Genomic DNA, 51764 nt, shown 5'->3' on the forward strand with positions numbered 1-51764 from the left:
CCTAGTTTTCAAAGGTACATGACCCTGTTTTGAACTTGACCTAGATATCATCACAGTAAAAATTCTCACTAATTTTCTTGAAGATCTATTGAAAAATAGGCCTCTAGAGATGTCACAAGGTTTTTCTATTTTTATACCTACTGGCCTAGTTCTTGACCGCACGTGACCCAGTTTAGAAACTGACCTAGATATAATCAAGGTGAACATTCAGACCAATTTTCATGAAGATAAATTGAAAAATATGGCCTCTAGAGAGGTCAAAAGATTTTTCTAATTTTAGACCTACTGACCTAGTTTTTGACTGCAGTTGACCCAGTTTCAAACTTGACCTAGATATCATCAAGATGAACATTCAGAACAACTTTCATACAGATCCCATGAAAACTATGGCCTCTATAGAGGTCAAAAGGTTTTTAGCTCACCTGTCACAAAGTGACAAGGTGAGCTTTTGTGATCGCGCAGCATCCGTCGTCCGTCCGTGCGTAAACTTTTGCTTGTGACCACTCTAGAGGTCACATTTTTCATGGGATCTTTATGAAAATTGGTCAGAATTTTCAGCTTGATGATATCTAGGCCAAGTTCGAAACTGGGTCACATGCAGTCAAAAACTAGGTCAGTAGGTCTAAAAATAGAAAAACCTTGTGACCTCTCTAGAGGCCATATATTTCACAAGATTCATGAAAATTGGTCAGAATGTTCACCTTGATGATATCTAGGTCAAGTTCAAAACTGGGTCACGTGCCGTCAAAAACTAGGTCAGTAGGTCAAATAATAGAAAAACCTTGTGACTTCTCTAAAGGCCATATTTTTCATGGGATCTGTATGAAAGTTAGTCAGAATGTTCACCTTGATGATATCTAGGTCAAGATTGAAACTGGGTCATATGCCTTCAAAAACTAGGTCAGGAGGTCAAATAATAGAAAAACCTTGTGACCTCTCTAAAGGCCACATTTTTCATGGGATCTGTATGAAAGTTGGTCTGAATGTTCATCTTGATGATATCTAGGTCTAGTCCAAAACTGGGTCCTGTGCGGTCAAAAACTAGGTCAGTAGGTCTAAAAATAGAAAAACCTTGTGACCTCTCTAGAGGCCATACTTGTGAATGGATCTTCATAAAACTTTGTCAGAATGTTCATTTTGATGATGTCTAGGTCAAATTAGAAAGTGGGCCACGTGCTTTCAAAAATTAGGTCAGTAGGTCAAATAATGAAAAAACCTTGTAACCTCTCTAGAGGCCATATTTTTCATGGGATCTGTATGAAAGTTGGTCTGAATGTTTATCTTGATGATATATAGGTCAGGTTTGAAACTGGGTCAACTGCAATCAAAAACTAGGTCAGTAGTTCTTAAAATAGAAAAACCTTGTGACCTCTCTAGAGGCCATACCCTTGAATGGATCTTCATGAAAATTGGTCAGAATGTTCACCTTGATGATATCTAGGTCAGTTTTGAAACTGGGCCACGTGCCGTCAAAAACTAGGACAATAGGTCAAATAATAAAACAAGAGGACCATGATGGTCCTGAATCGCTCACCTGTCTCCACATGACCCAATTTTCATGAAGATCCATTGAAAAATATGGCTTCTAGAGAGGTCACCAGGTTTTCTATTATCTGACCTAATGACCTAGTTTTTGAAGGCACATGACCCAGTTCTGATCTTGACCTAGATATTATCAAGGTGAACATTCTCACCAGTTTTCATGAAGATCTCATGAAGAGTATGGCCTCTAGAGAAGTCATAAGGTTTTTCTATTTTTATACCTACTGACCTAATTTAGGCAACATGTGACCCAGTTTCAAATATTATCTAGATATCATCAAGGTGAACATTCAGACAAATTTTCATGAAGATCCATTGAAAAATATGGCCTCTAGAGTGGTCAAAAGGTTTTTCTATATTTAGACCTACTGACCTAGTTTTTGACCACAGTTGACCCAGTTTCGAACTTGACCTAGATATCATCAAGGTGAATATTCAGACCAACTTCCATACAGATCCCATGAAAAATATGGCCTCTAGAGAGGTCACAAGGTGTTTTTAATTATTTGATATACTGACCTATTTTTTTATGGCATGTGACCCAGTTTCGAACTTGACCTAGATATCATCAAGGTGAACATTCTGACCAATTTTCATGAAGATCCATTGAAAAGTATGGTCTCTAGAGAGGTCACAAGATTTTTCTATTTTTAGACCTACTGACCTAGTTTTTGACCACAGTTGACCCAGTTTCAAACCTGACCTAGATATCATCAAGATGAACATTCAGACCAATTTTCATACAGATCCCATGAAAAATATGGCCTCTAGAGAGGTCACAAGGTTTTTTCATTATTTGACCTACTGACCTACTTTTTGAAAACACGTGACCCACTTTCGAACTTGACCTAGATATAATCAAGGTGAACATTCTGACCAACTTTCATAAAGATCCCATGTAAAATGTGACCTCTAGAGTGGTCACAAGCAAAAGTTTACGCACGGACGGACGGACGGACGACGGACGCTGCGCGATCACAAAAGCTCACCTTGTCACTTTGTGACAGGTGAGCTAATAAAACAGTCTAGGAAATATGATCTGATAATTTTTTTAAGTATTTTTCCTATATAACTCGTATAACAAGTGACCACCAGGGCGGGGCCTCTAATAACCCCAGGGGCATAATTTGAACAATCCTGTTAGAGGTCCACTAGGCAATGATACATACCAAATATCAAAGGCCTAGGCCTTGAACTTTCAGACAAAAATATTTTTTTTCCCCCTATATAAGTCTATGTTAAACTTGGGACCCCCGGGACAGGGCATCTTTTCACCCCAGGGTAATAATTTGAACAATTCTGGTAGAGGACCACAAGGCAATGCAACACACCAAATATCAAAAGCCTAGGCCTTGCAGTTTAAGACAAGAAGATTTTTAAAGTTTTTCCCTATATAAGTTTATGTAAAACTTTGGCCCCCCTATGCGGGGCCTCTTTTCACCCCTGGGGCACAATTTGAACAATCTTCAAAGAGGATCACAAGGCAATGCTAGAAACAAAATATCAAAGGTTTAGGTCTTGTAGTTTCAGACAAGAAGATTTTTTAAAGTTTTTTCCTATACAAGTCTATGTAAAACTTGAGGCCCCCGGGGCGGGGCCTCTTTTCACCCCAGGGTAATAATTTGAATATTTTTGGTAGAGGACCACAAGGCAATGCTACATACCAAATATCAAAGGTCTAGGTCTTGTGGTTTTAGACGAGAAGATTTTTAAAGTTTTTTCCTATATGTCTTGGTAAAACTTGTGACCCTCGGGGGGCAGGGCCTCTTTTCACCCCAGGGGCACAATTTGAACAATCTTCATAGAGGATAATAGTTACGATGATGTCACATGCCAAATATCAAGGCTCTATAGATTTTTAGTTTTTCCTTTCGGTTGCCATGGCAATTGTAGTTCTGCATGGAATTAATTTCTTTGAACAATTTTGAAAGAGGACCCACCAAGGATCATTCCTATGAAGTTTGGTTTAATTCTACCTATTGGTTTTCAAGAAGATTTTTTTAGTAAATGTTGACGGACGACAGACATTGAGCGATCATAAAAGCTCACCATGAGCCTTTGGCTCAGGTGAGCTAAAAACACGGAGCTGCATTCAATAAACGCTTGATGCCCCCAGTGGCATCCTTGTCGATACAAAGCAACCTAAGTCCAAAACGAGGTCGAGGTCAAGGTCAAACTGAGGTCAGGTGATGTTTGAAGATGAGGAATGGTCACAGGTTACATCTGTATTAGTATCAATTCATTCTTGTAAGCGGTATTGATGCTAGACGAAACGGTCCCATTTGGTTTACCAAGAGATGGCCCATAAAAAGCAACCCAAGTCTAAAATGAGGTCAAGGTCAAACCGAGGTCAGGTGATGTTTGAAGATGAGGAATGGTCACACGTTACATCTGCATTAGTATCAAGTCATTCTAGTAAGGGGTATTAATGCTAGACGAAACGGTCCCATTTGGTTCACCTCGGACGAACGAACGGACAGGACAATCACTATATGCCTCCCGCGTCAATAGATGCCGGGGGCATAAAAAGATCATTCAGATATTGTCCCAGCTATATTTTTGACTGGCACAGCATTTTTTGGAAGAAAAGTTTGCTATGAAATACTGCCTAGCAAACCAGATCCATTCTGTTATCCCCAAAGTCAAGGTCGCACTTTGTGGTCAAAGATCATTTGGACCTTGTCCAGACAAACTTCAACTTGAGTAATACTAGAGCTGCTTTTGAGAAAAGCGCATGTCTCCCACAACTGCCTAATCATCTAGACTGGCATTTCTTTTCCATTATGTATCTGAGTCCATGCACCATCACCTGTATCACTGGCATCAGTATTTCTGGTAATTCAAGGGCCATAATTGCTAAGTGCCTGGACCAATTTGGCTAGTTATCAAACTTGGCCGAGGACTTATTGTCAAACACATTTTGTTCAAGTTTAGGCATTTCTACTCCATTATGTATCCGAGTCAACCTGCACCAAGACCTGTATCACTGGCATCAGTAATTTCGGTAATTCAAGGGCCATAATTCCGAAGTGCCTGGGCCGATTTGGCTAGTTACCGAATTTGGCCAAGGACTTATTGTCAAACACATTTTGTTCAAGTTTGGTGAACTGTTAGACTTAGAGTGTGGACAAGATTTGGGGCAGACACACACATATACACAGAGGAGTAAATCAATATGTCTCCCACACCACTGTGTGGTGAGAGACATAATTAATACATGCATGAATGAGATGGATTGTCACAGGTTGGAATCCTGCCCTTATCTCAAAGATCAATGTCACACTGGAGTCAAAGGTCACTCATATTTTACCTGGTATGTTACTTAAATCGGGTTGTTAATCAACAGAAATACCTCTGTGAGACAGTGTGTTACATGTCAAGGCCTAAGCATCTACCCAAAAGATCAAGGTCAAACAATGTCTAACATCAACCCGAAACTGTTACTTTCATTATCGCTCTTAGTGCATCAAAACTCGGGTATACATTATAGAAAGGGTTCAGTTCACCATCTACCTCCTTATGCAGTTGTATATGTTGTCATAACAATAAACACTGAATATATTTCTACACATAGACAGCCTTTTCCATAATGGTACATCCATTAAGGATAGCTGAGAGAAACTTCCATACTGTAGTTAGTGATCATACTTGTTTGTAGGTAGTGATCATACTTGAGAAAGAAACCAGCTATTATGAACCCTCCCCTATATATAGAATTCTGAATATCCCCCATTTAAGTAAAGTAATACTGGTTACAAAACTAAAATTGGTCCATCTTATATACTTTAATAAATTCTCTGATTTTTACACAACATATCAATCTGTATCAGACTTGGTTTGTTGAAAATCTCTTCCCAAACAAGGATTTGAACAGGTCATCCCTGAAAAAAAGAAAAGTAACTTTTAGTATGAATGAATCATTCTGTAGCAGAAATGATACAGAAACTTACATACACATTTGAAAAGCAGAAGGACAGCTCCCACCCCACTCCCCAAATAAAAAGAATATCTTACAAGAGGGCCATGATGGCCCTATATCACTCACCTGAGTACTTAAACCATGTGCCACCCTGGGCAGGGCCATTTTTAACCCCAGGGGATAATTTGAACAATCTTGGTAAAGGACTACTATATGATGCTACATACCAAATATCAAAGCCCTAGGCCATGTGGTTTTCTACAAGAAGATTTTTTAAGTTTTGCTATACAAGTATATATATAAACCATGTGACCCCCAGAGCAGGGCCATATTTGACTCTAGTGATATAATTTGAATAATCTCTGTAGAAGCTCTCTAGATGATGGTACATACCAAATATCAAAGCCCTAGGCCCTGTGGTTTTGGAGAAAAAGATTTTCAAAGTTTTCCCCTATATGTCTATATAAACCATGACCCCCAGGGCAGGGCCATATCTGACCCTAGGGGGATAATTTGAACAATCTTGGTAGAAGACCACTAGATGATGCTACATACCATATATCAACGCCCTAGGCCCTGTGGTTTTGGACAAAAAGATTTTCAAAGTTTTCCCTATGTAAGTCTATATAAACCATGTGACCCCCAGGGCAGGGCCATATTTGACCCTGGGGGGAAATTTTGAACAATCCTGGTAGAGGACCATTTGATAATGCTACATACCAAATATCAAAGCCCTAGGACCTGTGGTTTTGGATAAGATTTTCAAAGTTTTCGCTATATAAGTCTATATAAACCATGTGACCCCAAGGGCGGGCCATTTTTGACCCTAGGGGGATAATTTGAACAACCTTGGTAGAGGACCACTAGATGATGCAACATACTAAATATCAAAGCCCCAGGTCTTGTGGTTTCGGACAAGAAGATTTTTAAGATTTTCCTTTCAGTTGCCATGGCAACCAGATTTCTCTATGGAATTCCATTCTTTGAACAATTTTTTAAAGAAGACTACCCAAGATACATCCCTGTGAAGTTTTATCAAAATTAGTCTGGTGGTTTAGGACGAGATGTTAAAGCGTGGACGGTCGGTGAGAGATCACAATAGCTCACCCAAGCACTTTGTGCTCTGGTGAGCTAATAAAAGGGATTTGTGCTCTAGTGGTTAATTAAGGTGTCGGTCACTGAACTGAGGTAATGACAACACCACATTTGTCACTATGACATAAGTTTTTCCAGGAAGCAGGCCTGAGAGTTGTTCAAATAAGCTTGAAGCTTTCATAACAATGAAGCTAAAACAGGTTAGTATAAATTAAGAGGAAAGGCACCAAAGTTACAATAACCCTGCTAAGCGATAAAGTGATGCTGTTTTGACGATGCCCGCCCACAGTCAGGAAAAATGTTTCTTAGATGACTTGGCAGTTGCTTCTGTCTGGTGAACAAGATGGCCAGGAAGCAGATTGTAATGTTAAATACAGCAAAATATATACAATTTATAAATGCCTATTTAACAAATGGAAAGGAAATATAACGCAAATATAAGAATTTTTCTTTTTCTGTGTTTAGGTGAAATTAACAACAGAATACGATCGGAAATATTAACCATGAACCACTTGCAACTCATGGACTTGCAGGTAATATTCTGTGATTCATTTTACATGAATAAATTCATAACATTGTTAATATGAAAACATTCAATCTAGAATTATAATCTCTCCTGGTTAAATACTTCAACATTGTGCATACAATTAAAGAGATAATTTAAAAAAAAATAAGCATACCTGGCTTCTTGAGACCATTTACAGTTATCCTCTGGAGCCATAAAATTAACCAGCTTCTTGTGTACATCATACCTACAACCACACAGTTATATTTCAATTGTGATTTTCAATGCTTTAATCAACAATCACAGGCTCTATTATCCATTCATAATTCCAAACACACTGCAGGTATTCTAGGAGAATGGGGTAAAAAGAATATTTGGAACATGTTCACCCTGATGCAGACAAAAAAGATCAACAAGAGCTGTCCGTAAGACAGCGTGCTCCACTATTCAGCGATTTGACAGTAAAATGAATTTTTGTCTCAATAAGAGACCTATACTTTAAAAGGAAGATACACCGAGATATAAAAAGACCCTACTATTCAGAGGGGTTAAAGGTCAAGTATGGAAGGGGTACTGATGACGATGGTAAAGATATATTTAAATGTTTCAACTCAATCTTATATAGTACCAAAGTTATGCCCAGAAAAAAAGTTTGTCAAAAAATTTAAGTATGAAAGGGGCATAATTCTGAGAAAAAATACAATTAGTGTTATGGGGATTGTTATCACACATGCAGATGATGATGATAAAGATACATTCTAAGTTTCAAGTCATTATCTTATATAGTACCAAAGTTATGTCCAGAAAACGAAGTTTGTCAAAAAATCCAAGTATGAAAGGGGCATAATTCTGAGAAAAAATACAATTAATGTTATGGGGATTGTAACCACACATGCAGATGATGATTATAAAAAAATACTTTTAATTTCAAGTCATTATCTTTTAAAAGTACCAAAGATATGTCTATAAGCGAAGCTTTCGAAAAAATTTAACATGAAAATAATTCCAAGTATAACAACTTGGTGACCTTGACCTTGGGTATAATGGGCCCAGCCCCTGCACATACTTTGTTTGTATGCTGGACAATGTTTATGTGAACTTACAGTAAGATATAAGCAATAGTAACAAAGATTTGACAGAAAATCAAAGGCTGCCGAAAAACTTTAACCTTAAAAATAACGTAAGTATAACACCTTATTGACCTTGACCTTGGGTATAATGGGCCCAGCCCCTGCACATACTTTGTTTTGTATGCTGGACAATGTTTATGTGAAGTTACAGTAAGATATAAGCAATAGTAACAAAGATATGACAAAAAAAACAAAGGTTGCCAAAAAACTTTTAACCTTAAAAATAACGTTAAGTATAACACCTTATTGACGCCGGAGCGAGTAGAATAGCACCGCAATTCTCCGAATAGTGGAGCTAAAAATTCTTTAGACTACCAGTCCTATGATAAATCAGTTTCATCATAAGTATCAATGGATTCCAACTCATCTTTGAAACAAGAGTGCCAGACTGTCACAAAATACACCCGTCTAAATATTCAGTTATGTATCATAAAGGTAATAATGTTGATGTTGTATACCTTGTTAACCCCAAAAAAGAGTAAGAAGGAATCAAGGTACTTGTGAGGTTCCATGTGGGATGAAACTGGCAATCAGATCAAAACTGTTTGAATGGACAAGGCTAAATTTGCAGTTTTTCGAGTAATTCAAGGGCCATAATCCAGGAGTGCCTGGGGTGGTTATCGAACTTGGCCAAGATATTATGCCCACAAACATTGTCAGCAAGCTTGGTGAAGATTGGATGAAAACTGTTTGACTTAGAGAGCGGACAAGGCTAAAGTCGCAGTTTTTTCGAGTTATTCAAGGGCCATAATCCAAGAGTGCCTGGGGCGATTTGGGTGATTTATCGAACTTGGTCGAGATATTATGCCCACAAACATTGTCAGCAAGTTTGGTGAAGATCAGATGAAAACTGTTCGACTTAGAGAGCAGACATGCTTTTGGACGCCGACCGCCTGCCAAAGGTGTTCACATAATACACCCCGCTCTTTCAGCGACGGGCATATAAAAAATGTCTGTATTAGGCAAAATAACTTCTGTCAAACGTGGTTTCATAATTAATGTCACATGTGAGACACAGGTTGGAAACAAAACTTCTGAATTTTGAAGAAATCAAATAAGTTTTAACAAACTAAAGGTATTCATTTATGCTTAACCAAGACAACTTGTGTCATAAAATTAAAGGTCAAAATATATTTCCAACCTTAAAGGAGACATGGCAGACACGTTTTTGACAAGATATGATTAACAAGAGCTGTCAGTGGACAGCGCGCTCGACTATTCTCTGTGCTTGATAGTATAATATAAGCTATGAGTAAACCTTTAACATTACAATAAGCATATTCTAAATCGAAAAGGGGCCATAATTCAGTCAAAATGCTTGATAGAGTTGCCTCCTCCTTTTTACAGACTGGGGTCATGATAATTAACAAGTATGCAAAATATGACAGCAATATCTCAATGGACTTTGAAAATATTTGGGGTGGTACGCAAACTTTACATTTGTGTGACGCTCACGCTAACGTTCACGCCTATGCCGGGGCGAGTAGGATAGCTCCCCTATTCTTTGAATAGTCAAGCTAAAAATAATACATTAGGTCAAGTTAGACAACTCTTACCTGACTTTTCTTCCTTTACTGGCTCGGTTGTCTACCTTCTTCTTATTCTTTGACCTTAGCTTTTGTATCTCTAACCACTGCCTAGAGAAAAATTATCATTTCAATCTAACCATATCATAAATGTTGAAGTTTTTTAAGCTTGTCCTATAATTATCTCCACCTCTTCTGCAACAATGTATTTCGATAAACCTAATATATTTATAGATTATTAGCATTGTAGCAAAAAATATGCATGAAATCTGCAGCAGAAATATTGCGCGAATTTAGGAGCGCAATATTCTGCGAAAGAACGAGTGCATATTTCTCGATAAAAAGCTAATACTCTTTTTATTACATCTGTATCTACATTATACAGCATTATACAATTATTATAAATTTGTTCAATAGCCAGAATAAAATTGATGATACGTATGTAAAAAAATAATGCAACAATACTTGTGATATGAAATACAGGCATTAATATGGAAAAATACTGACGTTTCCAGTTCCACTGTATCTTAATTTTAAACAAATTTTTGACCAATTTTGTAGTTCTGATCCAGTGAAGATGTATATAATTATCAAAATTATTTCAATAATGCACAGAAAAACAAGCAATAACAGGTTTTTTCCGAACCAAAGTCGTCCTTTACCTGCTGAGAGCTACAGGATCACTGACATCAGAAGTTTTTTTCTCTATAAGCTCACGTAACAACTGATGGTAGAAATCATCGTCGTCAAATATCTCCACATCATTGTCTTTGCTACTGTCTCTGTCTGACACGCGCTCTTCTCCCTGTTTCATGAAAAACTGTTGGAATTATTGTATGGAATGGTTTGTGACAATCCTGTTATTGTGTGGAATGGTTTGTGACAATCCTGTTAGGGGTTTCAGTCACACTGACATTATTTAGGTCAAATTGTGACTTTCCAGTTTAAAATGGTGTATGAAAACACCCATATGTACATCAATTCATGCACGGAAGGGCAATGTCTGACATTACCCAGAATGAACCCATACATAATGTAACTGTTTGCTTTAATAATTGTAAAATAAATATGTAGAGCCATGGACCTTCAGCAAGTCAGCTAGATGGTTTTGTCACAGGGCTCAAACCCACAGCGGTTTGGGGTTAATGATTACAAATCAACATTTTGACCACTCGGCCACAGAGGCCCCTGCATAAATGAAGTGGTCTTAAAAAAAATTCAGAGAAAAAATCAAACTGTGTCCACATGTAAATGTCATTTAGAAATTTAAAAGGAAGATAAAAAGATGTTGAAAGCTAGAAAAGGCAAAGTAAGACAAGAGGACCATGATGGTCCTAAATCCGTCACCTGACGTTGTTTTTTCTATTTTTGAACATAGTGACCTAGTTTTTGAGCTCATGTGACCCAGTTTTGAACCTGACCTAGATATCATCAAGATAAAATTCTGACAAATTTTCATGAAGATCCATTGAAAAATATGGCCTCCTGAGAGGTCACAAGGTTTTCCTATTTTTAGACCTACTGACCTAGTTTTTGACTGCATGTGACCCAGTCTCGAACTTGACCTAGATATCATCAAGGTGAACATTCTCACCAATTTTCATGACGATCCATTGAAAAATGTGGCCTCTGGGGAGGTCAAAAGATTTTTGTATGTTTAGACCTAGTGACCTAGTTTTTGACCGCAGTTGACCCAGTTTCAAACTTGACCTAGATATCATCAAGATAAACATTCTGACCAACTTTCATACAGATCCCAGGAAAAATATGGCCTCTAGAGTGGTCACAAGGTTTTTCTATTATTTGACCTACTGGCCTAGTTTTTGACTGTACGTGACCCAGTTTCGAACTTGACCTAGATATCATCAAGATGAGCATTCTGACTAATTTTCAAGCAGATCCCATGAAAAATATGACCTCTAGAGAGGTCACAAAGTTTTTTTTATTATTTGACCTACTGACCTAGTTATTAAAGGCACGTGACCCAGTTTCGAACTTGACCTAGATATCATCAAAGTAAACATTCTGACCAATTTTCATGAAGATCGGTTCAAAAGTATGGCCTCTAGAGAGGTCACAAGGTTTTTCTATTTTTAGACCTACTGACCTAGTTTTTGACGGCACGTGACCCACTTTCGAACTTGACCTAGATATCATCAAGATGAACATTCGGACCAACTTTCATACAGATCCCATGAAAAATATGGCCTCTAGAGAGGTCACAAGGTTTTTCTATTATTTAACCTACTGACCTAGTTATTGATGGCACGTGACACACTTTCAAACCTGACCTAGATATCATGAAGGTTAACATTCTGACCAATTTTTATGAAGATCCATTCAAAAGTATGGCCTCTAGAGAGGTCACAAGGTTTTTTCTATTTTTAGACCTACTGACCTGGTTTTTGACCGCATGTGATCCAGTTTCAAACTTGACCTAGATATCGTCAAGATGAACATTCAGACCAACTTTCATACAGATCCCATGAAAAATATGGCCTCTAGAGAGGTCACAAGGATTTTCTATTATTTGACCTACTGACCTAGTTTTTCATCGCAGTTGATCCAGTTTCGAACTTGATCTAGATATCATCAAGGTGAACATTCTGACCAACTTTCATGAAGATCCATTGAAAAGTATGGGCTCTAGAAAGGTCACAAGGTTTTTCTATTTTTAGACCTACTGACCTAGTTTTTATCAGCACGTAACCCAGTTTCGAACTTAACCTAGATATCATCAAGGTGAATATTCTGACCAATTTTCATAAAGATCCCATAAAAAATGTGACCTCTAGAGTGGTCACAAGCAAAAGTTTACGGACTGACGCACGCAGGGACGGACGGACGACGGACGCTGTGCGATCACAAAAGCTCACCTTGTGACAGGTGAGCTAAAAAATTAGCAATTAAATTTTTTTTTCTCCATTATAACTTCTTTTTTTAACAAAAAATCTAAGATGATAAAAAGCTATCTGCCCTATGATGAAGATACATGCATGGTTTTTGGAGAGGGAAGTAATATAAGGTTTCTAACCTGCAGTGAAGGCAGTATCTCTGGTTGGTCAGGTATTGGTTTTGTACCTAGAACTCTGTACACTGTTCTCTTCAGCTGAGTTCTCTTTATAAGTCTTTCTTTATCAGCCAAAATCTAAAAGTAGAAGAACTTGCTAGTAGCTAGACATGCTAAAAGATTATAAGGATCTTATACCTCTGTCCATGTCTTAACAGACTTCATACAGACTTCAAAACTGGAAATTTAATTTTATACTCTTATTTCAATTCTGAAAATGAAATATTTACCAGTATATTTGACAAGAATATTTACCTGGTTGATTTGGACAACAGCAGACTGATCAAATGCACTGAAAGATTTTCCTTTCACTTTCCCAGCTGCTAACCTCGTCTTGTCATACCATTTCTGTATGGTAGCATTTCTGTAAAGTATACATTCAACATCAAATGATGCACCGAGGAATTTATATTAAAAGGAATGGAAATCTTTCATGGCTGAGGAAGAATTTTCAAAATTAGGTTAAAAATAAGAAATCTATGAATGTTTCAATATTTGATCAAAATGGCAGCTATTCCATTTCCATGGCAATGTATAACAAGTGGACCATGATGGTCCTGAATTGCTCACCTCTTCCCACATGATCCAGTTTTGAGTATGATGTCGTTTTTTCTATTATTTGACATAGTGACCTAGTTTTTGAGCTCATGTGACCCAGTTCTGAACCTGACCTAGATATTTTCATGATAAAAATTCTCACCAATTTTCATGATGATCCATTGAAAAATATGGTCTCTAGAGAGGTCACAAGGTTTTTCTATTATTTGACCTATTGACCTAGTTTTTTAAGGCACGTGACCAAGTTTCAAACTTGACCTAGATATCATCAAGGTGAACATTCTGACCAATTTTCATGAAGATCCATTCAAGGGTATGGCCTATAGAGAGGTCACAAGGTTTTTCTATTTCAAGACCTACTGACCTAGTTCTTGATTGCAGTTGACCCAGTTTCAAACTTGACCTAGATATCATCAAGATAAACATTCAGACCAACTTTCATACAGATCCCATGAAAAATTTAGCCTCTAGAGAGGTCACAACGTTTTTTCATTATTTGACCTACTGACCTACTTTTTGAAGGCACGTGACCTACTTTCGAACTTGATCTAGATATCATCAAGATGAACATTCTGACCAATTTTTATGGAGATCCATTCACAAGTATGGCCTCTAGAGAGGTCACAAGGTTTTTCTATTTTTAGACCTACTGACCTAGTTTTTGACGGCACATGACCCTGTTTCAACTTGATCTAGATATCATCAAGATAAACATTCAGAACAACTTTCATAAAGATCCATCGAAAAATATGGCCTTTAGAGAGGTCACAAGGTTTTTCTATTATTTGACCTACTGACCTAGTTTTTGACGGCACGTGACTTACTTTCGAACTTGACCTAGATATCATTAAGATGAACATTCAGACCAACTTTCATACAGATCCCATGGAAACTATGGCCTCTAGAGAGGTCACAAGGTTTTTCTATTATTTGACCTACTGACCTAGTTTTTGATGGCACGTGACCCACTTTCAGACTTGATTTAGATATCATCAAGGTGAACATTCTGACCAATTTTCATGAAGATTTCATGAAATATATGGCCTCTAGAGAGGTCACAAGGTTTTTTCTATTTTTAGACCTACTGACCTAGTTTTTGACCGCATGTGACCCAGTTTCGAACCTGACCTAGATATCATCAAGATGAACATTCTGACCAACTTTCATACAGATCCCATGAAAAATATGGCCTTTAGAGAGGTCACAAGGTTTTTCTATTATTTGACCTACTGACCTAGTTTTTGACGGCACGCGACCCAGTTTCGAACTTGACCTAGATATCATCAAGGTGAATGTTCTGACCAATTTTCATGAAGATCTTGTGAAATATATGGCCTCTAGGAAGGTCACAAGGTTTTTCTACTTTTAGACCTACTGACCTAGTTTTTGACCGCACATGACCCAGTTTTGAACTTGACCTAGATATCATCATGGTGAACATTCTGACCAATATTTATGAAGATTTTGTGAAATAAATGGCCTCTAGAGAGGTCACAAGGTTTTTCTATTTTTAGACTTACTGACCTAGTTTTTGACCGCACGTGACCCAGTTTCGAACATGATCTAGATATCATCAAGTGAACATTCTGACCAATTTTCATGAAGATCCATTGAAAATTATGGCCTCTAGAGAGGTCACAAGGTTTTTCTATTTTTAGACCTACTGACCTAGTTTTTGATGGCATGTGACCCAGTTTCGAACTTGACCTACAATTTACCAAGATGAACATTCTGACCCATTTTCATAAAGATCCCATGAAAAATGTGACCTCTAGAGATGTCGCAAGGAAAAGTTTACGCACGCACGGATGCACGGACGGACGGACGACGGACACCGCGCGATCACAAAAACTCACCTTGTCACTTTGTGACAGGTGAGCTAACAAAATGATTGTAAGCCATCCTTTAAGCACTATGATATCCATGAAGATGTCTCTCAGATAAAATCAAGACATGGCTAGACATTTCTTACCCTTTAGTAATTACCTAATGATTTGGCAAATGATAAAAGCAAGAGACCTAATATTACTTATTCTCTATTCATTGCTGTATCTTATGGTGTCTGTTACCAAATAATATGGAATTTTCTAAAATTACTAGGGGAAAAAAATTCCGGTTTGTAGATTTTCAGATAGCTAGAGCTTTAAAAATTTAGGCTTTTCTAGTTGATTTAAATTTTCTCAAGAAACACTACAAAGATACTATATACCTGCTAACTGCGTATTTTTCCTGGCATCAGAAATGTTTCTGATATATAGCAATATTTCTGTCATTAGTTCCTCTGTTCAAAGCCTCTAATCAGAAATTTAATGAAGCACTGCACTGACTGTACTAGAACTCATTCATTGTATATTTATGAATGTATCAGATTCTAACTTCAAATTTTGTATATAAAGTATAATACAACAACTTAACTGTCTTGTTTGTATAGCACCTACATTTTCTTGACATAAAACATTCTAAAACATAAAAAAGTGAACTCGTTCTATTTTTACACATTTTCAAACTGCTGTTTAATTTAGTCTTTTCTTAATCCTTTGAATAAATCCCCTACTTTCAATTGTCAATATTACCTGTACTCCTGAAAATTGCAGTGTCTTTTCTTCAAGACGTCAGGGTATTCGTCAAACTTTAGTTTCCGTTTTCTAACCATTGTTGTAGACATAGGTTTATCATATTGTTTGTCCATCTCTTCATCTGTGTCACTTGGAATCTCTTCGTCATCATCGTCTTCTGGCACTGTGTGCCTGAAAATAAGAGTTTGTTAATATTGTGAACAAAATTTACAAGAGCTATCAGTAAGACAGCACGCTCAACATTTCTCAGTGCTTGACTCTGAATTAGCGCTTTGCCAGTAAAAAAATGAAAAAACTTTAACCAAAATATTCTAAGTTAAAATGGGGCATAACTCTGTCAAAACTCAAATCAGAGCTATTGGGATGTTTCACCTGAGGTAAACTTTGATAGTAAATAACAATTTTAAGTTTCAGGTCAAAAGCTTTGATAGTAACAGAGATACTTGACTTTATCAGAAACTTTAACCAAAAAATTCTAAGTTAAAAAGGGGCATAACTCTGTCAAAATTCAAACCAGAGTTATGGGGATTGTTTCTCCTGGTGTAGACTTTGATAGTAAATAACTATTTTAAATTTTAAGTCAAAAGCTTTGATGATAACAGAGATATTTGACTTTATCAAAAACTTTAACCAACGGCTACGCTGACATCTGGGCGAGTACAATAGCTCTACTATTTCTTTGCAATGCTGAGCTAAAAATACCTTGGTGACCTTAATCTAGTCTGTAAAAATGCTACCAATTTTCTTCAGAATACTGTATACTGGTTTATCTAGCAATTTCATGACTGTCAGCCTTATTCACCATGTTACAAATTAGTGTTACAGGACAGTTTGTGTTTTAGGACATGATACAGAATAATATTCATGAATATTTTGAATAATCTTACTTTTTCGTGTTAGCCTGTTTTCCCTCAAGAATATTTCTAGTTTCTGCATTCTGATGCAGCAAGAGGTCCTGTAAATGTACAAGGCTACCTAGCAAGTGCCCCAAAGCTTGTTGAGCTGTAAAAAAATCAGTATAAGGCTATCATTTATCAATTTTCAACTATAATTGTAAACAATGTCCATTTTTAACATTGTAACATGCTAAAGGTAAATGGTGGAAATTCCACCAATAGTGATGGTCTTGTCATTATCAGACAAGAAATCGTAAACATCCATGTATAACATGCACCCGTCCAGTGTTCCCAGAAACCCCCAAATGAGGGTTTTTCACCCCAAGAATGGTACTTTGAACCCCCAGTTTTGGAGACAGCTGTTATATATCTCTTAGTGAGGGGGCGCAAAAGTGCAAGAAAAACTCAGTTTTCACCCCCAACTTTAATTGCCAGTGGGAACACTGATGTCCCGTGTTTGAGAACCACTCAATTAACCTTAAAATTTTGGGGAAAAAGACTTTTCTTAGCTGAACTGATGAAAGGAAATAAATTCAAAAATGCGTAGAAATGTAAACATTGGCTGATCAGATTTACCTCAGCAAGTAAGTCTTTAAATAGAATCGTTAACCATCAGAGTTTACAAAGCGTTCTGCGATGCTAGCAATCAGCAAGAAGATAATTGTCACGGATTTCGAATGACTTTCAATTCAATTTTTTTGTATACATGTTTCTGAATTCAAGCTGACAAAAGTTTCCATTTACTGTACTGGGAATTGCAAGACAAGAGGGCCATGAAGGCCCTGTATTGCTCACCTGACCTATTGACCTAAAGATCATCAAGATTAACATTCTGACCAAGTTTCATTAAGAGATGGTCATAAATGTGGCCTCTAAAGTGTTAACTAGCTATTCCTTTGATTTGACCCTGTGACCTAGTTTTTGACCCGACATGACCCAGATTCGAATTTGACCTAAAGATCATCAAGTTTAACACTCTAAGTTTCATGAAGATAGTTAGATACAGTCATAACTGTGGCCTCTAGAGTGTTAACAAGCTTTTCCTTTGATATAACCTAGTGACCTAGTTTTTGACCCCACCTGACCTAGATTTAAACTTGACCTGAAGATCATCAAGAATAACATTCTGACCAAGTTTCATTAAGATATGGTCATAAATGTGGCCTCTAAAGTGTTAACTAGCTTTTCCTTTCATTTGATCTGGTGACCTAATTTTTGACCCGACATTACCCAGATTCAATCTTGTCCTAAAGATCATCAAGATTAACATTCTGACTAAGTTTCATGAAGATATAGTCATAAATATGGCCTCTAGAGTGTTAACAAGCTTTTCATATGATTTGACCTGGTGACCTAGTTTTTGACCCCACCTAACCCAGATTTGAACTTGTGCTATAGATCATACAGATTAACATTTTGACCAAGTTTCATTGAGATATGGACATAAATGTGGCTTCTACAATGCAAACTAGCTTTTCCTTTGATTTGACCTGGTGACCTAGTTTTTGATCCTACATGACCCAGATACAAACTGGACCTTAAGATCATCAATATTAACATTCTGACCAAGTTTCATGAAGATACAGTCATAAATGCGGCATCTACAGTGTTAACAAGCTTTTCCTTTGATTTGACCTGGTGACCTAGTTCTTGATCCCAGATGACCCAATATCGAACTCGTCCAAGATTTTATTGAGGATAACATTCTGATAAAGTTTCATTAAGATTGGGCCAAAATTGTGACCTCTAGAGTGTTAACAAGCTTTTCCTTTGATTTGATCTGGTGACCTAGTTTTTGACCCAAAATGACCCAATATCAAACTCGTCCAAGATTTTATTAAGGGTAACATTCTGACCAAGTTTCATTAAGATTGGGCCAAAATTGTGACCTCAAGAGTGTTAACAAGGTTTTCCTTTGATTTGACCTGGTGACTAGTTTTTGACCCAAGATGACCCAATACCGAACTCGTCCAAGATTTTATTGAGGGTAACATTCTGACCAAGTTTCATTAAGATTGGGCCAAAAATGTGACCTCTATAGAGTGTTAACAGACAAATTGTTGACGACTGACGGACGGACGACGACGGACACAGGGCGATCACTAAAGCTCACCTTTGAGCACTTTGTGCTCAGGTGAGCTAAAAAACAGGCTTTGAAGCTGTAAAACACACCTACCATTCATGGGGAGGTCCTTGGGGGTCAAAAAATAATTGCATTATACATGGGTATCTATTGTAAAAATATTAATTATGAAAGGTTTCAAGCCCCATCATATTCCACACTTTGCACTTTACACTTAAATAGAAGATTTTCTTTGTTTTGAAAAGTATGAATTTGTAGTTCTAAGGCCAGAAAACAGTACAATTGATCTGGGCCATCATTCATCAACTTCTAAATAATTTTATTCTAAATCTAACACTCAGTAAAAACAACAAATATTCAAGCGCTGTAACTCTGTTGAGAACAAATTTACCAGTACTTCAAAAGAAATTTTACTGTCAGAGCAAACTGTAGCTCCAGAACACAATATTATTCAAACTAAGTTTGAAACTTTCATTTAAAACATATGCAAATTTAACATCAAAAGAGCAAAAAGAATATTTGGCCTGTCAAAGTCTAAGTTTCATACTAAAAACGTTGACAGACTTGGGCCCTGGTTTGAAATTAAGACATACAAAGACAATAGTACTGACCTTTTCCAGCCTCCTCTTCAAATGTTTCCGATGTCTCACTGAAATCTCTCCAGGCTTCTTTCTGTGGTAGCTGGTTCACTATGGAAACCGCTTTCTGCAGCTTAATCCTTCCTTCCAGTAATGTATCCCACAGACCTATTCACAAAATAAAATGTGTCTACACTTCGGCTAATTTACTTCATTTAATTTCATGGGCATGACATTTCATGGTTTGAGCCAATATAGCTATAGCCATCAACATCTTTACAGCCTGCAAGCGGGAGGTGGCTGTGGGGGTTTATCTTTACAGCAACTAGACAGGAGACAGCCAGAATGCATTCATTATTTTTCAACATATCTTCGTCACAACTCTGGACAAAAGAGGGCCTGTATTAATCTATTATTTTTCAAAATTATTTATTGCAACTTTAGATGGGACATATCATGAATGAGTAAATTACTTCTCAAAATTAAAAGTCTGTTGTAAACACTGGACATACCGAGCTGTTGTTTGGCAGCTTGACCCTTGGCTACTTCATCTGTTGCTGCTGACGAGAACTTCTGTATTCCCTCGTCTGAAAATACAAAACAAATTTTACATCCATCGATGTAGATTTTGGAGTTTGTTATTTGCGTATTACTGGTATTTCCAAGTTGTGATTTATGTTCAGTGTGATCGCCCTGATCAACAACTTTTATGTAAAATTCAAGTTGCACTATTGAGCTTTCCAGGAAAAATGGAAAACTGCTGTTGATATGTGGTCCATTTTAAGGTATGGAAGTATGTACAATAACTGGCATCTCTAGACGTATGATAATTATACAGAACTCAATGATACCTGAGCCTGATCATGATGACTTAATGTTGCAATTCTGAAGAACCAGAAAATGTTTAAATTCTAATGAACACTGAACCTTTGTAAAATTCAAATTAAATTTTAATAATACAAACCTTCGCTATCAATTTCCTCATCTCCCATATCATCGTCATCACCATCATCACTTAAATCTTCATCACCTTTCCCACTGTCTTCATCTTCACTGATATCATCATCATCATCTTGCTGATCATCACTGTCATCACCACTATCTTCATCAACATCATCTGCATACTTTGCATAATCGCCATCATCTTTGAACCTGTAATATTATATTCAAGTGACTGTGGTGCTTCTGAGCCCTAGCAACCTAACACAAATTTGTAAGAGTTTAGAGGATAAGACTTTAGACCTACATCCTAATGGCACTGTATATGTTTTTGTGTTTTACACCTCACATGTAAATAAAGAGCTCTTTAGAACTGTCATACTTTCTGTATCATGCAACATAATCCTCAAGAGTTGCAAGTATCAATTGTCTAGGGAAGCTTTAAATCTACTGAAGACATGTACATTTATGACTCCATAATGACTGATAGAAGCTACTTTAAGAAGCTTATGAATGTTATCAAAATATTGCTGTTACAAAAATAATTACACTTCTGAAAACGATATGTAAGTGTTCGAGCTTGCAAGAAGAGTAAAAAAATTTAAAAGTGTATTAAAATCAGTGTAAAACAGAGCTGCAGAATAATTGGAATATCTGACCAATCAAAAGTACAAGCTGATTTATTATGCGCAAGCTCTTATGCTCCTCAACCGTACTGCATTATGACCATATCAGCTAGACACTTGACAGTCCATGAGAAGATTTCGGTATAAACCAGTCCCGACTTTGCACTGTCATAAAATTGTTTCCCCATTTTTTCTTTTGTGAATTGCAGGACGAGTATAAATTGCAGCCAGACAACTGAATATTCTAAGAAGCTCATACTGCAGAGCAACTTGCTTTCAAAGAATTTGTTGAGCCTGTGTGTTATGAGCAACACACTCACAATGGCAGGGACTTACTCAAACTCTTTTGTTCCAAATTTGCTGAACTTTTTGTTGAACTCTTCATCCACACCTCCTACATCCATCACATTTTCATCATCTTCCTCATCAATATCATCACTGTCATCATCATCATCATCAAGTGAGTTCTTGTCATTTCCATCAGAACCATCATCATCATCATCATCATCATCATCATCATCACTGTTCCCCAATTCTTCTCCACTGTCTAAAACGTAATTAAGAAAGAGTACACTACAAACTTTCTGATGCTACTATCAATATCTGCTAAGTGAAACAATCCTTGTCTGATATGTTTGAAGTTGAATCTTAACTTTAACCTTCAGTCTATATATCTAATCAAGAAATTAAATCTATGTTAGTTTCAGTACTGTCAATTTCAATTGTATGAATTAGTGCAATTTTCAAACAAAAGTGATAAAAATAATTTCTAACCATCAGTGACATCTGAACTCAAGTTCTTCCTTGATGTCTTTTTCCCCGCATACCTCCTATCTGAATCAGCCAATATTATTGCTGTTTTCTGTCGCAGTTTACTGGGCTGAGTTATTTCCTCATACTCGTCTATACCTTGGTCAACAACCTTGGCACTTGTCTCTGAAATGTTAACATTTTTTTACAAATACACTGACATGAAACAAAGTTGTTCCAGGCTCTTGCCTGTCCACCTGCTTAGGCCAGAAAAAAATATCTGTGTATTCTGTTACCCGCCTGACTCTAAAATTTCGCCCCAACCCTAACGTTATTTTTCCACTTGAAAAAAATATTTAAAAGTCAAATTGGAAGGAAAATATCAGAAGTTAGAAATTGCATGAGCATTGATTAAAAGAACTAGAGCTATCACTAAAGGTGATGAATGTACCCCCCGCATGCACTGACACAGTACATTGCAATTTGATGCACACAAGATTGCATAATTACATTGTATGTGGACTTTATGTATATAGACTGTATGTATACAGTATAGTAACAAAAAACAAAGTCCCATAACTATGCAGAATATTTATCTAAAAGAACGTAACATGCACCATGCACAACTAGGGTTGGTACTGATCACTTGTGTGAAGTTTCATTAAGTTGTGTGCAAGGGTTTGGAAGATTAGGCGCACACAAAATTGCATATGCAGACTGTATGTACATAGTATGTTTACAAGAAACATTTACAAAGTCCCAAAACTCTGCAATTTTTGTTGTTGAAAGAACCTAACATGCCCCATGCACAAGTACTGTTGTTACTGATCACTTGTGTGAAGTTTCATTAAACTGTGTCAAGGGGATGAGGAGAGATGGTGCGCACAAAATTGTGTCTATGTATATAGTATAGTAACAAAAAAAAAAAGTCACGTAACCCTGCAAAAAAAAATTCTGAAAGAACCAAACATGGCCATGCACAACTACTGTTGTTACTGATCACTTGTGTGAAGTTTCATTAAATTGTGTCAAGGGGATCAGGAGAGATGGTGCGCACAAGATTGTGTCTATGTATATAGTATAGTAACAAAAAACAAAGTGCCGTAACTCTGCAATTTTTTTCCTGAAAGAACCTAACATGCCCCATGCACAACTACTATTGTTACTGATCACTTGTGGGAAGTTTCAATAAACTGTGTCAAGGGGATGAGGAGAGATGGTGCGCACAAGATTGTGTCTATGTATATAGTATAGTAAAAAACAAGAGCTGTCGGAGGACAGCAACGCTCGACTATTCAACAGCCTTGTCAATTGAATGAATACAAAAGTTGAAAAAGGGGCATAATTTTGTAAAATGCAAAGTAGAGGTATTGAACCTCTGTACTGCATGTCATATCATGACAGTGAACAAGTGTGTGAAGTTTCAATCCTTTCCAATTTGTGGATACTGAGATACCAGCTTACATACAAAAACTTAAACAAAAACTGCTAAGTCAAAGGGGCATAATTTTGTAAAAATGCCAAGTAGAGTTATGGGACCTTCACAGTGCATGTTAGATCACGACAGTGAACAAGTGTGTGAAGTTTCAATCCATTCCAATTAGTGGATACTGAGATATCAGATTACATACAAAAATTTAACCAAAAACTGCTAAATCGAAAAAGGGGCATAATTTTGAAAAAAAAGAGTAGAGTTATGGGCCTTGCTTAGTGCATGTCAGATCATGACAGTGAACAAGTATGTGAAGTTTCAATCCATTCCCATTAGTAAGTACTGAGATACCAGCTTACATACAAAACCTTAACCAAAAATTTCTAAGTCAAAAAAGGGGCATAATTTTGTAAAAAAGCAAAATAGAGTTATGGAACCTGTGCAATGTAGGTCAGTTCATCACAGTGAATAAGTGTGTGAAGTTTCAATCCATTCCCACAAGTGGTTACTGAGTTACCAGCTTACATACAAAACCTTAACCAAAAATTTCTAAGTCGAAAAAGGGGCATAATTTTGTAAAAAAGCAAAATAGAGTTATGGAACCTGTGCAATGTAAGTCAGTTTATCACAGTGAATAAGTGTGTGAAGTTTCAATCCATTCCCACAAGTGGTTACTGAGATACCAGCTTACATACAAAACCATAACCAAATCGGGACGCGGACGCCGACGCATGGGCGAGTCCAATAGCTCTACTATTCTATGAATAGTCGAGCTAAAAATGCGAGTGACTTTTACCCAAACTCGCAAAATTTTGCGAGTGCAAAATCTCACGAAGAAATTATGACAGTTTTTATTTATTAACTTTCAGTTTCGATCTGCTGTAAATACACATTTAGTGATAATTTTCACACAGTACACACCGATTGATGTTTTTAAATAGTGTGTGGACTGTTTGCAGATTTTGATTAAACAACATGGTAACTACCGTTATACGTGCCCACGATATTTGATTGAAAAACCATGTTTTGTACAACATACGCTTATGGACAGTGTTATGGAGGACAAAGCCTTTTTAATAAAAAAAAATCGTACAGAGAAAATATGCAGTTTCCAGAAGCTCAGCTGACAATCGTTATATAGTGTGTTTACCAAACATGCGAAAATTGAGGTGAGACGTGTATTTAGAGTTTTACATGTTTTTAAAGTTTGTCCATCCCTAACAAATGTCACTTTATTCTTCCCCTACGGTGAGAGTAAAAGCACACTATAAGAAAGATCATGTATATTTTTTTTTTTGTAATTCTAATTCTCATCACACCTTTATTATTATTATTTAGAGTTTTACATGTTTTTAAAGTTTGTCCATCCCTAACAAATGTCACTTTATTCTTCCCCTACGGTGAGAGTAAAAGCACACTATAAGAAAGATCATGTATATTTTTTTTTTTGTAATTCTAATTCTCATCACACCTTTATTATTATTATTATAATATCAGATTTAAATAGCACCTTTTTCATGATAAACACGTTCAAAGGCCATTACAAATGCAGCCATACAGGGTGCCAAATTCATCCTCTACTAGTACAGACACAGAGCGATCTGACCAGAGGGACAGAGTGAGATAAAGCCCCCAGAACAGATAAGAGAGAAATCCGTTTTAGATACAGGCCTAGCCTAGCTCTTTGCGAATTGACAGTCTGGTTCTTTAACCTGCCTGGTGTATAGCACCGATACACGCGAAGCCATCTTCTCTGGGAAGAACCAGTACAGGCCTCTTAGGTGGGAGACACTCAAGAGCATCTCAGAAATTTCCAGTGCCTGGACCGGGATTCGAACCCCGGACCTCTGGATTGACAGTCAAGCCTGTTAACCACTACCTTTACACATTTATATATGATAACAAGGAGCTGCGTTCAATAAACGCCTGATGCCCCAGTGGCATCCTTGTCGATAGATTTTGCACCTAAATCTAAAACGAGGTCAAGGTTAAACTGAGGTCAGGTAATGTTTGAAGATGAGGAATAGTCACAGGTTACATCTGCATTAGTATCAAGTCATTCTAGTAAGAGGTATTGATGCTAGACGAAACGGTCCCATTTGGTTAACCTCGTACAGATGGACGAATGAACGGACGGACAGGACAATCACTATATGCCTCCCGCATCAGTAGATGCTGGGGGCATAAAAACAAATAAGAAATAAAAGAAAGTTATGGCAATGTTGTTGTAGAAAGTCTGTAAAGGGGGATCTATATGATAATGTTTTTGGACCTGGCAACATAATAAATAATAACTAGAGCTGCTTTTGAGAAAAGCGCATGTCTCCCACAACTGCATAATCATCTAAATAGTAAGTCAGTCTTTATATACTGTTTACTCACTACAAATATACTTTTGAAGAGTAAAAAGGCTGATTTTGGGTAATTCACGGGCCATAGTTTCAAGTGCCTGGGCCGATTTGGCTGCTTATCGAACTTGACTGAAGACTTAAGGTCAAACACATTTCGTTCAAGTTTGGTGAAGATCGGATGAGAAATGTTCCACTTAGAGCGCAGATAAGAGTAAAAAGGCCATTTTTGGTAATTCAAGGGCCATAATTCTGATGTGCCTTGGCCAATTTGGCTAGTTATAGAACTTGGCCGCGGACTTATGGTCAAACACATTTTGTTTAAGTTTGGTGAAGATTGGATGAGAAATGTTCGATGAGAAATGTGCAGACAAGAGTAAAAAGGCCGATTTTCGGTAATTCAAGGGCCATAACTCCAAAATGAGAAATGTTCAACTTCGAGTGCGGACAAGATTTGTGACTGATACATGGACACACAGACTGGAGTAAATCAATGTCTCCCACACCACTGTGTGGTGGGAGACATAATAATAACTTTACTTTGAGAAGGTTACATAGTATACTGTACATACAACTTATATTCCAATATGGCTTTCAATGGAAATGTAAATACACTGTATTTGCCAGTCAATCACATGTGATAATTATATTTTTGTTTCTGCCCAAAAAGGTTAAACAAAATTGCAATTAAAGTTGATAAAATGCGAGCTGAATTTTTTTTGTACTATTGTTAAATTCTAACCCTGTATTACTTATTCAGAATTGCCCTGCTTTTTATTCGTTTTTATAAATTTGTTTTACTCTGTGTTTGCACAGCCATAGATGTTTCTTTATTCAACAATCCCCGCAGAAATGTTGCCATAAATAACTATCAATTGTAACTGGTAATGTGGTATTTTTAGAATTACTGTAAAACTGGCAGGAAAATGCTAGTAAACAGGGTTGTCAGTAAGTTTTTATTGAACATGAATGGTAATCACTGAGTAGTATCTCTTGGATGGTAAAAATTTAATGCAGGGGTTCAAGTTGAAATATTTGAAAAACCTGAAAATATTGCTGGGGGCCAGGGGGCCGCTAGGGCCCCCGGTGGGTCCAGGGCAAAGCCCTGGCCAGGGGCCCAGGGGGCCGGAGGCCCCCGGAAGCTGTGAAATTCTAGTAATTTAAGAGACATACAAATCAGTTTTAGAGGGTGTTGGAGGAGGATGCCTATACAGAGTATTTCATCTTGAAAATTCTAATACTAATGCATCTAGCAAGATATTGGATTATATTACTTATAACAATAACAAAATATTTCAAGAACATCTATACACAGGTTTTTATTTACATTTTTACAAGTTTGTTACTCAAGTAACACATTTCTTTAATTTGTAATGAATGACTGTGAAAAACACATGGTAGATTTGATGTATTGAAAATTTTAACAGGGGTGTAACAAAAATCTAAATAGGCTTTAAGTTATAAAGTACAGTTAACTTCTAAATATTACCATGTCAAAACAGATTTAATAACAAATACAACATCTAATGGATCATTACAATTAACCTTAACATAAAGCAACAGTTGCCCCTTACTTCATACAGGACTGGGTTCATATACATATATACATGCCTGTTATCATATGATATGCAAGTAATATACTTTGCATGTAATATAACAAGTAGTAAAGATTCAGCACTTGAGTTGAAAAACTGAAACAAATAGTACATATTTTCTAGGCTTTGAAGTGTTTAGTCAACTAATTTTATTCCCTTCCACTGCCTTGGAGAAGTACTTGTAGCAGAATCATTTACTAGGCTTTTATGTGTTCAGTCAACTAACTTTATTCGCTTCCACTGCCTTGAAGTACTTGTAGCAGAGTCATTTGTTTTCAGTGGTCTTTTTTTTGCAACTGACTTCCTTTGAAGAGTACGTTGTCTTAACTTGAGGAGTTTTGCAAAACGCTTAGCCTTTTCTTGTTTCAGTTTTGATATAGACTCATTCAGTTGCTCCTGTTTTCTCTCTTCCTGCATTTGCTTCTTTAGTTTTATGTGTTGTTTGTAAGAACTGTATGCATGTATACAGCATCTTTTCATTGAGGGAGTTACTTTCAAGGCTGAAGCCTTAACTGCTTTACGCTTCAAGGCTGTTTTAACTATTGCAACAGCTTCATAGTTTTCTATGTTCATTCTTGTCCTATCCTCCTCTATAATATCTCCCATCACATTAAATGTTCCTTCTACTAATGGTCCACTAAATATTGTAAGCATGGCAAACACCAATTTTGAAAGAACTGGATACCTTTGATTGTCAAAGGTTTTCAGATGTGCAACTTTGGACCAGAAGCCCAAGTCCACTCTTTTACCATCATCAAAATCTTCACAGATAGCCTTAACCTGCCTGTCAACATTATAGTTATTCAACTCCATAGCTAGGCTGCCCTCTTCATCACCACTGACAACATTTGGTAGTAAATTGGCGAGGTACCTGAAGGCAGCAGATACCTGACTGTGTCCATGCAACTCTGGATCCAGTGCTGACAAACAGCGAATTGTCTTATTCTTCATTGGCAGCTGTAAAATTTTAGTTGCAGCAGAGACATACCCGGTACGCAAGTTCATGAATAAAAGCTCTAACCAATGTCGTTGGGCCTTGTCCATTCGCGCTTTGGTAATCAAAGATTGGGCATAAATGCCGACAGCTAGATCCCTGTCTGTCTTTTGGATAGATCGATCTGAAACGTCCAGTTTCACCAAGGCTGATACATTGTCAGGTATATGTTCCGGTTTAATGAACATAGCCAAGAAGGTCTTTGTGATGTCCACCATCTGTTCATGCAGTATGTGGATCTGTGGGACTTCAGCTTGGAACTTCTTCACATAGCCCTGAAATAAATGCAACACACTTGATGAATATAGAAATAAGTAGTCTAATGTCAACAAAATTACATGGCAGTTTTATAAAACTAGCAATCATCATGAATGTTATGTTATTTTATCATGACTAAAATATAGAGTACCTGGAAGACAGACAGCAGGCCCCTGAACAAATTCAATAAAGTGATTGTTTCTATCCTTTTTGTGAACAGGGCATCAAGGATACGGTCCTTGCGGTCATGACTGGTCACAGACTTCTGCTGCTTATCTTGTGCCATCTGCAATAGGGTGATGGCAGCTTGGGCTTCCTCTGACACTTCATGTTTCCTGTAGATCTGCTCAAAAAGCCAACTGAAAATAAAATATTTATGTCAGGAAATTGCATCTGATTAGTAAGTCCTGGAAAATTTTCATACTATGAACTCTTTTAAATGAATCTATGTTTATCTTTTGTATTCAGAAAGATAAAAGTTGTTTTTAATTATATGATGTTTAGTAAAGTATCTTCCCAACAATATAAGAATTCATTATCTTTAAAGTAATAAATCTATAACTAGTACAAATGATTTGTACTGAACTGGCTATCTACAGAGATCTACAAAACAAAAGAAGTACATGTAAGCTAGTTTCCAGCACCACAGATAAGACTAAAGATTATGTTTAGTAAATTACCAACTAGAATATAGTCCACAGCAGCTAGATTATAATTTTTTTAGAAAAGGCACTGTCACCAAACATTACAGATTAATACAGATACACAAAAATATACAATTTACAGGAGCAGTCTATGAAATAAGGGTACTTATTAATGATTTACTCAATAACCAGAAGAAGAGATTGTTCAAAAGAATATGTAATATAATTAAGCAACAGTTTTGTACTACTTGTATATAAAGACAAATCTACACGAAATTTAAATTTATATAATCCCAATTTCATAGACAGAAGCAAAAAGACTACATGTGCTGATACATTGTATACTTACTCATATACACACTCTGCCTGAAAAAGTATGCTATTCTAGAAAAAAAAAATCCTTTTATTTCTTCACAATTTTCACACTGAACATTGTAATCAGTTCTTAGTGCCATTAACTTTAAAAAGCTAATGCAACAAAGAACCTAATCAGTACTTATACATAGTTACATTTTAACATATTTATAAAGGCTAAAGTACAGAATATGTTTAGAGTATGTTTGTAACTTAATTTAAGAAAATATTTAAAAGTTGAATTTTTGCTGAGCCGTCATAAACATTGTTCAAGATTTAAGAGCAGAGCAATTCAGTCAGGCTTTATGTCTGTAGCTTTAATGTCATTTTTGTATCATTCATTTACTTTCGGAAATTTAGGTATAATTATAAAACTGTTCAGTTAAAAATGACTAAGCCGCAATACCTGTAATTTAATCTTTCTTCGTCAGTGAGAAATGCAGCGTAATAAACTGTTAGGTAGTCAAACACTTCAACTAGCCTCGAGGTGACATCATACATCTGGAGAAATCTGCTGCTGATTGGTCTAATAAGGTGCTTGGATTTTTCAGCATTCATCAATGTCATCATTTTATTTACGATTTCCTTCACTTTTGGAGACTCCTCTACATCATAGTATAGGTCAGAGCAAATACTCTGAAGACCGCCGTCTACATTTTTCATTAATGTTTTGGCAACATTGCTTATCATGTGGACCGTGTCCCCACTGACATCAAGAAGACAACCATTTTTCTCCCTAATAAGAGTCTCAACTCCTCCTTTCACTCCCCTCATGGTGCTACAGTTGTCCATCAAAACACTTACAACCTGTGTCCACTTTATTTCATAATCTAACAGAACACTTTCTATGGACTTCACGATTTCAGCAGCTGTGGCAACATTCTGAACTCTCGAACCTAAGTGGTCAAGCACAACTTTGTTAGACTCTTCATCATAATACTGTACTATAATATTAAGTACTTTGTCCATATTTCTATTAGTTGCCTCATCAATGTTCAGTGACACAAAACTGTCCTTTACCTTTGCCTTAAGCTCTTCTTTGAATGACTTTGCAAGACCATGAGTATTAACATATGCTGTACTGGTCCTGGATAATGTCGTTTTACCTAGTGCTACCTTGTCTTCAGCAAGTCGTTTAGCTAGATCTAGGATGTGACCTGCCAGAGAGAACGGCAGACAATGCTCACTTACAAATGCTGTAGTAAGGATCCTCTGTCGGGCAATTCGATCCTGCATTGACTCTATACGAGAATCTACAGCCTTTGAGGAGCCAGGAAGCACCTGAAAAAGGAATATGAAGTCATGAAGTTCAACTCATTAAAAAATCAAGCTGTTTTAAAAATAGCCATATTCTTAAGTCCCAACATGTATAACATATTTTTAGATGTTGATGTCTATCGGTTATATTACAATGTTAACTGAAATAAAATGTAAAAATAAATGTTGGAAGGTAGAATGAGCTTGCACATACATGTATATCCAATATTTTTGGACCAGGATGGAAAAAAAATTAAAAATAAAAAAAAAAAAAAAATAAGTCCAGCTCTTTGAAAAATTTGGGCAGGGGTTCCCCATGGGCCATGCCAGCACATCTCACCCCCAACCCTTTCACCCAAGCCATAAAAGTTTGGACAAAGAAAGAAAAACAAGTGGGTGGGGTGTACCCAAAACCTAACTAACCACTTGCTTCAACTACAATACAATAAGACTGAAAAATAATGCAATAAAATGCACATACTTGATTTGTTTTTACAGTTTCCAGGTTTCTTTGGTGGGTTTTGTCCTTTGCGTGATTCTTCACTGCCTTTTTCCCCGACGACTGATACTTGATCGTTTTCCCACATACGGAACAAAAACAAACACCTGGAATGTTCGGTTTTTTCAACCAACTGTCAAACTTGTTGCCAGACGAGTCGTTCTCATTCATCCAATCCCACCTCCATTTATTTTTACATTGCTTCTCCAACTTTTCCGTTTCCGTACCGGGCCGTAGAAATTGCATTTTAGATATTTTCGAACAAATATGTTGAGTATGGATTTTTTGAAGAGCGCGCGATAAGGGTTTACGGGAAGTCGTAAAATGGTTGTTTCCCTTGCAACGAACGACAACTGCTCCTGAAAAATTGCGTGCACCTGCACTTCCGCGAACATCGGGTCGGGGTCTTACGTATCCTCCACACTCCACCCCTCCCCCCCCCCCCCCCCCCCCATTTTCTCAACGGATTTACACGATTTGGAAAAATGATCTTTCGGGCCCTCGAAAAACCGGAAATCCGGTTTAAACCGGAAAACTTGCACCCCTGTTAATGAAGAAAAATGTAGGTCATTGGTAATGACAATATTATCCCAAATGGAGGTAGGTCTGTCTTTAAATGACGAAAATTATCTGGAAATTGCGGTCGCCAAAATATGTGACAAACAAAAATAAGGCAATCAAGGCTAGCATTATTTATAAAATGACAATTTTTAACTTATTTTCTTCGGCTAAAGTTAATTTTTACCAATGATTTCTGCTTGTTTTTGGCAGCTTTTCATTTGGAATTTGCCAAAATCAATCTACGGCCATGATTTCGCAGATGTCACATCAATCTTTCATTTCGATGCTTTTGCTATACAAAATGTGGTCTCTATCGTGTTCACTAGGCAAAAATAGAAAATTTTGGCCCTTTAAGGGGCCATAACTCTGGAACCCATGATTGGACCTGGCCAGTTTTCGAAAGGAACCGAGATATTATGCCAATACAAGTTGTGTGCAAATTTGATTAAAATTGATTGCAAGATGTGGTCTCTTTCATGTTCACAAGCCAAAAATAGCAAATTTTGGCCCTTTAAGGGGCCATAACTCTGGAATTCATGATGGGATCTGACCACTTTTCAAAAGGAACAGATATTATGCCACAAGTTGTGTGCAAGTTTGATTAAAATCAATTGCAAAATGTGGTCTCTATCAAGTTCACAAGAAATTGTGGACAGATGACGGACAAATTTTTTAGTGTGAAAACAAAAGCTCACCTTGTCACTACATGACAGGTGAGCTAAAAAGACCCCATATATACAGTTAAAATATCAACAAATATGGATTTAAAAATTCATTGGATTAGTTTTCAGAAAGGAACAGTTTGTATGTCTTTATAAGTTTAGAGTGAATTTGATATTGGTTCTACCCAATTAACCAACACATGAGTACTTTTTAAAATATATTACTTGTAAGCTTAAAAGATACACATACTTTCATTTAAAAACGATCCAAACTATAGGTAGAATATCACCATATAATAATGGAAAGTAGTAACAACAAAAAAATTTGGCACGGAAGGGAACACCACTCCCCACGGCCGATGATGTAAAGGTGGCTCAAACTTTTTTCAGCCCAGTGTGGGCCCTGCTGCTACCCAAAAAATGGTGCATATTTGCTCTTATCTGCACAGTAAACCCCTATTTTCGGTTTTGAACTGCAAAACTTGCCACGTGGAGTGTATAAACATGAATGTATTCTAGCAGTGAAAGTGTGATAATGCACTCATCCTACAGGCTACATGAATAAAATTTTGCGCAAACAGTAGGAAAATTAGGATCCATTTACTGTGGACTTTTTTCGACTACACCACGGAAGCACATTTTCGACCGAATTACTGACCCTATTTCCAATTACCGATACCTACTTCCATGAAACAACGCGAAAATACATTACAATTCACCGCTGTCTTATAATCTTAACTATATTTGTAAAATATTTCACGTAGAATATAAGTTTATGCAAATTCTAAAAGTTAAATATTACCATCGTCTGAATTGTCTTCGGGATCTATAAATACTGGCACTGGATTTGTTAATTTCAATATTTCGTCGCGCAAGTTCGCCATGCTGAATTTAGTGAATCAAAGAATCGCAAACAACGCAAAGAAAGTTGCATTGTAGCGAAAAGAAATTATATATCATTTTAGTAGAAACAAAGCACTTTTAAAAATTTTGCATTGTTTTGTAAAGAAATAATTACAATCTGCAAATAGTTTTGATAATGTTCTATTATTTATTTTCTTCTTTAGAAATTTGTTAATGATGCATAAATTTGTGTTTCATTGGTCAAGATTTGACTGTTTAGAGGCTAATCATTCTCCCAGGGATTTTAGACTTTTGCTAATTGCCTTGGTACGGAATCCTTGAATATTGGAGAAAATATTATGAGTACATTGTAATTTTTACTCACTGACTTGTTACTTTGTATAATTTTCTATGTTCCGGTTGTTACATGTTCAAGTTTTATATAAATTGGTACTTTTTGCCACATGTTCTTTTTAACCTTGACAGTATTAAACAAATTTTGAAATAAATCTTGAAATCTAGACAAGAAAATCAGTTGTAGATAGTCTCTACAATTAGGATATATACCAATAAAAGAAATTTTTCCTTTTTTTCATCTATATAATTGTTCAGTCGGAAATTCTCCGGAATATCTTTCAGAACTTCTCAAAAAACAAACTCAGACAAGGAACTTGCGTTCTTCAAATTCCGTTACTGGGTGCTTCGTTGTTCCCTTCAACAAGCGCAAAACGTTCAGTGACAAAAGTTTTAGTACTGTTGGACCTAAACTCTGGAACGAATTGCCTCTCGAAATAAGGAACTCAGACACATTAATGTTTTCAAAAAGAAGTTGAAAACTCATTATTTTATAAATTACTTTGCACTCTTTTAGAGCCTGTGACTTTGATTTTGAAGATATTGTGATACATGAATCACGGATGATTTTCACTGTGCAAATACATTCGAATATGAACAATTTTATCACTGTTTAATACAAAAGTACAGTTGTTTGTAATAACTTATGGACATATCACAATAACTCACTTTTACTTACTTACTAACAAAACATCTATCTTACTGTATTCTAATATTCTAATATTTTATTAATCTTATCTGATGCCTGATCGTTTGTTTAATACTTACTAAATAGTTTATTCACAATGATATTTATGCTCATTTATTTCTTACATCTTTAAAATGTCTTAATTTTTAGACGCATTTTTTTATGTTTGTAAAACGCCATTGAATATGTTTTACGTAAAAATAGGCGTTCAATTAAATAAAACAGTTTCAAGTTTTCAAGTTTCTTGTAAATAAATATTACTTGACTTGGCTTAACTTTGAGGTACCCCCATATTGCGGTTCTTTCATTGTTTCTAACAAAAACATTTTATGTCAGATCTGAACTATTATTTGTACAATACAAATTCAACTACTGTAATGTAAAACAAAACAAATAACTTCTAAATAATGTGTACTGTTAAGTATGGATGTGGCCTACCCTATAAATTGTAGTGAAAAAATGTCATTTTCTACACACACAAAATTATGTAAGGGAAAGTTTTCATTGAATGAAACTGAAACTGTTTTATTTGATTAAACGCGTATTTTTACGTCATACATATTCAATGGCGTTTTACAAACCAAAAAATACGTTTAAAAATTAAGAAATTTTAAAGATGTATGAAATAAATGAGCATAAATATCATTGTGAATAAACTATTTAGTAAGTATTAAACCAAAGATCAGGCATCAGATAAAATTAATAAAATATTATAATATTAAGATACAGTAAGATAGCTGTTTTGATAGTAAGTAAGTAGAAGTGAGTTATTGTGAAATGTCCATAAGTTATAACAAACAACTGTATTTTTGTATTTGTGATAAAATTGTTCATATTCGATTGAATTTACACAATAAAAATCATCCAGTTCATGTTACCACAATATCTTAAAAAAATCACAGTCACAGTCTCTAAAAGAGTGCAAAGTAATTTATAAAATAATGAGTTTTCAACTTCTTTTTGAAAACATCTTATGTGTATGAATGCCATACATTAGTCTCAATTTATCCGATAGTAAAACATTATACATGGTCATTGGTTGTCTTTCAGTGAATGGTATTAACCTTTCCAGTTTTCTCTTACATCTCAGTATTAAAATAATACGGATATTTCCTTGACGGGAACGAACTTTCTTTACACCTTATAGATATATATTATCAGAACAGAACATGCATTTCATTTCGATTATATGTATTACATTTCATTCTGATAAAAATGTTGTCAATTTACAGCAATGTCACGAAGAACTAACAATATTATAAGATTCTTTCACTGGTTGTAGATCTATGCAGATGAGAATACACGGCTCGAGACAACGAGTCAACATTTACCAGAGAGCCGGATATTTCCTTCCGCGCCTTCAACCGGGGACAGAAACTTTTTTTGCATACCATATTCAAGAAAAAAGGTAAAAGTAAAATCAAACAAATGACTTAATTTTTAACCATATTTTTTATCGCAGCGTTCCGTAAACAATCAGAGACAAAATTGACGGTTGATTCTGTCATTTCAAAATTAGAGGGAATGTTCATGGTCAAAACACAGGCTACGGCCGAAGAACCTACGTTATCACGCTGGTTAGACAAAACGACAGTCCTCGCGTTGTTACGTCAGACCGAGCGTATTTGATCGCCAAGGCTCGAGAAAAAATGGCGAATTTTGACACCAATTGATGGTCAGGTAAGGCTTATTTTCTTCCTTCTATTTTCACTTGTATGCACATTCTAGTTAAATGACTAGTCTTACGGAATATCCACACCATCTGTCCATACGCCGAAATATTCTATATCGCTAGAAAACGAATAGTTTCGTAGTAAAACGCAACAAAGTTTGTTGTGTGATGTTCAAATGACAAACAGACATGTAAAATTGGACACAATTTATCATCGCATTATCAATATCAATGTAATCCAGCCATCTTCGGGTACCTAAACAGTCTATATAAGAGTAATGTTGCTAACGAAATAATTTTTGACGGAGGTATTTCTTATAGAAATAATACTTTTGTTAATCAGTAAAGAAAACTGACTTTTGACAGAATTCTATCACAAATCCAAAAGCTTGACTTTTTCTTTAGCGTGCCTGGGCAAAAAACAAACAAACAAACAAACAAACAAAAAAACCACCAAAAAACAACATTTATACATGTCATTCATATCCGAATGTTAGTAATTTTAGTTTGAGACCCAAGTTTCGAACTCATTTTCCCTAGTTTCTTGTTACCTCTTGACCATTGCATCCGCTCTCGCTGTTGTGATATTTTAAGTCGAGGAAGGTACTACTGTCAAGGTAAAGCTAGTGGAACAACAGTAGTTCTCACAAGAAGGTAAAATTCCATGATGGGCATATTAATTGTTCATGCAAGAAAAAGCTGGAAGCTAGAACGTGACTTAAGGCGTAAAACATTAAAACTTAAGTCATTAAAGTGAAATGACAGTCACAAACGCTTTGCTTTATATTTTCAGATTTGTGCCATTGCTTAGCAAATCCATGCAGGGGTACGAAATCGCCTGTTCTGTATGTGTCACGAATCACATCACCGTAAAACAAACGATAAAACACACGTATGTGTTACAGCCTAGTGACAGTGTTAAACATTTGATGATACATGTTGACGAAATAATCGGAACACATGTTCACAAGAAAATACCTTTCTTGGTCTATGTTGACAAATAATCGGAACACATGTTCACAAGAAAATACATTTCTTGATCCATGTTGACAAAACAATCGGAAAACATGTTCACAAGAAAAGACAAACTTGAACGGCAGAAACGACTACATCAATTCAAGACAACGTGTTGCAGGTGTTCTATGCAGGTATTACCTAAGCGTACCCAGTTTGTGGCCGCAATTTCATGGAAAATAGGTGTCGGGATCATTGCAGATGTGTGCATTCATATGCAGAACGACTTGGATACAAGAATGGTATGCGATAAGCAGTTCTTGCATAAAGGACCTCTTACTCTGTAAGAAAATAAACCGCTGACGGAGAAAAGTGAACTTTAAGAAAAAGTGGATTACTATATAATATTATAGTTTACACGTTTTTCTGTAGACTGCATAAAGGCGATAGGAAATCCCTTGATTATACAGTTTGTTATCCATTCATTACTTTTATTTCCTCACATTTGAGTAGAATTGTTAGTCTAGCTCACTTCTCTTATGAAATAATTGCACCTACCAAGAAAACATATTTTGTGGTTTTGTGCCATATAAATAATTATAATTTTACAATATAAATCTTTAGAAAAATGTAATATCTTTGTAATTTGATATAATTTGGACAATGAATTTATGTGCATCAGCCCAGATCTTACGTCATTTTTTATTTAATAAGCCTAAAGATGATTCCACGTTTAGCCTCACCCAAGGTCAGGGTCAGTATGATATTTTCAGTATTATTTCATACACGAATCTTTAAATGGCCGACTAATATTCCATGCAAGTATCCATCCTTGTATATCATTCAGTACGCCGAAAACTTTCACTTTCTATGCTCAAGATTAATTATAAGTAGTCAAATTTGTGGAAGTCTTTTTCTTGTTAAGCATTTAATTTTTGGATTCAATATTATGATGTTTTTCTCAAGTATATGATAAAAGAATATCAAATTCATGTACACGGCAGTTGTTCAACTGTTTTGATAATAAACAGTTTGATATAAGGTTACTGGAATTAACCAGGCCGTACTAGTACGTAGGACAACTGAATTCAAAGTCTCGCCCGCCTAGCTCAATAGGGAGAGCAAAGATGTACGGATCGCGAGATCATGAGTTCGATCCCCAGTGAATGTATGTTCATGACAATTGATTGTTAAAGGATAAGTACATATTTGGCGTTTGTTTTAGGTAAAAATCATTTACGAAAGTGGTTCTCGAACATCAACGGTGTAATGCGATCGGTATCCCCTAACGTTGCATTTTAAAAAGTGCGTTTAAACGGCATAAAGAATACATTCGTCAAAATAAGTTCTGTAGCAACCCATTACAGATGTATACAGTGTCTTCAGGTACCAGAAGATGGCTGGATTACGTTGATATTGATAAACAGAGGACAAAGTGTGAACAATTTTACATGTTTCATCGTCACTAGAACGTCACTCCCTAAACTTTGTTGCGTTTTACTCCGAAACTATTCTGTTTCTAGTAATATAAAATATTTCGGCGAATGGAGATATGGTTTGGATATTCCGTAAGACTGGTCATTTAAGTAAATTGTGCATACGATGGAAAATACAAGGGAAGAAATATGCCTCACCTGAATATCCTTATCTGAATTCGCCATTTTTTCTCGATCCTTGGCGGTCAAATACGCTCGGTCTGACGTAACAACGCGAGGACTGTCGTTTTGCCTAACCAGTGTGAAAATATAACAACATTGACTTTAGGATTCAAGAATTATATGCATTTGAAAGAGAAAGTAATTGTTAAATAGACATCTTATTCTCCAATTATTTTTGCATCATACCACGTTAGCGCATAATGTTTAAATGTCTGTAATAATTATACAATGTAATTGGTACTACATTATGCACTGTATATAAGTGTGCGAATTAAGTCGGTACGAACGCAAACCATTTCGTCTGCATACAGGTTTTCGCTGGGTATTTACTGTACTACATCTCTCAGGCGTCAAACTATAAACAATGTTTTAAATACAACCTTTGCATCGCTATTGACAACTGGTTTGATGGATTGTAAAACTCGTATTTCATTAGCGTAGGTAAATTTTATACACGATTGACCTATTTATACCTTTGCTATCTCGGACTTCATCCAGGATTCTGTCATCGTCTCTGCTTTTAATGTCATTATGTGTGATATGACTCTTTGTCTGAACACTTACATTGATTTAGCAACTAGCTATAACTCTAAATCAACTTCGCGTCGTTTGAGTTTTCCTTCTATTTCTACATGACCGCAAATATTTTGGACGTGTAAAAAATAGTCCCATATTTATTTTTTATAATCTTGATATTGTGCGAGTATATGGGCAACTGATAATCACTGTTTTAAACAACAAAAACAAGCAGCAACGAATTCTAGAATAATTATGAACTTTATATTCACATTCGAAATATTCGGAATCACTCCGCTCTAGGGTTAGGGTTAGAGTTTAGTGTTTAGGGTTGAAACCTAGTATTACATAAAGTTGATTAGGGAAAACCTTTAAAAATCTTCTTGTCTTTAACAACACTGCACAGAACTTAGATATTTGGCATGTAGCATTGTCTAGTGGACTTCTACCAACAGTGTTCAAATCATGACCGGTCTATGCACAATGAAATGTTGATTCTTCAGGTGTATCGGTTGAAGTATCACTCAATAAGCACTGGCTATCGGTCCTTTCAGGGCTTTGATTATCATTATGGTATTCTGTACTTTTGCATTCGAGTTGAAAAAAAAAATAGTCACGATGCAGAATGTCGCACTCTATTTTGGAAATAGCAAAGCATTTTGCATTTTCATCCTGTTTCAACATTTTGCATTCTCAGGTAAAAAGCAAACCAAATATTGATTGTGTTTTTTTTAATGTTACAATATATCACGTCGGAGAGAATACGTTTAGGCAAAATACATATTGATTATAGAATACTACCTCTGAACCTTTAAGATTGGAAAACTGGTAACCATATCTTAAAACGCATATATGATTGTTTGAAGAAGTTGGTCATAAATCTGGGTCATAAAAAGCGAAATATGACCATAAGTAACAAAAGGTTGCATGATATATGTACTAATGGCCCTTGTCAATAAGTTTGTGAAGATGACGAACAACTTTTTTAAGTTTTACAATTCCATTTAGGAATTTCAAAGACTGACAGGAAGTGCATCAAAACAAGGAAAAGAGATTCAGTAAGAAGAACACAATAACCAAAATCCAAAAACCTTACAGCAGTGTAAACACGGGTGTGCATATAATAAAAAATTACGTTAATCTGGTTTTCTAAGCATTCTAGCATAAAATTGCTGTTCTTGTCATTTTATGGGGGTGTTTAAACAGAAGAGAAAACGTGTGTTAACAGAGAGAATCTCTCGATCACACCTTTTTATATATGCGCGTTCCGAGGCAAAGCGTAAACGTATTACGGACCCAAAACGGATAATTCAAATAGAAATAACGTCAACGTTCAGGGACAATGTATTCATTTATGAGTTTTTACGCTTTATGATAGAATAGCGTTAGCGCATGTTCATTTCGTGTTTTTACATCTTCCGAATGAATCCCTCGGGATACGTTTGTATCAACCAATCCTTTGGATTTCTGCAGATGTTATAAGACAAAAAAAAAGAATAAAAAAAAACAGGCGTTATTCCTAAAAAGAAAACATCATTCATAAAATATTAATTCCAGAGTTGTGAACCTCGACAAATGCGATATGATTATTAGCAAACTAGACCTGATTTTTCTGAAAGGAATTGGAGTATGCAACACCACTCACAACCGAATCCTAACCCTTAATTAACATAAAAAATATTAATTAAAATCATTAAAACTTGGTGGGGGCATACTTTATCAAAAATAGTGCTTAAGTGATTGACATTGTTATTTACAATGTGAATTGTTATGAGAAACAACCAGTTTAATTTGAAGTAATTTCAATGTTAAAGCGGTTGCGCAACGAAACTTTAATCTGCGATTGGTTGTAAAAAAGGGTGCTGAAACAACGCTGTAAGAGTCGTTGTATATGATGTTAATTTTAACAACTCAGCGAAACAGCTGTGAATTTGTCAGTCAAGAATAATTTGAAGGAGAAAATAATAATTAAATATCTATTATACGAAATGCATTCTTTTTATTTTTACAGAGCAACATAGAAGCTCATTCCTATTTCCTTCCGACGACGACAGAAGAAGAGTAGTTCTCTTGAAGCAGGAAGCCGGAAAAGGTACTGTAATGTGCTCCCGCCATCGAAACGTCAACGTCTATATTGTGAACAGAAATATCGTCTCCTTTATGTAACTGAAGAACAATAGTCTGGCTTGTTGTGTCATAGCCCGCCTCGGCTCCGCTTACATACAAAGTACTAACAGGCTGCCCGTTTTTGAAGAACTTAGCATGCGCATTCACATGGTACAGTGACATCAGAGTAACGGAAAAGACGTAGGTTCCGTCAACGGGGGCAACAAAGTTACCATTGTGGTTGTTATATGCATTACCAAGGTTTGTTATGGCGTGGTCGAATACGTACGTTTGATTGACTCCGGCGTGTGTCACGTGATTTGTTATAGCAGCAAAGAAGGCGACCGGGTTCTCGTTTTCTGCGCGACGAAATCTGTTGCGCTCGTCTGCTTTACCTAAGAGCAAAATAAATGTTGATGTAAATTAATAGTAATAAACATAAAATAAACGTAAAATGCGTATAGCTAGTTTACACATAATATTAATTTAGATTTATAATATCTGTAATGTAATTGTTACAATAAAGCATGTAAAATACACGATTGCAAACTGTCTAGAGCACCACGTCCCCCTTAAGGTGTTCCAAAATGAATATTTTCTGTATAGAGATCTCTCAGGGTTAGAAAATATGAAGTCTTTTTGAGTTTCGCAAATGTATTAGTAACCGGATAAAATATGATTGACGGTCTGTTTACCAAGTTGTTTGCGAAGGTTCTGATTCTCTTGTTGTTGATCCTTTTCTCGTTTCTCGAGATATTCCACACGTCCGAGAAGGTGTTGTACTAGCTTTTCTGTGAACTCCAGGCGTTGTAGTAGGTTGGCATCGTTGCCAGGTAGAGGAGACAGACCCGAGGTTTCTTGTGGGACATCATTTCCAAAGTTCACTGCCACAGAAACTACGAATATACTGCACAGAACAAGAGTTATGTTAAAATCCATCGTTTAAACAGCTATGCTTTTGGATTATTTGAGCTCTTTCTGGCGAGATAAGAGTACAAGGTTATCTTTTGTATCAACTATCTCTCCAAGTGCGTGCTTTAACTATCCTGCTCAATTATGTCAATGAGATAAGGACTATCTTATACTCTCCCGCCGTCTAAAAATTTCACGACTGAAAAGTCATATTCCTACAACTATTCCAACATCCTGCACACACTAAGTGAAAGGAGTGAAAAAGAGTAGTGTTCCGGAATGTTAAGGACGTGTGCGGACTGTTCTAAATAAAACGTAGTGCAGACAACAGTCATAAATATTATGACAATGAAATGCAGGCCTTGGTTCCTATGGATAGTCTCAATAGTGCTGGGTACAAAAGCAGAACAGTGTATTATTGGCTGTTAAGTGTCTGCAAGTGCGTTAAAGCGCGTGTCCGTTCGTCCGTGCCAAGCAAAGCGTTTTTTAATATTTGGAAAAGTGTTTTCCTCTTTGAGATGTAGTGTCACGTGCAAACCCTGGTTCCTATCTCAAAGTACGGGGGTGGGGTGATCAAAGGACATGCCAGATCCTTTCCGAGCAGTAACCGTTGTGACACGCAAAGGGAATTCTGTGTTTATAAGTAAAAATAGTTGACTTAATAAGAGGCTAGTGTCTTGCAAGACCGATGCGTCTGTCTCAATGGCTGAAGGTTTTACTTTGTAACCTCTGTTCCGTACTGGCGTGTTTGCTGACGAATTTAGAGATGAGGGGAACATAAGTCCCGTCTGGTGTGGATGTGACACGGATGTACTATCAAATGACATTCCAGAACCGCAGGTAGATGACGTTTGGCTTGGAGCCACAACGACGTTTTGAAAAGGAAACTTTCGGCGAGCAGCCATAACGACGTTTGTCCAGACAGACTTTTTGCAGGTTGACGTTTGTCGATTCGACGTTCGGCGGAGCGATGTTCAGTGGGATGCAAAATAATTCTTTATGCATAGGTCTCGTATTCTATACTCCGACTAGGCTAATGTTTTCCTAGACGAACGTATAATAAATCATTAGTCCTCCACTACTGTTTCGCTAATCATGCGGGGAAGTTGCCAGTAAATTGCATCTAGGAGAACAATTTATTATTCGTATAGCACTATATTAATTGGCCACAGTTACAAAACTGAAAATTGTGTTGAAAATGGCGTTTAAACTAAAATAAAAGAAACAAGAACTGTCACTATATATATATTAGTGACAAATGCCCCCGAAGCGTGCTCACGAATGCTACAGTTGTTTGCGCAAAATAAATAAAAAAATAAATAATGACCTTGACTTCGACCCGAGAGATCCGGATCATGCATAGAGCATATTCTCAGGCTAAAATAGTTATTTGCACAAAATGACTTCTAAATCCATATATAAACAGCAAAGTTAAAATAATGACTCCATGCAGAAAACCGATATGACTTTCACCTTGACCCAAGAGATCCTGGGATTAGATGAACATTTGTTCAAACTTACTTCAAAATCCCTCCATGTTCCAAAAAGATATGGACCGGACCCGAAAAAAATTACATATCATTTTGTAACCTTGACCAGAAAGACCAGAGTCATAAGCGCGACATACCTTCTCAATATGGTTACCAATACGAAATGCTATATATTTTCGCCTTGAAAAAAACAAAGAATATATTATCTGGTGAATAGTTTGATTTTTTAACCTTTAATCTTTAAAAAAATCATTTTTGTTTAATTTCTTTACGATGGATTTAAACCACTTTCTATTCAGTTAAACCTGCAAATACACAGCGTCACATTGTTATTTTGAGGAAGAGAAATAGTTATATATGACAATGATAGAGATTTATTGACATTATACAGGGTGTAAAAAACAGGAAAGTTAGTTAGAAACGTAAACCACTACAGCAACAGTATGGAAAGTTAGGCATGTATAGATTTTATAGGTGGTACGGTGGTCTGTTGATAACACGCTTGACTGTTAGTCAAGAGGTTCAAATGTCCAGGGTTCGAGTCCCAGTCCAGGTACAAAAAGTTGCAAAGGAAAAATTATCAAAAATTGTAGAAGAAAAGGACATAATATGTTTGTGAGAAATGTGTTACAAAGATGGGAAAAACTGATAAAAAGGAAACTTTTTTTTTATATGTATGTATGTTTGCCTTGTTTTGTGTTATCTGTATGTTTTACATTCATGTATGTTAAAAGGCATTTTCTTTTGTTTGTGTTGAATTTGTAAATATTTGTATCTTTGCAGTGTGTTCTGTAAAGCACTTTTGAACTTGTACATGTGCAAATAAAAATTGTATAATAATAATAATAATAATAATAATAATTTTAATAATAGAACCGATAAGATTACTAGTATGCGATTTTTCCTTTGATTTAAAGATATTTTAAATTAACATCGGGAACTGTAATATCATCGGTGGCTAAATGAAATATAATGAATGCTAGTCACGAATGCAAGTCTTTTTGGTAGTTCTGTCAAAAATAAAGGTCGATAGTTACAGTTTTAATATGATTTTGTTAGGACCTCATATTTTTTTGTAGTAAAATTAAAAAAAACTGGAAACTGCACACAGGTCGCTCAAGTTACTATAAGAATGCAGTTATAAAGATTGAATGTTACTTCTTGTGCGTCTGTACGGGTACAGTGGGCCTTCTAGCTAATCATCCAAGAACCGCAAACGCAATTCACGTGTTTGTCAAAGTCCCGGTGTGGTTATATACGTTAAAACGCACAAGAAATAACAATTGATCCCTTATATTTATTGATATTAACCAAATGAATTTGTACACTATTTTTTCTCTATGTTATTTTATTACCTAGGCTTAAACTGTCGTCCCATGTTTATTGATAGATATCGGTTTTGAGAATTTGGAAAACTTTGGTTTGAATTATTTAAACAACTTTAATACTGATTCGCAAACTGCGACCTTTGACCCTTTTAAGGTATTTTGCTTCCTTGTTCTTTTTTGCGTTTTTTTTCTTTTACAAGACGATGATTAGTATCAACGAGAGGGATGTCGAAATATGCGATTGGTATTTACAATTTTTATCCCTGCTTCAATCATCTAACTGTCACAAAGAGTTACATTGTTTCGTGAAATACGCAGTCGTTTCAATTATTATCAGATCTCACCATGTAAAGTCTTTGTTAACTAATCTATTCACCAAAGTAATAATGTATTGCGTCCAAAAGCAAACGTCACAACGTAAGAGTCTTATACCATAGGCTACACGAGTTAAACCAGTACTTGTTGACATCTGGACCACGGGCGTTGCTGGTAAAAGACATAGAAGACGATGGCTGGGAGATGATTTTCCGCGCCACATCCGGTAACAGACAAAATGTCTATGAAGCATGGACAGCAGGTGCTTACTTCATTTACATACATTACTACTAAAAGAGTCCATGTTTTACTGAAACCAACGTTTGATAAGTAATTCCGTTTGCTTGTGTTCAAATCATTTTCCCAGACATCTGGATCATTTGGTAAAGTGTGATACATTACTTGGTACAACAAGACAAAGAGCGGATTATTTGTCATTTCATAACTATACGTGATGCAATTTAGCAGAACATTACAAATACCTCATAATATTTTCGTACATAATAAATTCTGCAACAGTAATTGCATGAGTTTAGCTCAGCTCAGCTCAGCTCAAGCACCAGGGTTGACACTAGTACCTACTAATTATACCTTCCTCATAGAAGAGCTGAATTCCAATAACTCTGCTTTAAGGCAGGGATGACTTGTTCATGATCTGTAATTGTAGTACACGTATTGCCATTGTCGAGGATGTGATTGGTCAGTTGCTTTATAGGTTGGAGTCATTATATAAGCGTTACAGCCTACCCTACTGTAGAGATTTTAAGTATTTGAATTTGATGTATGACACATAACCATAAGTGTTTACATTACTTTTTCAAACAGTCTTATGCATGCAAGGCATTGTCATTTTTTTCTAATACTTATTAGAGTGAAGCAGTGAAGGCTGGTCTATTTATAGCCTTGGATAGAGATCTTCGTCTTTAAGAAACCAAATTTAAGGCCGGTCGCTTTGCTCCTTGATGACGAAGATATCAATTCATAGACCCGGTTCTATATATAGTGAATATAACGGATGACTTTAAAACGCAGAAACACCGATTCGCTTATTCAGTTACCTTGATCAAGGTACAAAAAAGCTATTCTTTTCATTTACTAGGTGTAGGTACTTGTGTTGACAAAAATATATCATTGGCAAGGTCATATGCGAGCCACTACAGAAACAGTATAATCTCAAACTGGGCCAATATCGGTATAAAATATGTCAAATATGCCTACTACGATAGCACGCAGGAAGTTGTCTAGGTCTTATTCAACACAAGCGGAAGTGGCATGAACTTCTGGTTTGACAAGACTCGTGTTATTTCATCTAGCTACTCGGATCTTACTGCGTCCAATGACTTCAACTTCTTCTCGATCCCAGGAGAATTCATTTCAGGACATCGTGCACGATGTTTCTTTATTAACAGAAATTACGGTTAGTGTGATTTAGACCGTGGGCACCTTGTAGTTTCGGAAAATGAACCAATTAACACATGCAATTGGGACAAACATCCAACATACCCAGTTCCTTTATTCCAAGATCAATTCAGTGGACTACTGGAACAGAAGAATGTTCGGACGAGCTGATTACATGGCAATATTCATAAAAACTAATTAGACACTTAAAGTCATCTACAACAGGAAATATATGTGCAGACTTCAACTATTTTCTTTGATTTTACTTTTTTTGTTACAGTAAACTCGTGTATATTCATGGGGGCTACTTTTCGTGGTTGAGTAAATCCAAGAAGTTAAATCCCAACGTGCTAGTAAAATCCCACTCATTTTATATTCAAAATTTAAAAGCCGCGAATTCATATTCTCACGAAATAACCGTTTAGGCCAAAACCGTATGAGCATTCACGATATAAAATGATTTAACAGTACTCCATAATCGTAAACCATCTTCGCAAACGTGACATCTTTTTTTTCTAACTATTCAGGTCATTTCGCATATGCACTGAACCGCAACTGAACCAAAATGTCAGACTACATGCTTCTACACATTTTCACAATATTCGGTGTAAATGTGAAACCTCTACTTGTTTCCGAAACGAAAAGAAACAGTATCAGTTCGGACTCGGTTTCGGTCCGGTGAATATTTGAAATGACCCTTAAGTTAAAATAAATCATATTCAAAGTAAAAGATTTATTTTCATTAAGTCACCAAAGTATAAAAACATAGATACACGTAACTCCTTATATCTTAATGACTAATCTTCTAACAAACGTTTCTTCAATACTTGTATTTTTCCATTTCATCTATCTTGAGGAGGCATGACCTAAATAAATTTAATACTTACATTGCTTTCAACTCATTTAGATTTGCAGATTGAATACTGCTTAAGCCGGTGCTAGGGGGTGTGGGCAGTGTTGCATTTTCCATTACTGCTCATGAACAGACTCAATGAAACCGAGTCTGCAATTTTCACTGTTTGTCTTGTTCTCGTGCTTATGAGGGATCTACTTACCAGATTTTATTTACAATTAAGTACTTGTAATCATTATCATTTGGAATACAAAGATCTGGTGCGTGTTTAGAATGGCTTCATTTGGTTTATTAGTAATGATTGTAAACAGACGATAGTCCCATTCCTGAACGATTCTTTCAAACATTCGTTGAATAAGATGAAATTTCATTATTCATCTACATATTATCTATAACATGCATACAAACAAAATTTCATGACTGAACACTTTGAAATGCCATACATTGTACAAATCGCCTTGGTAGCCTAGTGACTGAACTCTCGCTTCATGTGTAGGAGGTAATAGGTTCGCTGTCTGACAGCGCCATACAAAGGACAAAAAATGGTACTAGCAGCTTCCCCGCTTGGCGTTCAGCATCATGAGAATAGTACCAGGACTGGCCAACTGGAAGAAATTATAATGTGACTGCAGGGGGTATCATTCTCGTGTCTACGGCTTAACATTGCAGAGAGGCAGCACTATAAAGTTTGGCCTTGTGCTCACTGGCACACGCAGACAACTTATAAGCGGTTGAAAAAGACGCTAACCACACGCACACACATACAAACGAACTCGTAATATAAAATGAAAGAATGTTGATTAAGGTTAAGCTCATAAATAGTGAATATTACTTGAGTTCTTTTCAGATTGAATGTATTGAAAAATTGAATGAAATAATAAAATGCGAGGTTCTGCCAAGCATTTTATAAATTTTATTCAACGAGTTTAATAAACTCAATGCGGAAAGACACACATGTAACAGGCCTACTCTTTTTATAACATGTAAACTTTTCCTGCTGAAACATCAAAAATTCATTTTTCTTTTCCTATTGTAGACCAAGTCAGTCCGGCAAACACCTCCTATTCTTAAAACGACGTCAACGTCAAAGCCTTTATTACATTAGTGTAATACCAAAAGAACTTTATTTCACTCCCATGACGCCAAACTTGTGACAAAAATGAACAGCAAATTAAACATGTTTATTACGCCACTAAAAGTTTATTGACATATAATGTATTTAAACCCGGAAAAACTTCAGGGACTGCTTCACACTTCCGGATAGTTTAAACGTTTGATACGGCATTAAATAATGCCGTAATGCCGTGCAAAGGTTTGATTTTAACTACTTATTAACTTAGAATATATAGTTTTTTAAAACTTTAAGGAACTGAGCCATCGCGGTTCCTCGTCCACAAACATATTAAAGAATATAACACAAAAAAAAGGATAAATTTTAGACATGGAATGCCACGTTCCAAGCACGCAGCCTCCCAAAATCCCAAATCCAAGCAGGTGGACACACACACACACACACACACACACACACACACACACAGAGACGGCCACGCGCACGCACAAACACACACACACACAAACGCACACTCATACGCACACACACGCACACCACACACACACGCACACGCACAAACAAACACACAAACACCCACACGCGCGCTCGTACCGCATAAAAAGCAAGTATTCGAAGACAAAACGAACAAATAAAGGAACACAGTGGGGCACTGCCTTGGAATTGTCAGTGGCAAAAACACCACTGGATAGCTTAAAGCGGTTAGTATTGCTCACTCTTACCCCACCATGTTCCAAAGTCACGGGACAATGTAGATAAAAATAATCCCCGCTAGGTGAATCCCTAACACAGTCAGTCTTTGAATTTAATTAAGGTACATCCGGCTATAACAGCCACAGTATAGCATTACACTATGTAAGAGAACGGACCCCGGCATGTCACCAGGCATGCCATCAAAGAGAATTTTTCAAGCCAGTTGGTGAAGAGATTTTACATCTATGCAATTTTCGTATAGTATTAACTAACAAATCCAAACAAGGGCGGTTGTAGCCGCAAGTCGCTTGCTGCTGCAGTCGCTGGTCCCTTGTCGTTGAGTTGATGTGCCCCTCCTCTCTCGCACCCTTTGTTGAGCGTAGGTATTGGGAAGCTCGGGATCATCTCTTCTTGCCGGCTATCCGCAAGCCGTCCCCAAGAAGGTTGATTCATGCAAGACAGATCACCCATACCCTTGGCTGAAGGTTTCACTTAATAGACTCTGTCGCGTACTGCCTAGTTTACTGACGAATTTAGAAACGAGGGGACCATAAGTCCCATCTGGTGTGGATGTGACACGGATATACTATCAAAGAACTGATTTACAAATGACATTCCGGAATCGCAGATAAACGACATTTGGCTTAATGTCATAACGATGTTTGGCAGAGAAACATTCGACGAGCAGGCACAATGACATTTGTCCAGATAACGTTCGACGGGCGACCTTTTGCCGGTTCACGTTTGTCGATTCGACGTTCGGTGGGGCGACGTCCAGCGGGATGTAACTAACTTTTTTATGCAGATGTCTCGTATTCTATACTCCGGACAGGCTAATGTTTCCCTTGACGATTTGAAAGGAGGCAATTAGTCCTCCGCTATTTTTTCACTAATCGTGCGGGGCAGTTGCCAGTAAATTGCATCTAGGAGAACAAGTCATTACTTGTATAGCTTTAGGTTAAGGAGGTAGGTTACCTTTATATTTGTATGTGCGCATGTCCAACCGGAAGCTAACGTGACGATTTACGACGACGTTTACGACAAACTAAATGTGTTTGTATATTCATTCTTCTGAAAACAAATCATAGACCTGTCTTCGATCTGACGCTTTATGGTTAAATAATGCAGAAATAATGAATAAATTGCCGCAGAAACGCTTCAAAACAATGTTGCCTTAAAATGACGTCATGACGTTACGTGTCAGTTACCGCGCAAAATTAATAGCTTTTATCTTGAAAGTACGTATCTCTGTGCATTTTCTTTATTCAAACTATTTTCAAATAACCATTATTTGCTGAAATATTTTTTATGAGTTTTTTGCTCTGAATAATAATCAATATTTTGCTTATTTTATGTAGTTATATTGAAATGTTATGCGGAATGTAAGAAAATGGATGATGGTAACCAATGTTATTTGGAATATAGTTGGGTGAGAGGTTACTTGTTACGGCCATTTTCAAATAAAAAATCTAGCAGTTTGATTTGTAATACATGTACCTATTTTACAGGTTCCGTTGATAATTTGTTACTTATATACTAAAACTAAGATCTAAAATTGTTCAAATTTCAGTAGAAAATTGTGGTTTCTTGAATTGAATTGATGTTACCATGGAAACGAAGCCCGTGACGTATGTATCTAAATGTAAAATTCAAAAGCGTTGACACTAGTCTATTTAAGAAACACAGCTTCGGCTTTTTATTTTCATTTCAACAATATCCATGAGAATAATAGTAGCATGCTGAACGATTTTTCCATGAAAAATGCCAGACGAGAGTACTGCTGTAAGTATTCTAAGCTTAGAAATTTGTTTGAATCAATGCAGATAACACGAAAATATAACTTACATTAGAAATAATATGTTCTAAAGCTACATCAACTAGAAAGATAATCTTATTCAATATTATTTTATAAGGAATTACGACAAAAAGCAAGGTATAAGCCATTTTAAACATCTCTGTTGCCATGGTTACTTTAAACTTTAAGAAAAATAGGGTACCATGTATAGTGCTTGGTATTTTGCTAATAATATTACCCAAATATTCCATGTTGGTCATTAACAGAATGGCACTGAAGCCGTCGAAAACCCCAATTTTTATACATAGTTGTTTAAAAATGAGAGAAAATGCGTTACCATGGAAACACGAGCGCCGCGACATATACATTTTAAGCTTATATTAGAAAGCTAACGTGCATACTAGTAAAATTATAGATTATACTGACTTCTACAGATATCAATGAAACTAAAATACACTGAAAAGTGTTAAATATCCGCATTTTCCTTCTTCTTTCAATATGAAATACCTTTGGAGGGTCATGCTCTTCAAAGCTGTATAAAAACTGAACTTGAAGGGACAGATACAAACGAAACTGAGATTTTAGCAGTTAAAACTTCATATTACACGAAATACAAAAAGATGCTGCGGTTCAACTAATTTGAATTTACCCTTGTAACAAGGTAACCTACCTCCTTAACTGGCCGCAGTCACAAGACTGAAAATTGTTTTGAAAATGGCATTT

The 51764-nt window shown here is 36.3% G+C and overlaps 3 protein-coding genes across 3 annotated transcripts; all 3 read right to left on the reverse strand.

Moving 5' to 3' along the window:
* Nucleotides 1-5312: 5312 nt before the first annotated feature.
* Nucleotides 5313-33295, reverse strand: LOC128550114 (protein AATF-like). The gene is made up of 14 exons (XM_053528335.1): nt 33200-33295; nt 21818-21979; nt 21380-21590; nt 20443-20630; nt 19991-20065; nt 19512-19646; nt 16809-16923; nt 15919-16092; nt 13043-13151; nt 12752-12865; nt 10380-10522; nt 9748-9828; nt 7237-7308; nt 5313-5423 (listed from the first exon to the last, which is right to left on the reverse strand). The coding sequence occupies exons 1-14, from the start codon at nt 33279-33281 to the stop codon at nt 5369-5371; spliced, it is 1716 nt and encodes a 571-aa protein (XP_053384310.1). The 5' UTR covers nt 33282-33295; the 3' UTR covers nt 5313-5368.
* On the reverse strand, nt 26824-29136 carry LOC128550116 (uncharacterized). The gene is made up of 2 exons (XM_053528338.1): nt 28572-29136; nt 26824-28437 (listed from the first exon to the last, which is right to left on the reverse strand). The coding sequence occupies exons 1-2, from the start codon at nt 28704-28706 to the stop codon at nt 27382-27384; spliced, it is 1191 nt and encodes a 396-aa protein (XP_053384313.1). The 5' UTR covers nt 28707-29136; the 3' UTR covers nt 26824-27381.
* A 7766-nt stretch (nt 33296-41061) lies between the features above and the next one.
* Nucleotides 41062-42235, reverse strand: LOC123537117 (cerebellin-1-like). The gene is made up of 2 exons (XM_045320685.2): nt 41884-42235; nt 41062-41583 (listed from the first exon to the last, which is right to left on the reverse strand). Exons 1-2 carry the CDS (start codon nt 42125-42127, stop codon nt 41114-41116), a joined length of 714 nt encoding a protein of 237 aa, XP_045176620.2. The 5' UTR covers nt 42128-42235; the 3' UTR covers nt 41062-41113.
* Nucleotides 42236-51764: the final 9529 nt, after the last annotated feature.

The sequence above is a fragment of the Mercenaria mercenaria genome, chromosome 17 (genome assembly GCF_021730395.1).
Source record: "Mercenaria mercenaria strain notata chromosome 17, MADL_Memer_1, whole genome shotgun sequence".
NCBI classification, from domain to species: Eukaryota; Metazoa; Mollusca; class Bivalvia; order Venerida; family Veneridae; genus Mercenaria; species Mercenaria mercenaria.

Coding starts and splice junctions, on each gene's coding strand:
- LOC128550116 (XM_053528338.1), bottom strand. CDS start 28,706: ATGGCACAAGATAAGCAGCAGAAGTCTGTGACCAGTCATGACCGCAAG. Junction 28,438..28,571: donor GCCTGCTGTCTGTCTTCCAG/GTACTCTATATT, acceptor CATTTATTTCAG/GGCTATGTGAAGAAGTTCCA.
- LOC128550114 (XM_053528335.1), bottom strand. CDS start 33,281: ATGGCGAACTTGCGCGACGAAATATTGAAATTAACAAATCCAGTGCCA. Junction 7,309..9,747: donor AGTAAAGGAAGAAAAGTCAG/GTAAGAGTTGTC, acceptor GTGTGGTTGTAG/GTATGATGTACACAAGAAGC. Junction 5,424..7,236: donor AAATGGTCTCAAGAAGCCAG/GTATGCTTATTT, acceptor TCTTTTTTTCAG/GGATGACCTGTTCAAATCCT.
- LOC123537117 (XM_045320685.2), bottom strand. CDS start 42,127: ATGGATTTTAACATAACTCTTGTTCTGTGCAGTATATTCGTAGTTTCT. Junction 41,584..41,883: donor GAACCTTCGCAAACAACTTG/GTAAACAGACCG, acceptor TTTTGCTCTTAG/GTAAAGCAGACGAGCGCAAC.